We start from the raw sequence: 60,948 nt of genomic DNA on the forward strand, positions 1-60,948 counted from the left end.
ACATCAATGTATTTTCAACTTAATGTCCGTTTTGACACATATTTTTGGGCATGTGCACTAAAACAACATGTACTACATCTTTTCCTACTAGATGGGATTGGCTGTCGATCAGCCAACACCATTGAGTCTTGTCATATATTAAGGTCAAAGGTAGTTCATTAACCTCTGACTCTTTCTTTATATTGTCCTGCAGTTTTCCTTGGTCTCCCTCCAACTCAACTACTATCCTCCATTTGGTCAACCCTCCTTACAAGTGCAGGTCTTCTCCATACATGCACAAACCACCTAGAACGAGATGCAATTATCTTTTCAACAATGAATAGGGCAACCCCAATTTTCTCTCTAATGTTTTGTATATCTAATTTCTAATCACGTCTTATCTTGTATAATGACTTATGTATTGTAACATTCTCATCCCTAAAACACTAAGTTCACTTGTTAGTTTTTAACTGCTGTTTCCGCCACATTTCAATTCCACGTAACATTTCTGTGCACTATGATAGTAATTAGATAATTTAAATTCTTTTCTATTGAAACTTCATCCCCTCTTATAGTTCATATAGCTTTGCAAGGAAAAGTGGAGGGTATGAGATCCTCATTTGATTCATAGTTTTAAACTAACAATAATATGAACTGACCTCGTTGGCAATGCCATACTTAGCACAGTCTATGGCAAGACGCGTTGCGCGCCCAATGCTTTCCTTGGTCCTGGACAATGTTTCGATCATTCCTTCAAAAGCGTCACGAGCAACAGCAGCCTCCGTACCACCACTGAGAGAGCCTCCAGGACCCCTTTGCACTGAACTGACCCTTCTCTCCTCAATTTCATCAGCATCGAGCTGATTTTGAGATGCAGAGTGATACTCGTTAGTTGGAGGAGAAACCGAAGTTGTGTGCTCATGAACTCCCTGCACATCTGCATGTGCAAAGTTACTTGAGACAGACAGAAATGGCTGTACTGTGGAGGGGCTAGGAGTCTCTCCCTGAATGTGGTGAATATCGGAAGAAAGATATTGAGAATGAGCTTTTTTCCATTTTGCCTGGGCAGCTGCAATAAGATGCTTCATATTACTTCTTTCTTCCATACCTTCTTCCAATCTGTAATAATATAAAATAAAATAAAAAATAGGAAGGGAAAAGGATCAGCAAACAACACCAAACAAAATGAAAAGAACATAAAGCATAAGTACCTATCAACATGTAGTGCATCAGACTCCTTAAAATCTACTGCTGACATAGGAATGTCAACTGCCTGAGGCAATGTCTTTGGAGTAGTCTTAGAAATTTCAGCTGAAGATGCCAGCTTCTTCTTATGAGCAGAAACCTGGTTCTGAGAAGAGCTGAGGTTATGTGAAGATTTTGAAGACCCATTATCAGCTTTCTTTGGAGTAGCAATGCTGGAAGCTTTAAGCAAAGGTTTGGAAGATTTACTCCGCTCAGCATTTGACTTAGTTATTGCGGGAACTGCCTGAGGTGATTTTACTGGGGAGGCAGAGCTTACTTTTGCCGCCTTAGAAGGAAACTGCTTTGAATCTAACTTATCATGACTATGAGGAACATGCAGAGTAATGACTTCATCAGCTTTCTCTTTTTGAGGGGGCTTAATTGATGATGTATGACTATGTAATTGAGAAGACGACTCTTTCAAGTGAGCATCCACAAGTTCACTAGAATTTCTGAGAGCCAGATGAGCAACATCAGATTTCTCAGAATGTGCATTAATGCCCTTCTTGACATCTGAAGCAAAAGGTGACTTGCTATTTTTTGCAGTCAAGTGAGCATCCACTCGTTCGCTAGAATTTCTGACAGATTTCTCAGAATGTGCATTAATGCCCTTCTTGACATCTGAAGCAAAAGGTGACTTACTATTTTTTGCAGCTGCTCCATGAACAGGAGTTTTAGGTTTATCATCATCTTCATAAAGGCAAACAGCTTTACGTTTCTTCTGTACTTGTTTTGTCGTAACATTCTTCATATCACCTTTCAGTTTAAGATTACTCCAATCTTTTTTCTCATCAGAAGCAATTCTATCAGAATCAGTTTTCTGAACTTGGCTATGATGTTTGATTGTAGGTGGCAACTCACGGACAGAGCTTTTTTCTGCTTTTGAATTTGATGTGGACCTTTTCAACTCGAACATTTTAGATGATTTATCTTCAACAAAAGTAGAGCAAGGCAAAGTACTTTTCACATCTTTTGGGATGTGCCCTGAAGTTAAATCATCTTTAGCATCCATGCGTTTCAACTTCTTCGTAGCATGTAAGGATTCATTTGCTCCCACATTATGCTTTGTATGAACTTGGTTCTTCTTTCCCGTAATTGAATTTTTGCCACCAGCCTCCTTGGCATCAGACATGATCTCATGTAATTCATTTTTTACCTCAAGACTTGCGTTTTTTGAAATCAAGGTCTTACCTTTTTCTCCAGTATTACCATTCAAGTCTGGTTTAAGAGTGTCTGGAGAATCTGATTTAACAGCAGATGCATCTTTTCCTTTCTTTCCTGTTTTAAATGTCGCCCCCGACCTGGAAAGATCAGCGCTGCCAGTAGAGCTTCCCACCTTCAAAATTGTTCCAGCAGAAGATCCACCGTTTTTATTTCTATCATCTGAAACTTCAAGTCTCCTCTTTGAACCAGTAACAAGCTTTCTTGGCATACTCCCATTTGTTAAGACACTATTTCCGTTATCATGTTGCCCAAAATCATTAACATTACTTGCACTTTTAAGAGTGGGTTTGCTAGAATTCTTCTTTATCTCTGATCCAGTGGATAATTTACTTTTCACTAAAGGTGATGAAACAGAAGAACTGTCATTTGGATGGCCAGACTCAGTGAGCTGTTCATCTAGGCTACCCCTCTCTCTGGTTTTCTGCAAACAGTCCTCCGAGTCGGAGCCAGCATTACTCACATAGATATTATCCTTTTCAGCATGAGATGTCACGGCATCAGTGGTATCCTTTGAATTACCCGCTGCCTCATCAACAGTAGGAGCTTCTGAACCAATCCGAGAATCATCCGTGTCGTCGCCACTAGTCTTCTGATTCTGAAACTCATCAAAAGCTGCACATATTTCCTTCACAGCTTGGGTAAAGTACTTTGTCTTGCCATGAAGCCGAGCAGACAACTTACTTTTATACTCACTTGTAAATACCTGAATATCTGCGGGTGCAACAAAAGCTCTGCAGAGGAAAACAAAATAACATAGGTACAATGGTATGGAGACAAAAGTGCAGGACAATTAATATAATGAAAAATAATAACAACGAAGGATACAAAGCAGAAATCATAAGAGTTATCACTAAATCAGATTACCTTGCATTTAGACAGAGATATTATACCCTTCAAATTAACCAGAATTTACTTAATAACATGCTTACCAACATTTTAATTTGTGAGATAATCCAGGATCCTAATTTTGTGCATTATCAGATTGTGAGTCACATAATGCTGGAGAACAAGTCACAAAACCTAATATAATGAACTTTCCTCTACTTGTAACATGACTAATATACTTATGTTGAAGCATAATGTAGAGCTACAAAACATTGACGCCTTTTTCTTCAGACAAGATCATAAATACCAAAAGACATATCAGAGCAGAGCATAAAATATCTTCATAGAGCAGTCAAAGGCGAGAAAAAGAACCCATTAAGAGACACAAGTTAGTTTAAAGATCTGTTGGACACCTCTACAATAAAGATCCAATCTCAAAAGATTCAGTTATCATTGAAAAGTCCCCAAGAACCCAGACCACTTTTCTATCATTAAAACGTTCTATTTGGCAATTGCTAATAAAAAGACTATTATTTGCATGCAAAAACTACTATCATAAATTATTATGGCGTCTTACACTATAGCATCCCAAATTAATCCCTGAATTTTTCATGTTAATTATTTAAGATGGTTCAATTTTAAACTTTGTCTGAACATCAAATTCATCAGGTATAAGATTTTTCCGTCCCTTTCTTTTTCTTATTTATGTATTCAATGACTAGGGAAGGCAGTTTAGGAATCAAAATAAAATCCAACACCTCGGTTCCATAAAACTGTGTACAACTACAAGGAAAAGAGTAATAAACACCACAATATGACTAATTTACACAGCCTCTAAACTAAAATTAGGCATAAACTGTTTAAGCTGTGTTCCAACAGTCAAATCATCTCCGCACCACCGCCCACAGACATGACAGAAGATTCTCACATTTAACAAGGGACTATTTTGACACTACATTATCTACAGCAACATTAAAAGTTGTTCACTTTCTTTTAAGCCCAATAATCATTAAACTTAATTTATTTACAGATATTGGTCCCATTTGTTTGTGATTTTCTTGTAAAAAAGTTATATTTAATGCTTTTCTTGGTAGTTAAAAATGGTGGCTTCAGGAGAAGAAAAATAAACACTAAAAAAAGGTGTATCATAGAATCACCTTTTTGAGCATCAAGCCGTAAACAAACAGATCCATAAAGGAATTCATGGGTCTCCACCATGCAGCGGAATCTTTTCGGGAAGTTAGTCTTTGGCACAGTATAAGAGCCTCTAAAAACCAGTAGTTAGGAAAACAAAAAGTGGGATTGGTAAGGATGTAATTCCTAATATCATAGGGCCCTTGTTTAGATGGGTTCATTAGAAAAATAAAACCAATTTTGGGACTTCTCCTAACACAACTTGACCTTTTAGATAAGTTGGTGAGTTTGTCAATAAATTGCAGAGTCGATTATATCCTACAAGTAACTCATAGAAACAACTATTTGCATTAACCTAAAAAGACATGGAGATATAGAATCCATAAATATAAATAATATAATAAAACCTAGTTGGAAGCTTGTCATTTCAGTTTCAACATTAAAGATACTATTCTAAAAACACTACAACGTACTACAACATCCACACAATGCTCTTTAAGTTCTTATCGATCGGTGTGTCAAATAAACTCCCACAACGTGACAGCCAAAAGCCAAAGACTCAGAATAGAATATCACTCAATGAACAGCTCGAAAACCAGTGAGAGGGAAATATTTATAAACACCTATGTATGTCATTAGTACAACTTTTCCATATCCAAACTACATAATTGGGTTACACTTAAGTATATTCCTCTTTACTAACTCACACAACCATCCCTATTTTTCACCGTGAATTATTAAAGGCACACGCCCCCATCATTCACCGGTAACTTAGCAACATGTTAGTTACAAGAGAAATCAGGTGAGAGAGGCTTACATCTCTTTGGTGCCAAAGAATTGAACAAAATATTTCTTCGGATCAACAGCTTTTTCCCAATCTTCAGGCCTACTTATCTGAAAACAAAAAAAACCAACAAAATCAGTAACCCAACATCTATGCACAAAATCAAACATAAAAAACAAAAATCTGAAAATCGCAAATTTATCTGAAAAAAGAACCATAAACTCACAAAGCAAGGATTTTTCATTCAAAATCAAAAATCAAACATAAAAAACAAAAAACCCAAAATCCCTAATTCAAAAAAAGAACCACAAACTCATAAAAAACCGATTTTTAATTCAAAATCGAAGTGACAGCACCAATTCAAAACTATTCACAACCAAATCATGAAGAATTCGATGAAGCAAACCTTGGCAGGCCAAGCAGGGAAGCCCTTCACCTTAGCAAGGACAAGATCGCCTAACCGCAAGTGTCCGTTCTCTTTGGCTTTGTTCGCTCCGCGTCGACGCGCGGGAGGCATGACTCGGAGAGCAATGTTGTGGAAAAATTGCAGAAAGAATGGGTTCGATCGGAAAAACCCTAGAAAATCCCGCGGAGGTGCCGCGGGAGGTTGAAGATGAATTCAGCGGCGGATGTGAAAGGGATTTTGGGGGAATTGAGCGAGAATCGTAAAAGATTTGATTTTTTGAGAATCGCTTATTGATCGATTTTGCGTTTGCGTTTGCGTTTTTGGGTTTGCACAGAAAGTGTAAAGGGAATTTTTCTGATCTTTTTCTTTTTGGTTAAATTTTCGGTCTTTGTTATTTGTTTATTTTGGTAACAAATAATTCAATTTTATTTTATCTTCTTTCTTCAAAAAACAAGATCAATTTTATCTTGTTCTTTTTTATAACTAAAATAAAATATTTGAATATAAATTAGTAATGTTTTATATTTTGATTAAATCTTATCTTCTTGGAAAAGCTTTGTAAAATATTTAATTTTTATACATTATATGTATAATAAAGATTTTATCTAAAGATTTAGTTCATTTAAAAAAACTACTTGCCTCGAAAAAAAATTGACTTGATTGACTTAATTAAAATTTTAGATGTTAGATATGGATTTGATTTGATACAAAAATGAGAGCATTTGAAATTGAGTTGAGAAACATATACTATAAGCTTAATGCTGTTAAGTATGAATGAGCATAGTACTTGTTAATAAGTACATGTGTGAAGTGTGATCTAACATTTAGATTCACACGTTGTTTATAGACAGGCGGTGGAATCTAAGTGATATATGTTTGGTTCAACCACATTTATTGGACTTAGAACTAGTACTAGTATATCTCACATCACAGGTTAATGTAAGCACGTGCATGGGACAAAAATCCACACGACACAAAGTAGTAAACGTGTGTACTTTTGTTTATTGTACAACATCTATGATTTCTCTCGTCTCGTCCTATGCTCACAACATAACCATACGTCTAAAACACCGTTGAATTGATCATCAACAATAAGTGATGGTATCATATAAGCATGTTAATGAATTGTTTTGACATATCAAATTATCCATGTAATTGTAATAAGTGATATTTATCTAATTATTTTGCTAATAATAATAGACGTTTTGACAATAAATAAATTTGTGAATTTTCCTTGATAAATAAATAAATTGGTGAATTATTATTACATACATAATTGAAGGGTTCTAATATATCCAAATCTATGTTTGGTTACTTGGTGAGAATGTAAAAAGATGTGTCCTTCCCTTCTAACGTGATTCTCATTTATTTGGTTCTTTTTCACTTTTCTCAATCAATTCTATGTGAAGTTGTTATCGCTGGCTTCTTGAAATCAATTCTTTTTTCAGCATGTTTGCTTTCGATCAATTTTTTTTTTTTCTTTTGGATTGAATTGTCTTTCGCCTACCTCATAACTTTGATCTCGTTTCACCTGCCTTATAACTTCATTCTCATTAGAATATTCATTAGTCCTTCCAAAAATTAAAGGTGTTGTCAAAAAAAAATGTTATATTCTAAATCATCTTTCTTTATTAAATTAAATCAAGGGTTAATTAAGTAAATGGTCCCTATAAATATTCATAATTTTGTTTTTAGTCCCTACAAAATAAAATCACACTTTTTAGTCTCTGTGGCATTTTCCTTTAGCATTTTAGGGACCGAAAATGCTGACGTAAAATTTTTACAAAGACTAAAAATGTTGATGGAAAATTTCACAGGGACTAAAAATGCTGACGAAATTTTTTAAAGAGACTAAAAACTACGATTTTATTTTGTAGGGACTAAAAATGAAATTCTAAATATTTATAGGGATCATTTACTTAATTAACCCTTAAATCAATAAAAAACTGAATTGAGTTATAATAAAGAGGAATTACTCTATTTGTGATAAAGAGTGTGCACAATGGTCTAAAATGGAAAAAGTCAAAATATAAAAGGGATCCCAAATTATAAACAGAAAGACAAAAAATAGGTCAAAAAACTAAGTACTTATGTAACTTTGTCAGCCCCTCTCAACAGTGGCATTGTCAGACCTTAGATCAGGGGGTTCGATTTTTATTTTTTTTTGAGCAAAGACAATATTAATGCATAGAGTTGTAATAAATTATCAATATGTTGATTTTTTTGGATATGCAATGGTTGTTTTATATAGTCAAAATTGAGTGGTTGTTTTGTTGATTACACTAATGAATTCTATGGACTGATCTTATGCTGTTTGTGTTTGAAAATGCCACTAAGTATCAAGAATGTATCGTAGGGAACTTAAAAAGAATTCCTTGTTTGTTAATGCATTTCATTTGCAAAGAGTACAATATTCAATTTACATATTGGATCCTATAATAATATTATATTCAAAGAATTACATTGTATTCAATTTATATTGTACTAAAAAAATTCCAAACATACTCTACGAATGTCTCCTACGGTGTTTAATGTTCTAAAATTGTTGAATAATCAACTTATCATCAATGTTGCGGAGCACATATCTCTCGGTATAAATTCATGAGATAATTGTTCATTAATTTTTTTTTTTTGAAATGGTCATTAATTCATCTCCCATTTTATTATTCAATTTAGTTTTCACAATTTTCATAGCAAAAGAGGTCCCTATGGAGTTTCATGTTAATTGAAGGAAATAACAAACTCCATGTTTCCAGCACATAACATACAAACAAAATTAATCTTTTATGAATCACTTCAAGAATTAGATAAATACTGCAGTGCATAATTTCATAAACTATTCAATTTCAAAACACAAACATATCATTAGGACCCCAAATTGCATATAGGTTAGAGAGAAGTTAACATGTGTAAATGAATGAAGAGAAAGTTGTTTGGGTTTTTGGCTACCTAGTGCAAAAAAATAAAACGAGGAAGTTCAAAATGCAAAAACAATAGGGATATATGTGGGAAAAAAATTAATTTGAGGGTTGGCAAGTGCATCCCCTCACCATAATGTGGCTCCGCCACTGCCTCTCAAGCTAGAATCAAAGATATCAATGAGGTTCAACTTGGAAACAATTGCGTGAAAAACAGCTGGTTGTAATGCCTTCGTGTGAATGCCAGCAAGTTGTGAAGATGAAGTAACATGAAGCAAATAAATAGAACCAGACTATGTTTTATCACAAACTAGATAAAAGGGTATGAAATCAAAGACGGGGGTCTTTCAGAATGTATAAGAGCCATTGAATTTCACATGATGTGTGGGATGGAGCACGATATTCCGCTTGAGATGAAGAACGAGAAATAAAAGTTTGCTTCGTTGATTTTCAAGAGATAAGAGAAAAACCAAAGAAAATATTGAAATGAGTGATGGACTTTCTTGAATCTAGGCAAGCTGACCAACCACTGTCGTCGCTGAGGACAACAAGTTGTAGATGAGAGACTGAAGAGAAGAATAAGCCTTTTGCATGACAACTCTTGATATAGTGTAAAATGTGAGTCACAGTTGCAAATTGTGAGAGCATGGGGTTGGAGACAAATTGGTTTGGTTCATTGACAGGAAAAACGAGGTCTGGTTTTGTGTTAGTGATGTATAGAAGATGACCAATAAGTCTTATGTACTATTTGGGATTAGGGTAGGAGTTTCCATCATCTTTATGTGATTTTTAGTTAGGTAACATGGGTGTCGTTTAGAATGGGAAAGTGTTAGGTTTTCTCATGATAGCCAAGTGAATCAAACACCATAGATATATTATTTTTATATTCCAACGGTGTAGATGCCTTATCTGTAACTTTTCAGTGACTTACTGCTTTTTTTTAAGTGACTTATTGCTAATTCTTTGGGGGGAAATGTGACCCCGAGAAAATCATAAATTAACATTATTTGTTATATCTATATTTTATCGATTGTTTTATATCATAAATTAACGTTATTTGTAACTTTTCAATGCCTCTCCATTAACCTTTATAAAAATATATTAATTTGTAGCATGTGGTTTCCTCACCCTCACTAGACTCAAGCTCAAGTTTGCGTCCTCAAAACCGGGTCACAACTCACAACCCAACCTTTATACCAGCTCTTCCCTCATCGACGTGTACTTTACAAAAATTTCATAAAACTGACATCTCTTCCAACAATATGATTTCATGTTATTCTTCTGATTTAGTGATCTTTAAAGCGATTAAAAAATTGAACCCACTTTTCATTAAAAAAAATGAAAATTGAACCCAACTGGTGTTGGTAATTGTTGTAACAAATTGAACCAACAACAAGAATTCAAGAACCACATGGTTCCCACTTCAATGATTCAAACAATCGTCATGTGCAAAAATAGCAACAACAATACCCATGGGCATAACGTTAGAACGATGTAGTTGGAAAAGGGTTGGTTAAGGGTGTGACTAATCCAGCGAGGCAACACAAAGGTGACAGTGGACTTATTGGGAGGGGTGCAGATTTTTCGTCTGACAAACTGAGAGGTGTCTTAGAGATGACTAATGGCTTATTCAAATATTACTTTCCTTTAATCGAAGAAAAAAAAACACAATTTTTTGGCCAACTCGTGACAACAACCACGTGTATGTAAAAAGGTAAGTTGTCCATCATGGAAAAGTCTTACACTTTTTCAGGTTAAACGCCACCGGTAACATGGGAGTAGAAATAGATTCGCAGTACAATAGACCTATGTTATCCAATAATTCCAATGTATATTTCCTTTGGTTGTACCACTTATATCCAAGGAAGAATTTGAGGGAGCACAAATTTTGTCGATTTGATTATAATCATTTGTGTTTGTTTTCTATATAAAAGATAGTTGTGAATCCAACAAAATTTATCCTAGATGTTTATGACTAGTTTCTCTGCTTCAATTTAATTACTTTTGATTTACATTATCCTATATAATCATATTGGTCACCAAGTAAATTTATTTCATTTAAATATACGAGACTTATAATTCAATACAAACCTAAGATGGTTATGCATCCACAAACCTAACCAAATTCCTCAAAACAATAAAAATAATTCATCTCGATGCATTTCATGAACTAATTAGTTTCTTGCATTATTTTGTTTAACGTGTATTAATTTGTTAAGATTTGTTTTTTGATATCTCATGCTTGGAAATACGGCATTATAAGCCAATAGTTTTTACTTGGTATAGATAATAAAAATAGAAAAGATAATTACTTACTAAGCATGTGAAAGTTGTTTGTATGCAATCAAAAAACAAAATTGTATGAATGAAATATAGTGTTTTTACGACATATTTTGTTATTTAACATACAAAAGACAAATAAATATTTGTACCGCGTCCCAATGCAGATTTTTATGTGTTTATATATATGGTAGCAAATATTTATTTACCGATATGAAAAAATCAATATGATGTTGGATAATGTTCATATTATTCTCATTGTTAGATCTTGTTACTGATATTAAGTTGCATTACAAGTGACTTTGGTCTGCTCTCATTGTTTTGCTGCTAGTGGAATGATGGATATGGCTTATATGTTCATATTATTATCATTGTTGGATCTTGTTATTGTTTAACTGTAATCTTTGTTTGCTACATAATCACATCTTGTGTTGGGTATTGCTATCAATAAAATTGAATTGCTTAAAAAAATAAAAATAAAGGAACTCACAATGTCGCATGCTTTGACGAGGAGAGTGTAAATAAAGGTTTGAATCAAATTCAATATGAAACATAAAAAATGACAAAACAAGATTCATAAAATTTAAAATTGTTTTGCTGCATTCGTAAGGAAAATTATACATTTACATAATCCATAATATAAGCGAATTCATGGAGTTTGCAAATTAGAATAATACACACAAACCTTAAAACTAACATAAATTCATAAAAGAAAGAGAAAATACCATATTCATAGTTCTTTATAGGCATAGTACTACCAATTTGTTTAGTAAACGATAAACATCAAAAGGGTACAGAATGATCAAGTTGTTTGCATAGTTCAAGATAAGTTAAATAGAGAACCCTACTTATGGCACTTGTTCTACGATGGTTGTTACACTTGCATACTTCACATTGTTTTCATGATTGCAATGAACACTTCTTGGCAATATTGGATTCATCAAAATCCCTCGTGCCCTATCATGCATGGCATTCATGTTTGTGACCAAATACGGAGAGATTACATCAAACTTCACCGCCAAATCAAACGACATTTGGAATTTTGTTTTACAATTGTTGCATTGAACATCGTCCATGATTTTAAAGATTCCATTTTGTAGAAGATGATTGAGATTGTGAATTTTCGCTCGGCGGTCGGTTGCCCATAAAAAAAGGATCGGGATTGGACCGTTACATGGTGGATCTTGTCGGCGACCACAAACTGCATGACAATTAGTAGGGACATCTTAAGGTGGTGGAGGAGGATTTGATGCATTGGGGAGAAACATGCGCTGAAATGGTGTTACAGTGTTGTTCATGTTTCTTTGGATGGGTAATTAAGAAAATAGAGTCCCTAGGACATGAGAAAGAAATGATATAGTCAAAAATAAAAAGAAAAGTTAGTAAGACCCAAATAAATATTATGGTATTGGAATTTGAAGAGAATGAGTAAAGGTTCAATGTAAAAGACTTGTCCTAGTAAAATGCATGAAATCAGTGTATCTGTTCAAAGAGCGACGTTAAATGTTATTTGAATTAGGGAATGCTTTTATCGCACAGGTTCAATTACTTCTTTTTTTTAACCAACAAAAGTCGGTTACTTTTTAATCAACTATTTAAAGAAAACACAGCTAAAAAACACCAATTCAAACTACTCGGCTAAGTATAAACAAAAAAACTATATGCAAAAGTGGTTGGTATTTCTTCTCTCTCCTCAATTTTAATGTTCTTCAAAGGAGCTGAATAACTACTGCTTTTGGTATCAAAAGGACACACTCACTTTCTAGACATGAGATAAACTAAATTGAAAGTCAGATTGATGATATTTCTCAATAAACTATCAGATTGAGATTGATCGATGATTAGTTATTGTGTATTAATTGGTTTACTAATTACATAATAAATATCATCAATGTCAGTTCAAATTTTGATTTACTAAAATGAATATCTCAATTAGAGAAGGAAAAAAAAAAGATGAATATCTCATTTTAAAATCTAAATGAAAATCGGAGCTTATTTTGATGGATGAAAAATAATGATTTGAATGAAAATTATTTGTTCTATGTTTAGATTATCACTTGTAACAACAAACATCTTAGGCTTAAAAGTATACAATACATGTATCATCATTGGAACATGTTTTTTTAATATCATCTTAATAGAATACCAATTTAATATTCATCTTAATACAATACATGAATATCATTGGAACATGTCCTTGCCTAAATTAATAATCACCTGAGATTTGACCAAGATATAATATTTAGCAATAGAATACCAATGAAAAGCAATATAATAGAGAAAACAAATATTATTGCGTAATAAATATATTTGAACTCAAAAGAGAAAATAAAACGTGAATTTGTTGGTAATATTACCTTTCAATCTATAAGAAAAATAAACAACAAAAGAAAAAATATAACAATCCTTAGAAGTTACAAAGGGCTAAAAAAAACTATCAAAAACATTACTATGAAGAAATTTAAGTGAAGTTTTATCAACAATCAACAATGATTATATATATATATATATATATATATATACATATATATATATATATAAATTAAATATTAAATATTAATATATGTGTTTATGCAAGAAATAAATAAACACAATATTATAAGACACAAAGAATATAATATGAACAATCACAAATCTACCTTTTTTTTTCTTCCCTACGTATGAAATGAATTGCATCCTTTGTTTTTATAGATGAATTACATCCCTACAAAGTTAATAATACAATTAATTTTTATTTATCGTCATTATTAGTTTGTTTTCAAAATAGGTAACGATTTGAATAAAAAATCTATTTATTCTTTTGTCATTATAAGCTCTTTAGTCAACTTGCATGATCATGTTAATTACATATATGTCTAGTACAAATCACATGATGTATACCAATTGCATCTAACTTTTAGGTTGATGTGTACCAAGTCAGATGATGTGTATAAAGCATTAATTAGATTTTTTTAGGACCATTAATTAGATTTAGAACTTTAAGATGTCATGTGTACTATAACATTTGTGCAAGGCCATTGTTTATAATAGAGATAGAGATAGGGTGCAAGAAACTTATTAGAGTGCCAAGGTTAGTATTAATTATTTAATTTATAATTTTTGGCGTATGGAAGAATATATTTACTATTATACGTCTCATGTTTAAGTTCACAATTACGACACAAGTTCAAATAGTCGTTACAATAATGATTATCTATCTATATATCTTTGTAATCTAAAATTGTTTTGTTCTTATGCAAGTATTGTGCTGATGTGGCACTCTAAAAAGAGTTTTCTCCTTCCCTTTAAATATTTCAACCCTTAACTCATGTAATAATAATTTTTGTCGGCAGCATAACAACCCCCTGCAAGGTAAAAGCATATATTAATAATACGCATCAGCATGTACACGGAAGAAGTAAAGGGAATCACGCAAGTATATAAGATGAATGAACTATTATACACACAACTTATGTTTTCAACATCAATCTCAATGAGACATGTCCTATATTTCACACGCAAGTTATTGACAACCATGTCCATCTCTGACACAAGATTGGGATCCAACGGAGCTACCACAAAAACGTACAAAAAAAAAGCAGCATGATGAATAAATATTACGAATACGTAGACGCATGAAAAAATATAACCATGTATCATATAAACCTGATAAACAATGATATGATAACAGATCTTGGACATCATATTGAGCTATTCATTAGTTTGTGAGATGTGAACCGTGTGCAAGTCACTGGAGTTTCAGCCCACTCGCATATATAGTGAAAGTGATATCGTCCTTTTAGAGGCTCATGCATAGGAAATACAAATACATTGATTTTTTGGAACACGAATAACTTCAACTACACTTAATAATTGCAAATATTTTGGGGGGAAATTCAAATTTAAAAAAGGGAAGTTAATGGGCATAGCAAAGCGTGTATCTATGGTCAGCAAACCTACGAATTTAGTGGCGCCAAAATGGTTGGGTTTAGGGTTTGCAAATTAGGTTAACAATGTACCTTAGGATTAGATATAAAGGATGACAATGAAGTTTTAACCCTTGGTCATGATGATTATCGCAGGTTAGTTAATTTAGATTTACACAAAATTTAAATACAACTTCTTTATTTGAGATAAATGATGTTCATGACTCGGTTTGAGATCAAATTATTGAGTTCATGAAAAAAAAAATATTGAGTTCATGAAAAAAAAAGTATTGCAGTAATATTTTAAATTTGTATTGCACTTTATATTATATTTTCTACTTTTAATCTTATTTGAGTACTCCATGTTTAACAAATATTTCCTATTTGTATTTTTTTAAAGGCCTACTTGTATTTTTATTTGAATACTTTGTTATCACCAATTATATTAACTAATATTTTTATTTTCAATTTAATTAAAAGCAAATGAAGGAGAAAATACTAAATAAATGAAAAAAAATTATTCATACATACGCACATGTTAAAGTCCATTTTAGTCTTTTAAACCCAAAAACAATTCTTACAAAAAATATCTAAATAACATTTTTCATACAATTCACTTATGTTTTGAAGGTATAAACACAAATCATTTTATGTTTAACTCACTTTCAACCATAATCAATTAGTACAAAATCAATTCTATTAAAATCAGTTTTCGCCTCCGCACAACCAAACACAACACTAACTTTTATTGGTTCCTAACCACCAAACAACATTTCTTTAGTGATTAACAATGTTAGAGCAATTAGAGGCACGAACACGCGCACACATATATGGTCTGATACAGGTAGTACACGTTTAGATCTCTAAATTATTTTATCTATAAAAAATATATACAATATGAGTATCAAAATATATAATCGATTCGCCAATTCATCATGTAACACCCCGTTCTCCCAACAACGTAATATTAATTATTATAATCAGAGTAATCACACAACGGAGTGTCACACTACTTTTCAAAAATTCATAAATAGAAAATATCTATTTATTTAAGACAAACATAAAGAATCTTAATAAACCGCAGCGGAATAATTTTTTAAAAATATAATTTCAACCAAAATTCAACATCAATGAAAATCTTGGCACATAGGCCCCAACATAAATCAACTTTATTTTCAACAACGATAAACTCTAATAGCAAGTCTTTTCCAAAATATGTGATACATAAAAGAAATGAGAAGACATTCGCAACGATTTCCCCATCCTAGTATGTATCAGAGCCCTAGACACTTGAGCCGACCAAACCTACAAGTCATCAGTACCTGCACATTACCCACGGTCGAGGCAACATATACGCAGAAGGGGTGAGAGACTTATCCAATAATGATAATATATAATTCATCAAATTAATGAAAATAACAATATATCACAACATGCATCATTAATAATGTATATAAAGAATACATATAACAACAACATAATCATTTTCGGCAACAGGGTACAACAACAACAACAACAACAACAACAACAACATTATCCACAACGACACCGATAACTCGACAATTCGACAACGACAACAACTCGACAATTCGACAACGACAACAACTCGACAATGCTACAACGACAACAACTCGACAATGCTACAACGACAACAACAACTAATGCATCATGCAGGTGGTACCAATCTACGCGCGTTGAATGCTAAGCATTCCAGGGCATAAGCCCCCAACAATTTGGATGGTTAAAGCATCCCAGGGCATAAGCCCCCAACAGGTGAATGATAAACATTCCAGGGCATAAGCCCCCAACAATTTGAATGATAAACATTCCAGGGCATAAGCCCCCAACAGAAACATGAGTATGCATATGGACTCGACTTGTGTATATCAACATACAACTTCAACAACGACTACAACAACAACATATGTGCCTACAACAATTATGACACACTCCCCAACTTCGACATCAGATGATACAACGACATCAACAACGAAGGACAACAACATAGCATATATATAAGATCAATTACATTCATCTCAAGGTTCAAAACATCCTTCAAAAGCAATTAAGTTTTGATCAATATCACATAATCCAAATACTCATAAAACATCTCAACTAAGTCCCTAACACTTAAGTTTGAAGTTGGGAAACCAACCATAAGTTTTGGACTAACTTGGGAATAGTTATGCTAAGTTTTCTTAAATTTTGCTAAAGACCCACTTGGACTATTTTTATCATAACTCAAAATCTACAAATCTTTTCCACTCCAAACCAAGGCCATTTTAAAGCTAACTTAATTATCTACAACTTTCATGTTTACACCTAAGGCCAGTTCAAAACAGAAACGGGTGAAAAAGACGCAAGAACACGAAACAGGGGAATGCTGTCACTATTACATCGTACTACGATGGAATGCATCGTACTACGATGGGATACACTGAAAAAGTCTTGTTTGCTGCTGGAAAAATCGTAGTACGATTTCCCAGCATCGTACTACGATGGAACATGGACAGTTCTACGGAAACAGACCAGTTTTCACTCCAAAAACCCTAATTTCATCAACCTAAACCCCAAATTTGATCCCATAAATCACCCAAATTGTTTTAGAAACATGTTTACAGGTTTCATATACAACCTAGCAACCAAAACAACATAGAAACATGCAATTCAACAACAAGTTTCATCATAATTCAACATCTAACATAACTTCTCAAACCCTAAAAACCAAGAACAACAAATTCATCAATTTTCAAATTATATACCATGATTATTGACAGGAATCCCACCCTTACCTTAGTTTAGATGAATCAAAAGCTTACAGAATTGTTCCTCGTCTTCTCTTTGCCTCTTCTAGGTTTTCTCTTCTTCTCCCAAAACTTATGTTTTTCTTTTGTACGTGAAAAAATGTTTCTGACTCCTCTCTGTTCTATTTCCCAATAAACATAACCTCTCCTTTATTTTTCTTAACTCCCTTAAACTCACATAATTACTAATTAACTCCCATTAACCAAAATATTAATATTTTACTCCTATTTTTATTTCTCCTAATATTTCCACAAATAATAAAGCCATATTCATTTAAATAATATACAACACATCAAATACCAAATAAATCATATAAAATTATATAAAACACTCAAACATCCACTAAAAATAATAGAATAAAAATGGGGCGTTACAACTCTCCCCAACTTATAGAATTTCGTCCTCGAAATATTACCTCAAGCAAACAACTCAGGATATGACTCCTGCATCTTACTTTCCAACTCCCAAGTAAGATTTTCACCAGTTGCTCCTCCCCAAACAACCCTCACTAGAGGTATCTCCTTGCCTCTCAACGTCTTCACCTTGCGATCATCAATCCTCAAAGGTAAAGTCTCCACCGTAAGGTTGTCTCTAACTTGCACATCATCTCTAGGAATAACATGTGAAGGATCCGCTACATACTTCCGAAGTTGCGACACATGAAACACATCATGCAAGTTCGAAAGATGTGGTGGTAAACCAACTCTATAAGCCATCGTGCCAATTCTCTCAGATATCTGATAAGGACCAATAAACTTTGGAGTCAACTTCTTGGACTTCAATGCACGACCCACACCGGTCATAGGAGTGACTCTCAAGAACACATGGTCACCCTCTTGAAATTCAAGGTCCTTCCTACGCTTGTCATGATAACTCTTCTGTCGACTCTGCGATGCTTTCATATGCTCTCTTATCATCTTGACCTTCTCCGTGGTCTGCTGAACTATTTCAGGTCCCAACACAACACTTTCACCCGACTCAAACCAACATAAAGGAGTTCTACACCTTCGACCATATAAAGCTTCGAAAGGTGCCATACCAATACTCGAATGGTAACTATTGTTATACGTGAACTCTATCAATGGTAGGTGACTGTCCCAAGCTCCACCTTGCTCAAGTACACACACCCTCAACAAATCTTCTAATGATTGAATCGTCCTTTCCGACTGACCATCTGTTTGCGGATGATAAGCTGAACTCAACTTCAGCTGAGAGCCCAAAGCTTCTTGCAAGCTCTTCCAAAATCTCGAAGCGAACCTCGGATCTCTATCCGACACAATACTCGACGGGACACCATGCAACTTCACAATATTATGAATATAGATCTCCGCCAACTGAGCTACCGAATAAGTGATATTAATTGGAATAAAGTGTGCCGACTTCGTCAATCTATCGACAACAACCCAAATGGCATCATGCCCTCTTTGAGTGTTTGGTAAACTCGTCACAAAGTCCATGGAGATGCTATCCCATTTCCATTCCGGCACATCTAAAGGTGTCAACAAACCAGCAGGCTTCTGATGTTCAACTTTCGATTTCTGACAAGTCAAACAAGCATATACAAATTGTGCGACATCTCGCTTCAACCCAGACCACCAAAACAGTTTCTTCAAGTCATGGTACATCTTTGTAGCTCCCGGATGGATACTCAAGCTACTTCTGTGACTTTCTTCTAAAATCAACTTTTTCAATTCATTATTATCAGGGATACAAATCCTGCCTCGGAATCTCAACACTCCTTGATCATCAACCTGGAAATCACCATCTGCAGTCTGATTACTAGCAACCATCAAGTCTACAAATTTCACATCAACTTCCTGTGCTTCTTTGATACTCTTCAAGAAATCATTATTAATTTTCAACATACCCAACTGCACACTCTGAGGTGCCAATTCACAAACAAGACTTAAGTCTCTAAACTGTTCCAGCAATTCAAATTCTTTCACCATCATAGCCAACATGTGCAACGTTTTCCTACTCAAGGCATCTGCAACCACATTAGCTTTACCCGGATGATAATTCAAACCAAAATCATAATCTTTCAACAACTCTAGCCACCTTCTTTGCCTCATATTCAACTCCTTTTGATCAAATAAATATTTCAAACTTTTATGATCACTAAACACTTCAAATCTGGAACCATATAAATAATGTCTCCAAATTTTTAACACAAAAACCACAGCAGCCAACTCTAAATCATGTGTAGGATAATTCTTCTCATGAATTTTCAACTGTCTAGAAGCATAAGCCACTACCTTACCATCTTGCATCAGCACACCACCCAAGCCCAACTTGGACGCATCACAATAAACAACAAAAGGTTTATCTGGCTCTGGCAAAATCAAAATTGGAGCCGTCGTCAATCTTCGCTTCAACTCATTGAAATTACTCTCACACTGAGCATCCCACACAAAAGCTTTACCTTTACAGGTCAACTGAGTCAATGGAAGTGCCAACTTCGAAAATCCTTCGATAAATCTTCTATAATAACCAGCCAAACCAAGAAAACTTCTAATCTCTTTAACTGACTTAGGAGCCTCCCACTGTGATACCGCTTCAACCTTCGATGGGTCCACTGCAATACCACTACCAGAAATAATATGGCCAAGGAAACTTACTTCCCTTAACCAGAACTCGCACTTTGACAACTTTGCATACAATTTCTTTTCTTTCAGCACCTGCAACACAATCTTCAAATGTTCTGCATGCTCTTCTTCAGTCTTAGAATAAATCAAGATATCATCAATAAATACAACAACAAACTTATCCAGAAAAGCATGAAAAATTCTGTTCATATACTCCATGAACACACCAGGCGCGTTAGTAACACCGAAAGGCATCACTTTATATTCATAGTGTCCATACCGTGTCCTAAAGGCCGTTTTCTGCATATCTTCATCCTTCACCTTAATCTGATGGTAACCTGACCTCAAATCAATTTTACTAAACACGCGAGCACCCACTAATTGATCCATCAAGTCGTCAATTCTCGGAAGTGGATACCTATTCTTTATCGTCACTTTATTCAGTTGACGGTAATCTATGCACAATCTCATGCTATCATCCTTCGTCTTAACTAGCAACACAGGTGCTCCCCAAGGTGACACACTTGGTCTTATAAACTTCTTATCAAGCAATTCTTCCAACTGCTTCTTCAATTCTGCCAACTCGGAGGCTGACATACGGTAAGGCGCCATCGACACAGGCTTCGTACCCGGCACAAGATCGATCGAAAATTCAACCTCCCTCTCTGGTGGTACATCTGGAATCTCATCAGGAAAAACTTCAGGAAATTCATTCACCACGGGCAATCTATCAATTATCGACTGACTCTCTACAGACAAATACGCCATTAAAGAAAACATCAAGTTTCCATCATGTTCTAACTGCTTCAACTGCTTAGTAGTCAAGAACTCAGCTCCACTTTCTTCTTCAACAGAAGAGAAATACACCGACTTACTAAAACAATTAATATGAACATGGTTGTACTCCAACTAGTTCATACTAAGGGTTACACAACAAACAACAAACAGGACAACAAGGACAATACAAAATTGTCACACAACACTACTAGGCTCGACACGACTCTACTAATTGGCCGGACGGACCGACCTGCTCTGATACCAATTGTAACACCCCGTTCTCCCAACAACGTAATATTAATTATTATAATCAGAGTAATCACACAACGGAGTGTCACACTACTTTTCAAAAATTCATAAATAGAAAATATCTATTTATTTAAGACAAACATAAAGAATCTTAATAAACCGCAGCGGAATAATTTTTTAAAAATATAATTTCAACCAAAATTCAACATCAATGAAAATCTTGGCACATAGGCCCCAACATAAATCAACTTTATTTTCAACAACGATAAACTCTAATAGCAAGTCTTTTCCAAAATATGTGATACATAAAAGAAATGAGAAGACATTCGCAACGATTTCCCCATCCTAGTATGTATCAGAGCCCTAGACACTTGAGCCGACCAAACCTACAAGTCATCAGTACCTGCACATTACCCACGGTCGAGGCAACATATACGCAGAAGGGGTGAGAGACTTATCCAATAATGATAATATATAATTCATCAAATTAATGAAAATAACAATATATCACAACATGCATCATTAATAATGTATATAAAGAATACATATAACAACAACATAATCATTTTCGGCAACAGGGTACAACAACAACAACAACAACAACAACAACATTATCCACAACGACACCGATAACTCGACAATTCGACAACGACAACAACTCGACAATTCGACAACGACAACAACTCGACAATGCTACAACGACAACAACTCGACAATGCTACAACGACAACAACAACTAATGCATCATGCAGGTGGTACCAATCTACGCGCGTTGAATGCTAAGCATTCCAGGGCATAAGCCCCCAACAATTTGGATGGTTAAAGCATCCCAGGGCATAAGCCCCCAACAGGTGAATGATAAACATTCCAGGGCATAAGCCCCCAACAATTTGAATGATAAACATTCCAGGGCATAAGCCCCCAACAATTTGAATGATAAACATTCCAGGGCATAAGCCCCCAACAGAAACATGAGTATGCATATGGACTCGACTTGTGTATATCAACATACAACTTCAACAACGACTACAACAACAACATATGTGCCTACAACAATTATGACACACTCCCCAACTTCGACATCAGATGATACAACGACATCAACAACGAAGGACAACAACATAGCATATATATAAGATCAATTACATTCATCTCAAGGTTCAAAACATCCTTCAAAAGCAATTAAGTTTTGATCAATATCACATAATCCAAATACTCATAAAACATCTCAACTAAGTCCCTAACACTTAAGTTTGAAGTTGGGAAACCAACCATAAGTTTTGGACTAACTTGGGAATAGTTATGCTAAGTTTTCTTAAATTTTGCTAAAGACCCACTTGGACTATTTTTATCATAACTCAAAATCTACAAATCTTTTCCACTCCAAACCAAGGCCATTTTAAAGCTAACTTAATTATCTACAACTTTCATGTTTACACCTAAGGCCAGTTCAAAACAGAAACGGGTGAAAAAGACGCAAGAACACGAAACAGGGGAATGCTGTCACTATTACATCGTACTACGATGGAATGCATCGTACTACGATGGGATACACTGAAAAAGTCTTGTTTGCTGCTGGAAAAATCGTAGTACGATTTCCCAGCATCGTACTACGATGGAACATGGACAGTTCTACGGAAACAGACCAGTTTTCACTCCAAAAACCCTAATTTCATCAACCTAAACCCCAAATTTGATCCCATAAATCACCCAAATTGTTTTAGAAACATGTTTACAGGTTTCATATACAACCTAGCAACCAAAACAACATAGAAACATGCAATTCAACAACAAGTTTCATCATAATTCAACATCTAACATAACTTCTCAAACCCTAAAAACCAAGAACAACAAATTCATCAATTTTCAAATTATATACCATGATTATTGACAGGAATCCCACCCTTACCTTAGTTTAGATGAATCAAAAGCTTACAGAATTGTTCCTCGTCTTCTCTTTGCCTCTTCTAGGTTTTCTCTTCTTCTCCCAAAACTTATGTTTTTCTTTTGTACGTGAAAAAATGTTTCTGACTCCTCTCTGTTCTATTTCCCAATAAACATAACCTCTCCTTTATTTTTCTTAACTCCCTTAAACTCACATAATTACTAATTAACTCCCATTAACCAAAATATTAATATTTTACTCCTATTTTTATTTCTCCTAATATTTCCACAAATAATAAAGCCATATTCATTTAAATAATATACAACACATCAAATACCAAATAAATCATATAAAATTATATAAAACACTCAAACATCCACTAAAAATAATAGAATAAAAATGGGGCGTTACACATCATCTCTTATAAAATATAGGATATGACATGTTTAGGATGCATATACATCAAACAAAAAAAAAAATCACAAAATACTACAAATACAATTTTAAAATATAAATTTTAAATAAAAAATAACCAGTGAAAAACATATAGTAGTTGAGAAAAAAATAACCAATGAATCTCATATTTCACAAAAACATTTGATGAAATTAAAGAAGTCAAGATTGAAGGAATAAAACTTAAGGAAAAAAAGACATTGATTGGATCTTTTTATTTCATACTATTGATTGGACTATGTGTGTTACTATAACATAGTAGTTGAGGAGGCTTGCACTTAAAATATGAGTAGTGATATATGTACAACCATATGTGACAACTTTGATGACAACTTTCATTTTCTCTCTTCTCATTGATCCAAAACAAAAGAGAGAGAAAAAGGAAGAGAGAGAGAATAAGAGCATAAATATCGGTTGACTCTTACCATGTCTTCACTTTTTCCAAAGCCATTGTGTCAGTGTGGTAAAGATGTTTGGCTTTTTGGCAAGGCAATCGTTGCACTGCATTACCATCGTGGCTTTCTGCTTTGCTGAATTTATAAACTAATATAAAATTAATTATCACCTCAAAAGGTGCTATATATTAATATAAAATACAATTGTGATGTATATTGTGGGGTTTTGTGGGACCCATTTTAAAGTTTTGGAGAGTAGTATGAATATTTAGAAAATATAGATGAGTGGTTTAAATAATAGAGAAGTGTGAAATAGTAAAATGTATTCAATGGGACCCATTTATATAGAGCTGTAAAAACGGGCCGGCCATAAAAGCCCGAAAAAATGTAGGGTCTGGACATAAAAAATTGGGCCCGTTTAAAACCGGGCCTTTTTAGCCCGAGCCCGTCACGGGCTAGCCCGACTGGGCCGCGGGTAGCCCGTTTATTTTCTAATTATTTTTTAACATTATTATTTCCTACAACCCACCATCATTAGATCGAGAAAAAAAAATCAGTGCTGACACAGTACAAGCATGACACCTTGATGCATTTTTTGCTTAGGTTTATGTTGTGACTTGTTTAAGATGTATGGAGTTGCGGCTGATTCCATGCTCTCATCTCCACATCTAGATGTGTCAGGAGGTTAAGCAAGCTCATGAAAAATTTTAGGGAAAAATATGAAAGGAAACATAAAAGTTAGAAAAACCCTTCCTGTTGCGGGCTTCTCAGACACAGCCGGCATATATAGTTTTAATAAATTTTAAAAATAAAAACAACTACAGAGAAACATCCATATTGTAATTTATGTCATAGTTAGACTACATGTTATCCATGAGTACATAGTTCTGTCATAAAACACATCAGGGTATTGCTATAACATTTAAGGAAAAAATGCCATGTATGAGCTTAGTTGCGCGGCATTCATTTAGCAAAAATTGTTTGTCGTAACTAATAAAATACATCAATCGTTTCCTCACTTAAAAATAAAATATTGCAATCTGTATGTGTTTTCTACTAAGCTTTTAGATTTTCACGTCAATATGCAGTTGGTTTTACTTCCTTTTACATACCGCATGATACACACTTCTGCATAAACACAAACACACGCTTTATGTTGTGGCTTGTGAGTACTGTAATTGTTTTCAATGAACACAAATTGTATGAGGAATCAAGTAAAGCAGTGAATGATGCAGTAGGGAGTTTAAGAACGGTTGCTTGATTATCAGTAGAAAAAACAAGCATCAATTTAAACATGATTGTAGCTATACTAATATTTGTGTCTGGTTTTTGGTGGAGTGGGAGATTGGTTTAAATTCAATGTTGCTAAGTTTGTCGATTGATATTTTTTAGTGTAATTTTTTAATTAAAAGCTTTAAGTAACCGGGCTGGGCCGAAAGCCCGTAGCCCGCAAAGGGCCGGACTTGGACAAATGTTTTTGAGTCCGTTTATCTTCCGGGCCTTTTTGGCCCGGCCCGCCAAAGCCCTAGCCCGTCATGGGCTAGCCCGTCACGGGCCGGGTAGCCCGTTTTGACAGCTCTACATTTATACCACCCATATGGGTGGCATGAATGTGGATGCTCTAAGAATATAATGTGAGTATGAGAGAGAAAGTTGTCAAAAAGTTGTAATAAAATAGTTGTACAAATATCATTTTTCTAAAATATATAAAAAAAATAGAGGTTTGTGCCGAAGAAAAGAAAAAAAAAAACAATGCATCCAACACATATCTTACATTGGATACGCATTTGACATGTTGTGACGTGAAAATTGATGTATTTATGCATCACATGAAACCTAGTAGCTTAGCTCCTTTAACCAACAAGGTTTAAGAACCCTAATAAATTTCCACTCCAGTGGTAGACTCCTAAGAATTTAAAAATGAATCACATATTTGACCAAATATCTCTAAAACATCATCTCTGAACTAATTCTTATTAGATGAATAGTTCTAACTTCTAACATATGGTAAACCAACTCATTATTCTTCAATAATAAACTTTTTTTTTAAAGGAAAGTTGTTAAAGTTAATAATTCGTTTTAAAAACCTTCTTGAAGTATTTCTCAAAAATTGTTAATGCTCTCAAAACTAATGTTGCGTGTCATCGTTTGACCTAACTTTTTTACCGTTTAAAAACTACTTTAAAACAAAGTTAAAATCAAGGGCTTTAAAAAAGAAGTTAAAATAGTTTGGTTACTTAAATTTTTTTTAAAGTCTTAAAACTATTAAGTTAAAAGTTGTTTGACAAAATATTTTACAAAACTTTGAATTTATTATGAATTAACATAATAAATAAAAAATGTTTGAAGTATTTTGTTTTTATTCAATAAGTACTTAATTGATATTGTGTTTCGCCTACCTTCTCCTTAAAATTGTAGAGAAGTAGAAACAAAGCCGGGTCTGTAACGCCCGTCTTAATTATTTGATTAATTAGAAATATATTTATATATATATATATATATATATATATATATATATATATGATTTAAGTGATTTTCATGATTGATATGTGTGAATTTTATGATTCATGAGGTTGAGTGGTTTATATGATTTATAAATAAATTATGTGGAGTATATGATGTTGTGAAGTTGTTATGTTGTTATGACTTATTTTATTAGTAAATAAAATAAGATATGAAAATAAAATAAAAATATTAGAGTTTGAGCTGTGATGTGAAAAGAGCATTTTTAGAGGTGTAAAGAGAAATTAGAGTGAGGTTATAAATAGGAGGAGTTAGGTTGAGAAAAGTTTTTAGGCAGAACGTACGTTTTTAGAGAAAAATGAGAAAAAGTCAGAAAGAGAGAAGAACAAGAGGAGGCTGTCGATTTTCTTCAATTACCGGGTAAGGGTGAGACTAACTTTCAATACTATTAAGGATATAATTCCGTAGAATGAATTTAGCATGATTAGGTTGAGTTTTGGTGAGAATTGGGAATTAGGTTTAAGACCAATTTTGATGATAGAACCATGAAAAGATGTTAGATTGATACCAAATTAGTGTACAGACCTTAGATATTGCCTAAGATGATAATTAGAAGCTATTTGGATGAAAGAATCATGAAGATAGGTGAAAAGTTGTAATTTTTAGGTTTCTGGCCGTACTGACATTCATCGTTCGCAACTGCGAATAAGAACACTCGCAACTGCGAGCTAGGAACCAGAGCTCGCCACTGCGAGCAACATAACTCGCAACTGCGAGTGACCTGTAAGCTCGCCATTGCGAGCAGCATAGCTCGCCATTGCGAGCAAGGACTTTAGGAATCCCAGAGTGCACGCTTTGCTCGCCATTGCGAGCAAAGTTACTCGCCACTGCGAGTTAGGCTGTTAGTTGCCCAAAATTGTCCCGATGCGATACTTTCGCACGTGTAGTCGTGAGTTGACCTCAAGAGTAAGAAAGAGGGTTGTTTAGGATACTTTCAGAAGTTCCAGAAGTCTGTTCAGGTGACTGAGATTAGTAGTGATGATGCATGAGTGATATTATGATGTTTTATGATATTTATGCTGATGTAATTCATTCCTTAGATGGTGTTAATCCATTCAATTATTATTATATGTTGTATCTTGCTGCTGTTGACTGTTAATGTCTTGAAGTTGCATGAGTCGGTCTAAGTCGTCAGAATTTAAGAAGTTGTCCATGATTATGAGTTGTATAAGATGTTCACGTTGTTGACTAAGTTGTTGTAAGATTGAGTCCATAACATGCTCATAAAAGTTGGGGGCTTTAGGCCCGGCAGCCTTTGTGCTCATTAAAGTTGGGGGCTTTAGGCCCGCCAGCCTTTGTGCTCATTAAAGTTGGCGGCTTTAGGCCCGGCAGCCTTTGTGCTCATTAAAGTTGGGGGCTTTAGGCCCGGCAGCCTTTGTGCTCACATGTCGAGAGCCTAATTACGCTCATTTACGTTGCTGAATGGTACCACATGCATTTTGCATATCAAGAAGTTTCACGATGGTTTAAAGTTGTTAAGTTGTTAAGTTGATAAGAGTTGCATTGTCAAGTTGGGTCGTGTAGGCATGGCAATGGGGCGGGGTGGGGACGGGTTTTACATTCCCCGTCCCCATACTCAATTCTTATATACTTACCCGTTACCCTACCCATACCCAACGGGGATGAGAAATTGAACCCCATCCCCGTCCCCGACGGATTCGGGTATCCCCGCCTCATCCCCGTCCCCGCATTGAATAATTTTTTTAAATAGAAAATAGAAGTTTTTTTTGCAACCCCTAGAGAAATATTGTAATGCATTATCCAACAATATGTTCACTTTAACATTTGTTAGACCAATTGATTTAGTTGCTCCTTTAAATATCAATAGTAGTTTTTATAACACGGCAATAACAAAGAAAATAACGAGGCATATCAACATAAAGTAGTTTTCTGCATTCGGGACGGGTTTGGGTATGGGTTCGAGGTGGGTACCTATATACCCGTTACCCGTCCCATAACCGTGTTTTGAAATCGGGGAAAACCCAAACTCATACCCAAACCCAGTCAAAACGGGGAAAACCCGTCAAATTGGGTTTAGTTTGGGTGGGTAACCACGGGTATGGGTTTTGTTGCCATACCTAGTCGTGTTGTTGAGTCAAGTGTTAAGTTGAACATGATATTTAATGATGATGATGATATATGATGATGGTATTGATTATGAAATGATAAATGTTTTATATGTTAAAAATGTTTTATGTTGCTAAATGCATTTCAATGAATTACATGCTTAATTTATTGACTGTGAAATCTCACCCCTTCTGCTTGAAAATGTTGCCCTTCGTATGGGTAACTTGCAGGTAATAAAGACTAGAGGCGTTCGTGAGTGGACTCCTCACTTTGTGTCTAGGTGCTCTGATACGTAACGGGATGGGGCTTGCTTTCATATCTATTCCTTACGTGTCTTCTATGAATTTTTTTTATGATTAAGTATTGAACTAATTTATGAGATTTTCTGATAAGGCCTGCGTGCCAAGACTTAGTATGCTGAATTATTTTCCGCTGCATGGTTTAGAATTTGATGTTGAATTTGAGAGATAATTATTATTATCCATTTTTATGATTTTTCAAGAAGTATGTGACACTCTGTTATGATTTAAAATACTCTGATTTATGATGAAATTTTTATGTTGGGAAAATGGGGTGTTACAATTGGTATCAGAGCAGGTCGGTCCGTCCGGCCAAGTAGTGAGTCGAGTTGTGTCTTTAGCAGTTGGAATACCATTATTATGTTATTCTAATTGTTGTGTGTTGTGCAGAGAAGAGACCTGGAGGCTGTGAATTTTATCTGCTATAAGAGGACTAGAATGGCTGGAAGAAATGATGCTGCGATTGCTGCTGCTTTGGAAGCTGTAGCCCAAGCTGTGGGACAACATCCAAATGTTGGTGCTGGTGCGAATGCTGATGTGAGAATGTTGGAGACCTTTCTGAGAAATCATCCTCCTACTTTCAAAGGAAGGTACGACCCTGATGGAGCACAGACGTGGCTCAAGGAGGTTGAAAGAATTTTCAGAGTTATGCAATGTACTGACGATCAGAAGGTGCGTTTTGGAACGCATATGCTGGCTGAGGAAGCTGATGACTGGTGGGTGAGCCTCCAACCTACCCTAGAGCAGGATGATGCAGTTATTACTTGGGTTGTGTTTAAGAGAGAGTTTCTAAACATATATTTTCCTGAAGATGTTCGCGGAAGAAAAGAGATCGAGTTCCTTGAGTTGAAGCAAGGAAACATGTCGGTGACAGAGTATGCAGCAAAGTTTGTGGAGCTGGTTCAGTTCTATCCACACTATACTGGAGACAATGCTGAGTTCTCTAAGTGTATCAAGTTTGAGAATGGTTTGCGTGCTAATATTAAGCGAGCCATTGGTTACCAACAGATCCGTGACTTTTCTGCTTTGGTGAGCAGATGCAGAATCTATGAAGATGATAGCAAAGCTCATTATAAGATTATGAGTGAGAAGAGGGGTAAGGGCCAGCAAAGTCGTCCAAAGCCTTACAGTGCTCCCGCTGACAAAGGAAAAGGAAGAGCTAATGATGAAAGAAGGTCAAATAAGAAAGATGCTGGTGCGGAGATTGTTTGTTTCACTTGCGGCGAGAAAGGCCATAAGAGTAATGCTTGCACTAAGGATATTAAACGATGCTTTCGTTGTGGTAGTAAAGGACATACACTTGCAGAATGTAAGCATGGAGACATTGTGTGCTTTAACTGCAATGAAGAGGGTCATATTGGGTCCCAATGCAAGAATCCGAAGAAGGCTTAGACCAGAGGGAAAGTGTTTGCTTTGACTGGTACTCAGACTGAAAATGAGGATCGTTTGATCAGAGGTACTTGTTATATTAACAATACTCCTTTAGTTGCTATTATTGATACTGGTGCTACACATTGTTTTGTTGCTTTTGATTGTGCTTCTAAGTTGGGCCTTACTATGTCTGATATGAATGGAGAAATGGTTGTCGAAACTCCAGCTAAGGGTTCAGTGACCATTTCTCTTGTTTGTTTACGGTGTCCCTTGTCTATGTTTGATCGTGATTTTGAGATTGATTTAGTTTGTCTACCTTTGAGCGGAATGGATGTGATTCTTGGTATGAACTGGTTAGAGTACAATCTCGTCCTCATTAATTATTTTAGTAAATTGGTGCGTTTCTCTTCTGCTGAAGAGGAGAGTGGAGCGGAATTTTTGTCTACCAAGCAGCTGAAGCAATTAGAACGCAATGGAATTTTGATGTTTTCCTTGATGGCATCCTTATCTTTGGAGAATCAAGCAGTGATTGATAAATTGCAAGTGGTGTGCGATTTTCCTGAAGTATTTCCTGATGAAATTCCTGATGTACCACCGGAGAGAGAAGTTGAATTTTCTATTGATCTTGTTCCGGGAACGAAGCCTGTGTCTATGACACCTTACCGTATGTCAGCTTCTGAGTTGGCTGAGTTGAAGAAACAGTTGGAAGATTTGCTAGATAAGAAGTTCATAAGACCGTGTTTCACCTTGGGGAGCGCCGGTATTGTTAGTTAAGAAGAAAGATGGAAGTGTGAGGTTGTGCATTGATTATCGACAACTGAATAAAGTAACTATAAAGAATAGATATCCACTTCCTCGAATTGATGACTTGATGGATCAGTTAGTGGGTGCTCGTGTGTTCAGCAAGATTGACTTGAGGTCGGGTTATCACCAGATTAAGGTAAAGGATGAAGATATACAGAAGACGGCTTTTAGGACGCGATACAGACATTATGAATATAAGGTGATGCCTTTTGGTGTGAGTAATGCGCCTGGCGTGTTTATGGAGTATATTAATCGCATTTTTCATGCATTTTTGGATCGCTTCGTGGTTGTATTCATCGATGATATCCTGATTTACTCCAAGACAGAAGGAGAACATGCGGAACATTTGAAGATTGTCTTGCAAGTGCTGAAAGAGAAGAAGTTGTATGCTAAATTGTCTAAGTGTGAATTATGGTTGAATGAGGTAAGTTTTCTTGGCCATGTTATTTCTGGTAGTGGTATTGCAGTCGATCCATCTAAAGTTGAAGCAGTATCACAATGGGAGACTCCCAAGTCAGTTACAGAGATTAGAAGCTTTTTGGGTCTATCAGGTTACTACCGAAGATTCATAGAAGGATTTTCTAAGTTAGCACTTCCGTTAACGCAGTTGACATGTAAAGGTAAAACCTTTGTGTGGGATGTACATTGCGAGAACAGTTTTAATGAATTGAAGAAGCGATTGACGACGGCTCCAGTTTTGATTTTGCCAAAACCTGATGAACCTTTTGTGGTGTATTGTGATGCGTCCAAGTTGGGCTTAGGCGGTGTACTTATGCAGGATGGTAAAGTGGTTGCTTATGCATCAAGGCAGTTGAGAATCCATGAACGAAATTACCATACTCATGATCTTGAATTAGCTGCAGTTGTATTTGTGCTTAAGATTTGGAGACATTACTTGTATGGTTTGAGATTTGAGGTGTTTAGTGATCACAAGAGCTTGAAGTATTTGTTTGATCAGAAGGAATTGAATATGAGACAGCGAAGGTGGCTCGAATTGTTGAAAGATTATGACTTCAGTTTGAATTACCATCCGGGTAAAGCCAATGTTGTTGCGGATGCCTTAAGTAGGAAGAGTTTACATATGTCTGCTATGATGGTGAAGGAATTTGAATTGCTTGAACAGTTTAGAGATATGAGCTTAGTTTGTGAAATGTCGTCTCGGAGCGTTAAGCTAGGAATGCTGAAAATTGATAATGATTTCTTAAAAGATATTAAAGATGCGCAGAAAGCTGATGTTAAGTTTGTGGACTTGTTGGTTGCTAGTAACCAAACTGAAGATAGTGACTTCGAGGTAGATGATCAAGGTGTGTTGAGGTTTCGAGGTAGGATTTGTATTCCAGACAATGATGAGATAAAGAAGATGATTCTTGAAGAAAGTCATAGGAGTAGCTTAAGTATTCATCCGGGAGCTACAAAGATGTATCAGGACTTGAAGAAGTTGTTTTGGTGGTCTGGATTGAAACGTGATGTAGCACAATTTGTGTACTCTTGTCTGATTTGTCAGAAGTCGAAGGTAGAGCATCAGAAACCTGCTGGATTGATGACACCGTTAGATGTACCAGAGTGGAAATGGGATAGTATATCCATGGATTTTGTGACGAGTTTGACGAATACTCCTAAAGGGAATGACGCCATTTGGGTGATTGTTGATAGATTGACGAAGTCGGCACACTTCATTCCGATCAATATCGGTTTTCCGGTAGCTCAGTTGGCGGAAATTTATATTCGAGACATTGTGAAGTTGCATGGTGTACCTTCAAGCATTGTGTCAGATAGAGACCCAAGATTCACTTCGAGATTTTGGAAGAGTTTGCAAGAGGCTTTGGGCTCTAAGTTGAGATTGAGTTCGGCTTATCATCCCCAAACAGATGGTCAGTCGGAAAGAACGATTCAGTCACTCGAAGATTTGTTGAGAGTATGTGTACTTGAGCAAGGTGGAACCTGGGATAGTCATCTCCCGTTGATAGAGTTCACTTATAATAACAGCTATCATTCAAGTATTGGGATGGCACTTATCGAGGCTTTGTATGGTCGGAGGTGTAGGACTCCGTTGTGTTGGTTTGAGATAGGTGAAAGTGTGGTTTTAGGACCAGAAATTGTTCAACAGACTACTGAGAAGGTGAAAATGATTCAAGAGAAGTTGAAAGCGTCGCAGAGTCGACAGAAGAGTTACCATGATAAGCGTAAGAAAGACCTTGAGTTTCAAGAGGGAGACCATGTGTTCTTGAGAGTTACTCCAACGACCGGTGTTGGTTGTGCATTGAAGTCAAAGAAGTTGAGTCCAAAGTTTATTGGTCCTTATCAGATATCTGAGAGAATTGGCACGGTGGCTTATAGAGTTGGCTTACCACCGCATTTATCAAATTTGCACGATGTGTTTCATGTGTCGCAGTTGAGGAAGTATGTTCCAGACCCGTCCCATGTGATTCAGAGTGATGATGTGCAAGTTAGAGACAACCTTACGGTGGATACTTTACCTTTGAGGATTGATGATCGCAAGATGAAGACGTTGAGAGGCAAAGAGATACCTCTAGTGAGAGTTGTTTGGAGTGGAACGACTGGTGAAAGCTTGACATGGGAGCTAGAGAGTAAGATGATGGAGTCTTACCCAGAGTTGTTTGCTTGAGGTAAATTTTCGAGGACGAAAATTCTATAAGTTGGGGAGAGTTGTAACGCCCGTCTTAATTATTTGATTAATCAGAAATATATTTATATATATATGATTTAAGTGATTTTCATGATTGATATGTGTGAATTTTATGATTCATGAGGTTGAGTGGTTTATATGATTTATAAATAAATTATGTGGAGTATATGATGTTGTGAAGTTGTTATGTTGTTATGACTTATTTTATTAGTAAATAAAATAAGATACGAAAATAAAATAAAAATATTAGAGTTTGGGCTGTGATGTGAAAAGAGCATTTTTAGAGGTGTAAAGAGAAATTATAGTGAGGTTATAAATAGGAGGAGTTAGGTTGAGAAAAGTTTTTAGGCAGAACGTACGTTTTTAGAGAAAAAGGAGAAAAAGTCAGAAAGAGAGAAGAACAAGAGGAGGCTGTCGATTTTCTTCAATTACCAGGTAAGGGTGAGACTAACTTTCAATACTATTAAGGATATAATTCCGTAGAATGAATTTAGCATGATTAGGTTGAGTTTTGGTGAGAATTGGGAATTAGGTTTAAGACCGATTTTGATGATTGAACCATGAAAAGATGTTAGATTGATGTCAAATTAGTGTACAGACCTTAGATATTGCCTAAGATGATAATTAGAAGCTATTTGGGTGAAAGAATCATGAAGATAGGTGAAAAGTTGTAATTTTTAGGTTTCTGGCCGTACTGACATTCATCGCTCGCAACTGCGAGTAAGAACACTCGCAACTGCGAGCTAGGAACCAGAGCTCGCCACTGCGAGCAACACAACTCGCAACTGCGAGTGATCTATAAGCTCGCCACTGCGAGCAGCATAGCTCGCCATTGCGAGCAAGGACTTTAGGAATCCCAGAGTGCACGCTTTGCTCGCCATTGCGATCAAAGTTACTCGCCACTGCGAGTTAGGCTGTTAGTTGCCCAAAATTGTCCCGATGCGATCCTTTCGCACGTGTAGTCGTGAGTTGACCTCAGGAGTAAGAAAGAGGGTTGTTTAGGATACTTTCAGAAGTTCCAGAAGTCTGTTCAGGTGACTGAGATTAGTAGTGATGATGCATGAGTGATATTATGATGTTTTATGATATTTATGCTGATGTAATTCATTCCTTAGATGGTGTTAATGCATTCAATTATTATTATATGCTGTATCTTGCTGCTGTTTTCTGCTGTTGACTGTTAATGTCTTGAAGTTGCATGAGTCGGTCTAAGTCGTCAGAATTTAAGAAGTTGTCCATGATTATGAGTTGTATAAGATGTTCACGTTGTTGACTAAGTTGTTGTAAGATTGAGTCCATAGCATGCTCATTAAAGTTGGGGGCTTTAGGCCCGGCAGCCTTTGTGCTCACATGTCGAGAGCCTAATTACGCTCATTTATGTTGTTGAATGGTACCACATGCATTTTGCATATCAAGAAGTTTCACGATGGTTTAAAGTTGTTAAGTTGTTAAGTTTATAAGAGTTGCATTGTCAAGTTGGGTCGTGTTGTTGAGTCAAGTGTTAAGTTGAACATGATATTTAATGATGATGATATATGATGATGATATTGATTATGAAATGATAAATGTTTGATATGTTAATAATGTTGTATGTTGCTAAATGCATTTTAATGAATTACATGCTTAATTTATTGACTGTGAAATCTCACCCCTTCTGCTTGAAAATGTTGCCCTTCGTATGGGTAACTTGCAGGTAATAAAGACTAGAGGAGTTCGTGAGTGGACTCCTCACTTTGTGTCTAGGTGCTCTGATACGTAACATGATGGGGCTTGCTTTCATATCTATTCCTTACGTGTCTTCTATGAATTTTTTTTATGATTAAGTATTGAACTAATTTATGAGATTTTCTGATAAGGCCTGCGTGCCAAGTGTAACACCCCGTTTTCCCAACGTAAAAATTTCATAATTAAAAATCAGAGTAATTCAACTTTAAACGGAATGCTACACTTCTTAAAAATTCATAAACTGAATAAATAACAATTTATTCTTCAAAATCATTTAACATAAGTAATTCAAAACTTCGCAGCGGATTTAGTTTAACAATAGAAATAGTCTTGGCATGCAGGCTTAATCATAAAAGTCTCATAAATCTTAGTTCAATAATAATTCTTAAACTTCAAAAGCAATACGTAAAGGAACAGAAAATAGTATCAAAATCCCCATCCCGTTACGTATCAGAGCACCTAAGACACCCTTGTGAGGAGTCCACTCACGACCGCAACTAATCTTGGTTACCTGCAAGTTACCCATACGAAGAGCAACATTTTCAAGCAAAGGGGTGAGATTTCTCAAACAATAATATTAAGCTCATAAATCATAAATTACATTTAACAACATAAACATCTTATAATTTAACAACTATAATTAAATACATAAACATCATCATTTATCTTAGCAAAATATCATCATATAGCAGTCACAGTTATCGTCACATATCATCATACTAAAAGACATCATAAAGTAATTCGTTAAAACATCACAACTTAACAACTTGACTTGACAATGCATCTAAACTCGACTATGCAACTCTTAACGTCTTAAACCATCTTTGATCATCATGAAAATGCAAATGCATGTGGTAACAATCTAGGGCATAAGCCCTCGTCGCTATTGAGCAAAAGCTCCTAGGGCATAAGTCCTCGTCTCTGGTTGAGCAAAAGCTCCATCGTCGTGGTTGAGCAAAAGCTCCAGGGCATGAGCCCTCATCTTTAAATGAGTATGCATGGACTCAACATCTTACGTCTTAGAAACTTCATGAACATCTATGACATCTTAACATTTGACAACATAACATCTTAACAACTTGATGACTTCATAACGACTCGACGACTTAACAAACTCTTTGACTTAGACCGACATTTACATCTTAAATAAGATCAACAACAACATATGCAACACTTATAAAATCACATCATATCAACATCATAATATAACACATTCTTAAATAGCACCATCGTCAAATACAACATCGTTAAATCAACACATCATCATAATATCACATAGTTCACAAATTACACTTAGTCAAATAATTCACTAATGACACTTCGTTAAATAAAACATAAATTACACATCAACACACATCATCAAATAATTCATCTTTACTCATTATTTAATATCTCAAGACAAAACATGGGATATTTTAATATAATTAATTTCTCAAATCAAATAAAATTAAAATATAATAAAGCATACATGACTATCAGATTTGACTACTAATATATCAACAATTTGATATATGAAGTACATAGCAGCAACAATTTAAGCCGAAAAGGAATGCATTGTTTAATTCAAAATTTATGATTCAATATTTTATGATGTCAAGGATCTAAATCTTTATTTACGGGTATCAATACAGTACACACATAGATCATATAAAACTCATCTCAAAATAGACACTATAAACAATGAATAACCATTATCATTGAATCCTTTAAAATACTCAAACCGAACAGAATTAAGACTCTTGTTGTTCGACTGTGTCCAGAAAATAAGTGTCTAAAATTTATCGCCTAAAATAAAACATGGTTTTAAATTGAATCATATTCAAATGTGACAAATCATGCTATCGATAAAAAGCAAAACATGTAAACATATGACAGAAGATGATGCATAGATTATACTAACATATACTACTTCAATTTCGCATAAATTATCTATCAACAACAATTTTTCGTAGGATATAAATCAAACATATAGTTATAGCAACATAAGAGAACACAAATTTAACAAAGGTTTCATTATAATAAAAATCATGAAAACAAAAAGAATACAAACCCATCACTACCCATATGTTTATACAACTCTTATGTGAATAGAGACTCCCCCATACATCAATTCAGCAGTTTTCCATCATCTAATCATTAATTCTCATGCAAACCCTAATTTCTCATAATCTCACAAACTCATCCTAAAACATGTTAGATGCAATATAATGATCTACAACTTAATATTAGTGAAAGATAGTCTCACCCTTATCTTAGATTGTTTTTCTGAAATCAAAAGCAGCGTTCTTCGTTCCTAGGGTTCTCTCTCTGAGTTCTCCTCTTCTCCTCTCTTCTCTCTTCTTTCTCCAAAAAGCGGTTTAACGTAAAACTCTTTCTAACCTAAGCTTCTGTATTTATAATACTAATCACTCTTCCTAAATCTATTTAGGCCCAATAACTTATTCTTCTTTCTATTCTAACCTCAAATTTTACTTACACTAAAAATTCTCATATTTTAATAAATAATAGAATAATGTCACATAATAAAATACTAACACCTCGTATAATTATTTTACTTTTGAATCTTATTTTATTTCTAAATTAAATATATCTCTACACCAATTTAACAAATATATTTCTACACCAAATAACATATATATTATACTAGTAAATACCAACATATAACATATTTAAATAAATCACATAAATAAACTCTAACTTAATAAAAATAATTAAATAAAAAGGAGGGCGTTACACCAAGACTTAGTATGCTGAATTATTTTCCGCTGCATGGTTTAGAATTTGATGTTGAATTTGAGAGATAATTATTATTATCCATTTTTATGATTTTTCAAGAAACATGTGACACTCTGTTATGATTTAAAATACTCTGATTTATGATGGAAATTTTTATGTTGGGAAAATGGGGTGTTACAGGGTCAAACGGTACCTTAGTACGACTTATAAAAATAAGTTAACTTGTGAGAGTGTTCACTTGGAGATGATCTAAGAGCACCTGCAATCTATTATCGGTGGCTAAAGTGAACTTCATGGTACATTGTGTACTATGAAGGAATCCTCTTTTTTTTTTTTTTTTTTTGTCTCTATAAATTCAAGAATTCATAATGAATCCCACAATTTATGTAACATTGTTTAGGGCGAGTTATTTCAACAAGCAATTGTTTGTGCATGGTGCACCACGGCACATCAATCTTCACATGTGGTAGAACTGGTCAAGGACGCATTTTTTTTCTACTTAAATAACTCTCTTAAGAGATTATTGTTGGAGCTGCTCTAAGTTCCACTCCACAAAAGCTCTAAAGATAGCGAGCTTTTCCCTAAAAAAACCAAGCTTTCTGTGCAGAATTGTGAATGCACACTAATGTCAATGCAGCAAGTTTGCAACAATATCAAACTTTCTGCCACTGATAAGAAAACATTCCAAAATCTGGGCAAATTTCGATACTGTTCTAAATCTGTAAGGGTCCAATTTGACATTCAACATCCCAGTTATGAAATTGGATGCGGCTCAAGCAATCTCACAACTATGATGCAACACATCAAAGGAGACAAAGATTAGGAGCAGAAAATGAGAGGGACAAAGTTCGAGACGCTAGCAGAGAAGAGCAGAGAGGGAGAGTTTTAAATAGTTAAAAGAATAAATATGTAATTTCCAAAAATGTCAATTAGTGGTGTAAAAGGTGGCTTGGAATTTCCCTTACAGAAGAATATATACGTCCAAAATTTAACATGTCTTTGGTAACCATTAAGACTGCATTTGATACGTCTTCTAAAGATAAACAAACAGCAAAGCATTGAAGACATGTTCAATATGCAGGAGTTCCAATCGGGCATTGGCAGGTCCAACCTCTCACTCTTGTTTATTAGGTTATCGTGAATCATGATACAAAGTTTTCACTTTTAGTAGCAGCAATCAATCAGCCATATTACTCTCTAGTCTGTACTAAAAGATCAACCATATTAATTCAGAAAACTCAAGCTATGGACATTATAAGTATGATTCATTGATTCAAACATCATTATGAAGTTACTTTCATTTCAAACAAGCATGTGACTATCAAAAATGCAGAACACTGTAAAGGCTACTAAACTTAGTAGAAGACCAGGTCCCAAACAGTTTTACTTCCTCATTTACTTCGTGCCCTTTTCACAACTAGTTTCAAATTTATCACCTAAAAACTAATGCACTTTCAAATCACAATGGTTTAATATATTGTCCATATTTTCTGTCTGAATTTGCATCAGACAGTGAGCAAAGGGACAGTTGGCCCTTACTTAAATTCCTACTTAGCTTACAAGTAGTTTTAGAAACCAATATTCACAAATTTTTCATAATTAATAGGAAAATGCTAACTTGTGCCCTTAAGGCAAGGCACAAGTTTAGAAAATAAGATCATATGATGAGACGAGTAGCACCGAAGGAGTACTACTAACCAGAAGATCCACAATTCAAACCCTCAGAACTAACTAAATTACTAACATACATTTGCCTATTGAAAAAAAGAAAGTAGATCATATGTAGCAGATTGCATGAAGTCACGAGCCATTATAAAAAAAAAAAAATATCATGCCAATTTATCATGACTGGAGATTATGTTTGCCAAATCAATGTTCTGCTTTAAAGGCATATTCAAACGACACAAAAACATAAACACTTATGAGCGTGGTGATTAAGGCTTAGCATATTTGACTATCAAATCATTCCTCTCAATCTCATAACATGATTCGTAATCACAGGGTTGATCAGTATGCTAAATTTTCAAACAAAACAACTTGTGACAAAACAGAAGTATACAAAACACTAGAAACATAGAGAGCCTCGGGTATCAAAACTCAAAATATAGCAAAGCTTTACTTTTCATACACGTGATTTAGCAATCAGATATAGTATAAGACACACTCGCTGAAACAATCAGATATTATTATGGATAATTAGAAAATTCAAGAAAGAGTACTTAAAGCTCAAAATCTGTGTGACAAAAATATGCCAATAAAACCTAATTGAGCGCAAAGACTGAAGCTTAATGGTAAAATCTAATAATAAAAACTTACAAAGATTATGTTCAATTGATAAAATTATATCAACTGCAACTAATGCCTAAGGCGGCAGGCAAACATTTAAATACAGCAAGGAATCTTCAAAGAAACCTTACCCTCCAATTCTAATTGGAACCTTTATCTTTGCCTTCTTCAGCAACAGCATCAGAAACCAAAGTCATAGGTCTCTGATCAATAACCTCATCAATAATCCCAAACTCCTTTGCCTCTTGAGCAGTCATAAAGTAATCCCTATCCATATTCTTCTGAATTACGTCAAGTGGTTGGCCAGTGTGCTTGACGTACAACTCATTCAGCGCATCCCACATTCGAACAATCTGCTTGGTATGAATTGCAATATCCTTTGCCTGGCCACTGTACCCACCAGAAGGCTGGTGAATCATGATTGTAGCATTCGGAAGAGCACGCCTCTGACCCTTGGCACCTGCACACAACAGAAGAGAACCCATGGACGCAGCCTGACCCAAACAGATTGTGTTGATCGGAGACCGAATGTACTGCATAGTATCATATATTGCAAGCCCTACACACATTTCCAGTGACACCAATTGTTAGGATCACAGTTCAACTCAACAATTTGTTAGCTAGCAGTTACATAAGCACTGTTAGTCCAACAGATTCATGACCCATTAGATCAAGGCTGCATTTGGATTGAGCCGTGAATAGTTTATTTGGACTTACCTAAGAGCATAAGCACTTGTGAGCAGTGAAACACTGATATAGACACGGATAACAGACACAACACTCATTCTGACACTTCAACACTGATAATAATTCGAGAAAATTAATTAATTGAAAGTAATCACACACGCCTTAGGTCAAAAATGTCAGTGCTGCATGGCTCGTGAGAGTGTTTGAGTGATCTTAAGAAACATCTTATGACATATTGATAAGGTGTTTTCAGCTAATTTTGATAAGTTATCCATGATATCTAATGAATATAACTTATAGCTCATATAAAAAGAATTTGACTATGTTTTGTCTCAGAAATTGGGCAGGGTTACAAAACCGGTTTGTAAGTGAAAGATGTCTCCCACTTGTAAACACATTTTCAGCTTATACCTCATCAAATGTAGGACTTTCAACATACTTAATTAAGTTGCTTATCCAAACAGGCTCCAAAGTAAATCTCAGGACAAGAATGGCATACAAACAAAAACAAACACAGGTTTACGCATGAAAGCATTGATAATTAATGGATTATGAGAATACATCAAAACGGGTTATCTTACATGAGATTTTAACAAGATGTAAGCAATTAAAGAGACATAAAAGACGATAAAAAGCTAATTCGTTACACATTCCTTCATTCATTCATTTGCAATTAACTCGTATGTATATAAACACTATTCTTCCAAAAGATTCATAACCTGTTACATGAAGGCTGCATTTGGATTTACTAGTGAATATATTACTTTGGTTTATCTACTAGCATAAGCACTTGTGAGAGTGTCTAAATGATCTTAAAGAAACAACCCACTACATGTCAATCATTTGTTTTCAGCTAATTTTGATAAGATCTCAACGATATCTTATACAAACAGCTTATGTAAAAACCATTTTACTATATATTGTCTCTGATTGTAGAAATAAATAACAACTTATATGATAAGCACTTTCTTACAGATTCTTTGATTGTAGAAATAATAACAACTTACATGATAAGCGCATTCTTAGAATTTGGGTTGGGTCTAACTTAAATCTACAAAACTGACTTGTAAGGTGAGACATGCCTATCACTTATCACTTGTATAAACACATTTTCAGCTTCTATCTCATCAAGGGTCTGCTTGGATTGCCTTATTTTTGAGCTTATGCAAAACAGTTTATGCAAATAAATAAGCTTTTATGTATTAATATGAAGCACAAACACAGACGGACACCGGACATGACACTGACACATTGACACCGATAAAATTTTGAGAAAATAACATAATTCAATGTAATCACAAGTGTCGGTGTTGTACACGACGTGGACTAGAAGTGTCGTGCAACAGAGTTATTCATAAGCTTGTCAAGGTAGTTTATGAAAAAACAGCTTCTGAAGATACAATTTTTGTTAACGAGAACTTATGAATTAACATAAAAGCTTATTTATTTGCATAAGCTCAAAAAATAAGCCAATCCAAATTGGCCCTTCAAACCAAACGAATGCCAAATGTGACACTTTCAACAGCTGAATTAAGTTTCTAATAATCCAAACAGGTTCCAAAGTAAATTTCAGGACAAGAATACCATACATATATAACAATAAAAAACACAGCTTTTACACACGAATTCATTTATAATTAAGTGATTACTGAGATATAACAAAATGGGTCAACAAAAAATAAGATTTTAATTCGCTATACACAATCAAACAGACATAAAAAACAATAAAAACGTGATGGGTATTTCCAGTACCTGCAGTAACAGCACCACCAGGAGAATTGAGATACATATTGATAGGTTTGGAAGGGTTTTCAGATTCAAGAAACAAAAGCTGAGCAACAACAACATGAGCAGTATCATCAGAGATAGGACCATTGATGCAAACGATGCGTTCTTTGAGAAGACGAGAGAAGATATCGTAGGCTCTTTCTCCTCGTGAAGAGGTTTCTATCACCATTGGGATAAGACTGTATGCTCGATTTCTGCATGGTGGGAATGAAGATTTTGTTCCGTTGAATAAGGTTTTTGTGATTCCCAATAAGCCTCGCATGGTGGGTGGTTCGTCGCAAAATCGCTGAGATTGGGTTTTGTGATTAGGGCTTGTCTTACCAAAACAGTGAAACAAACTGTAACACAACAACTGACACGCCAAGTACGCAGAGGTTTTCGTTTTCCTTTTTCCTATATTGTTTTTTATTTATTTTACTTTTAGGTTGAAAAAAATACTATAATGTTTTTATCAAAAAAATGTTGTTTTATCATTTTCTTTTTTTGCTAATAACTGTTTCATTTTCGTCAATGGGATTAAAAAAAATATTTAACATTATAGTCCTTAGTCAATCATTAACATTTGGTAATGAGAGCATTCGAATCAAATGATAAAAAATCTCAATGATTCTCAATTTGAATTAAGCTACGACAATGAAATAATGTTAAATTTACAGGGGTGAGATTTGTCACTTGATGGTTATATCAAGCTCGAGAGATTAATATCTACCATAGTGCAAAAAACATTCAGTTCAATCATAAATAAAATCATTTTAATCATATCTAATTTAAAAATTATACGATGATTTATAATATGTTGATGGTATAAAATATAATTTTGCAAATCCAATTGTTTGTTTAGTCGTAACTGGTCTGATCTTTACCTTGGAAGTTGTGATATTCAAGCCGCGCTAGTGCAATTAGCGAAAGTTAAATGTAAATACATTTGTAAGTGTTTTTTGAACCGTAAGATCTTCTCTGCATTGAACCAAAGCGTCATTCCTTATCCTAACTGTTTTTAGATTGATATTGGAGATTGACTTTAAACAAAAATTGTTTGTATTGACTATTCCACATTGTGATATTGTTTTTGTCTCGTTTGCTAACCGTTTTTTATCCCTTTTAGACACATAATGTGCTTTTGGGGTGACTTCAAAATATATAGTTTTTGACTTCTTAAAAAAATCATAGTAATTGAGGTGTCTATTTCTTTTAAGAAATGAACATGATCTCTACTCACAAATTCCATTCCAAAAAATTCAATCAACAATGAACATCCTTATTTAGGCTTTAATTCCAATATTATACACACTCAATTCTGTTTCTACATCACTCTGTAGTCTTTACTAACAAACTTCAAACATCTCTAATCACATAAAGAACTTTATATATGTTCCAAATATGAAACAAAAACTACAAAAATAATAATAATCAATAATAGCATCATCAGCCATTAGCATAATTATCAATTGATTTTAACCAATGATCAAATCCAAGTGTTTTTGAATTTCAGCAGCATCCCTCCTATAGAGATTAACTTTGATTCCATGCTTCATATACATAGTTAAAGCAATCTTTGGCTCAATAGGGTGATTCTCCACCACCTTCACATGATATCTATATATGATACTAGCAGCAACATATTTCATTTGATAGTATGCAAAATCTTTTCCTAAGCATAAACGCGGTCCACCGTTGAATGCTGTGAATTTGTACGCAGATTCACTCATAAAACGACCATCTTTTAACCACCTTTCCGGCTTAAACTCCCTGCAGTCTTTTCCCCATATGCTTTCCATTCTTCCCATTGCATAAATTGCATAGATCACTTTTGTACCTTTTTTTAGTACTGTTCCATCTGGGAATGTATCATCCTCAACTACCTACAAAAAGTCATACATTAATTGAACATGTTCAAGGGTTGTTAATAGTTGCATGCTTCCATATCCTCTAGCCACTAGGTGCATTTAATATGACTTTGAATTGTGTGAGATGTTCTACTTGTAATTGACAGATTTTCCAGGTTGGTGTTTTCCTATACAATTTGACTCTATTGCAGTAGTGATTATTTTTAGATTTTCAACACAATGTTTGAAATTTTCATTTATTATGATTATTTTATCTCATGTGCCTTGATTACAAGATGTGATTGTGACAGAGGATTAGTTAGGTAAATAGTGGTTGACAAAAGAATAATTATAGGTCTGGAGTATTTAATAAAAATATCCATTTTTATAAAAGGTAGAGATTAAAATTTGATAAAAAATTCATAGGAGCATAATTTTAAAATTGTAACTTTCAAATTTGAACATGACAGGTAAATAGAAACAATATTTTTCTTAAAAGGAATAGAGAGCAACTAATCAAAATTGAAATTGATAGTAAGTGACATATTAGTATGGATTAGAATGAAAAAGGAATGATGTGACAAAAACTGAAAAATTACCTCTTTGTGATCAACAGGAACAGAAGGGTATAATCTGAGAGTTTCAGATAAACAAGCATGCAAATAATCCATCTTTTTAATCTCTTCAGGCCTAAATATCAAAGAATTTTCAAATTCTTCTTTCTTTATATCATTTCTCTGACTCACCACCCTGCATATCTCTTCTAATATCTTCTCCTCTACTTCATCATTCTGATCAAGCAACCAAAAAAACCAACTCAAAGCCACAGAAGAAGTGTCTCTCCCAGCTAGTATAAAATTCACACATATATCCCTCAAAAACTTATCTGAATAAGCACTTCCATTCTCATCCTTCATCTTCATAAAAACAGTTAACAAATCTGATCTTTGTTTCTTTTCATCAACTTCCAAAGACAGTTCCTTTTTTCTAGTCCTTATGACATTCATTGCAAATTCATCAACCCCTTTAATTGATTTCTTGAGTTTTCTTTCTACACCTAAGTTAAGAAGCCTCATGAACTTCCAAACACACGTAGGCATGACGAAACGAAGCACCGTGGCTTCTGTTGCATCCTCAAAGGCTTTTGCAAATGGTATCTCAGGAAGTTTTTGACTCAAACAACCAGGATCAACACCAAAAGCTATCATACAAACATTATCAAAAGTTAGTCTTAAAAGAATGTCTTGAAGATCAGTGACAATCCTTTTATCAACGGATTCATCTAAAACAGGTAAGAGCCTTGAATGAACAAGCTCAAACAAAGAATCAGTTGTTAAATTTCTGAACTTGGTCGAATGAAACTCGATGCTCGCTGTTTTTCTTTGTTTTTGCCATGTTTCGTCGTCTGCACTGAATATACCATCTCCAAGTAAGTCTCTTACCATGTTTCTGAAGTAAGTTCCTTTAGGGAAGTTAATGAATTTGGTTTTGAGAAGGTGTTCGAGGTTTCGAGGATCAGAAGTGACTATGCAGTTGAGACTGCTGAAAGAAGGACCTTTGAATCTAAAAGTTCCATTTTGTTTGTTAAGAATGTCTGTGATCCATTCATACAAGTTGGTCCTTAGACCATTGATCAAAGAAGGTAACATGCCAAGAAAAGGCCAAGTAGGTAGGCCATGATGTTTTTTTTGTCTAAGTGAATGAATGATTATGAAGAGAGTAATTGCAATGAGAATTTCTAGGATTTGGATGTCATGTAAGAGGGAGAGACTAATGGAATAGACCATGTTGAAATTAAAATTTGCGGCGGCGAGAGGGGAGGAGGAGGAGTTGGAGGAGGTGAAGTTGATATTGGATGATTTGGTCATGGTGTTTGAAAGATAGGGAATGTGAAAATGCATGTTGTAAGGACTGATAATAATGCTAATATTGATGGTGTTGAGCATAAGTCATATATGTATGTTAGTTATAACATATGAGGTGTGTTTTCTTGGCGTGGTTGATTTTGCATAAGTGGTTTGATTTGGTGAGCTGAAATGTTTGCAAGTTGGGTTTTGATTTGAAGTGTATCCGAGGAATAGTTCATTTTAGGAATGTTTGCTTGTTGGTACAGATTATATGGTAAAAGGAATTTATGTAGGGTGGAAGGTTTGAGTGTCAAATAAGAGTTTGCCAAAGGGATTTGTAGGATGGGAAGTTGATGAGGCGGATTACCTAAGCAGGAGTTTGTTTGCAAAATTCTAGTAGTGTTACAAGTTTCTTTAAGATTATTGCTTATAAGTATAAGTATGAATATTCATTTGTTTGTTTTAAATATATAAAATCATTATAAATTTTAAGAGAATGTTAATGAGTGTTTTTAGAACATCTTCAATAGTGTTTTTATTAAAAAATTGTTTAAGTACACGTGTGTATATCATTTATTTATATTTTTTTAACTTAAATGTCTAAATAAGTATTTAATCACTACATTCCAACATCTACAAAAAAAGCTACTTAATAGATCTCGTAAATAATTTTATATCATTACATTTTGACAATAAATTATTTGCTAAATCATAATTATGTCATTTACGAAATGTTAAATTATAAAATTATGCAAGGGTGGCCCCCTGAGCATGGACCGAGGAGGCGGCAGCCCAGGGCACCATATTTTCAAAGGCACCAAATTTTATATTTTACCTATATATATATATATATATATATATATATATATATATATCTTAAACGAGAATTTTATATTATTTAAATTATGTAAAATAAAATACTTGCTAACCAAGTTATAGAGGCATTACAAAGTAAAAATTAATAAATACACGTGATTAAATAAAATATTGAATAAAATCAATTAATTACATCCATAAATTGGGCACTAAAAATCTGACTCTTAAATTTTCGATACTCTACGTCATTATTCTAATTTTAATGCCCCAATCATGGATGTAATTAATTGTTTTTTTTTTCAATATTTTACAGTGATTGACGAATATAAACATTGAATTATAATTCATGTGCACTATTGTGTAAAACATGTTCTTTTTAGCTACTCAATTATCAAATATCGAGTGTAGACTTTGGAGCATGTATCCTAATTTAGAGACACTTGGTTCACATGTTTAGGATTCATACTCGTGCTCTTTTTGCATAGTAATGTCAAATAAAAACGTGCAATAATCTTCCTGTACATTTATTTTATCCTTGTGTAGTTTTGTATCAGATTCTAATACTCATACTTACCGTAACTAACTTGGGATGTGTTGAGCAAAGCACTCCTTTGCTTAATAAAGAAGCGTTCCATTAAGTTAAGGCGATTAAGAAAGCAGTACAGAGAGAGAATGTTCAACTATATGTTTTAGAAATCTATTTTTCTTAGTATACGTTATTTACTCAAATTTTGTTTATATTTTATTTTGGATGGCATGAATTCAAGTAAACATTTTGTAAAACTTCTTAGTTTTTTTTTTTTTTTTTACAAGATAAAGACAAAATATGTAAGGAATTTTTATATCCTAAAATATAGCGGGTACCTAATACCCTAATAAATTAATTTATGACGGATGAATTTATAGCGGATAACTGATAACCCTAATAAATTAATTTATGACCGATAAATTTATAGCGGATAACTGATAAATCAACTAATAAATTTATAGCGGATAACTGATAAATCAACTAAAATTTATAGAGGATAACTGATAAATCAACTAAAATTTATAGCGGATAACTGATAAATCAACTAATAATTGATAGTGAATAAGTTAATTTTTTGGTGGTGGCCGGGGTTTGAACCCCGAACCTTACATATTATGTATTGTCCCAACCAATTGAACTTAGCTCACGAGGACAGTCCCAACCAACTGAACTTAGCTCACGAGGACAGTGAATAATTGGTGGTGGTCGGGGTTTGAACCCCGAACCTTACATATTATGTATTGTCCCAACCAACTGAACTTAGCTCACGAGGACAGTCCCAACCAACTGAACTTAGCTCACGAGGACAGTGAAGGTGGTGGTCGGGGTTTGAACCCCGAACCTTACATATTATGTATTGTCCCAACCAACTGAACTTAGCTCACGAGGACAGTCCCAACCAACTGAACTTAGCTCACGAGGACAGTGAATAAGTTAATTGATTGAATTTGTAGTGTTTTTTGGTGGTGGCCGGGGTTTGAACCCCGGACCTTGCATATATTATGCATTGTCCATGCCAACTGAGTTAAGCTCACGATGACAGAATTTGTAGTGTTTAATTAATAAAATTAACAATTGAATTAACTTTTTTTTTTGAGGGAATAATTGAATTAACTTTAATGACATTCAAAGATATGTTGGAAAAAATGACAAACTATAATCTACTTAACGTAGTTTATTATTTATTTATTTTTAGCACTACGGCTGTGTTTGGTAACACAAAAAAGCTAGCTTATAACTTCTTAGATTAGCTTATAAGCTTGTTGGATGAAAACGTGATGTGTTTAGTAACAAACTTTTCTCACGAGCTTATAGTTTTTTTTTGAGAAGCTATTTCAAGTAGCTTTTGAGCTTATAGCTGGTAGTTTTTTATATTTTCTTCCAATTTTAACCCTATTAATTTAAATTAGTTAATTTTAATAAAACAACTACCCCATGTTCATGTTTATAACTACCACGTTTTTTCCCTTAAAGAAAATAAAAAAGAAAAACTGCCACGCTTTTTTCTAAGGAACGTTATATATATGTATTTTTTGTTAAAGAAATGCTTTATATATTGTTATAACTAGCCTACTGTACACCAAACAATAAATAATTGGCCTATTATACGTTGTAAAATTTTATATATTCTAGCTCACATTTTGTTTCCTCCTTCCTCTTATTTTTGAGATTCATAAAAGCAGAGATCAAAATTGTCGGTTAAATTTCTTTGAGGATTAAAAGTTGAAGAAATTTTTTATGGAGACTAAGACCAAAAGTTTGAATATTTATAGGGAACACAAAAACATATTTAATCATATATTAAAATATTAAAAAAATAAATACATTAGAAAAAATGTGTGTGTAATATATATATATATATATATATATATATATATATATATATATATAACTTAAAAAAAAAAACATGTCCTTTAATGTCATTTTATACTTATCAGTCACTTCAACAACTAATTTTACCAAACACATTATTTTTAAAAAGTGAGCTTTTTAGCTATAAGCTATCAGCTATCAGCTAGCTTTTCAGCTATCAGTTAGCTTATCAGCTACCAGCTAGCTTATACCTTATTTTTACCAAACAGAGTCTACGTAGTTTATTATAAAACGCTATAAGTTAGAAAGAAAAAAAAGTTAGTTATTACAAAATAGATTTATTATCAAACAGAGCATTAGCAGGATTAGGAAGGAAGGAACGTGGATTAGGCGGAAAGGAATGTTGCTCACCTAATACAGACCACATATATGTTATTTCCAAAAGGTTCTTGTTACTCAAATGTTCTTGTCTTGACTCCCAACTTTAATCTTACACAAAACCCATTATATTATTTAACTTACTAGACCAGATATTTATTTTATTTCATTTGTATAAATAATAGATAGAGTAATGATAACAATTATCAACACAATCCCCGTGAGCATAGCTCAGGTAGCAGGGACATACATTGTTATATGCAGGGGCCGAGGTTCGAACCCCGGACACCCCACTTATTCACATTAAAAAAGGTGAATTCTAACCATTAGACTACTTGACAAAACAAAAAACTAACCATTAGACTACTTGACAAAAAACAATTATTAGCACAAAAAAGAGTAATGATAACAAATTATTATTTTATTAGCAAAATAAAATAACAAAGGATGGATGATCTCCTGGGAAGTCTTTGTGTTGCACCTCTTTTTGCTAAAATTTCGTGTTCTTTTTGTTAATTAGCGTAATTTTACGTTGTTTTTGAAAAATAAATTTCGATTGTATTTCATTTTTTTCGTTAATTAACGCAACCTAACACTCTATTCTTTAATTAGCGTAATTTGAAGTCTTTCATGAAAAATAAACTTTTAAATTCATATATACAATTACAACGCTTTACTTTTAGGTGCGATCATACCAGCACTAATGCACCGGACACCCCACTTATTCACATTAAAAAAGGTGAATTCTAACCATTAGACTACTTGACAAAACAAAAAACTAACCATTAGACTACTTGACAAAAAACAATTATTAGCACAAAAAAGAGTAATGATAACAAATTATTATTTTATTAGCAAAATAAAATAACAAAGGATGGATGATCTCCTGGGAAGTCTTTGTGTTGCACCTCTTTTTGCTAAAATTTCGTGTTCTTTTTGTTAATTAGCGTAATTTTACGTTGTTTTTGAAAAATAAATTTCGATTGTATTTCATTTTTTTCGTTAATTAACGCAACCTAACACTCTATTCTTTAATTAGCGTAATTTGAAGTCTTTCATGAAAAATAAACTTTTAAATTCATATATACAATTACAACGCTTTACTTTTAGGTGCGATCATACCAGCACTAATGCACCGGATCCCATCAGAACTCCGCAGTTAAGCGTAAAAAAAGAGTAATGATAACAAATTATTATTTTATTAGCAAAATAAAATAACAAATTAGTTAGAACAATTTATGGGCGCGTTTGTTTCAGGTTTTTTTCAAAAAAAAATATATTTTTATCCTTAAAAAAATCACTTTTTTCATTTTTAAGTGTTTGTTTAGGATTTTTAGAAAAATCATTTTATCAAAAAAATCACTTTTGTATTGAGGAAGTCTTCTGTGGTTACAATCATTTAGACACGATATTTAGCCATATCAAAAGAGAAAAGAGAAAAGAATAAATAATGTGTATTTTTAAAATAATTAAATAATATATATTTTGATGTTTGCGTGGACAAAAAAATCTAGAAATTATATTATTAAGAAATTATGTTTCAAAAATTTCTGATTTAACATTTTAAAAAAAAGTGAAGGTGTATGAGTAAACTTTGGAGATGCTAAAAGCAAATCCTAGGTTTTGGTACTAGAAAAAATGTTTCAGTCCTAACATATGTTTTTGTCGGAAAAAAAAAAACATCATCAAAGATTAACAGCTGCAAAAAAAAAAAACAGTAGTTTTGGTCGATTTCACAAGCGTTGCGTCAAGGGTGGCTATGGTGGTGATTGTTCCCTGAGCTCTTCGCTTTCAAAGGTTCCTTTTTTACTCTTTTCACCTCTGATTAGTTAATACCCACATTCTATTTTTCTGTTTTACTCGTTAAATTAGTTCTAATGTTCTTATTGAAATTTGAACCTGGTGCTGTGTTGAATATTGGAGTTTTTTTCTTTCTTTCTTTTTTTTTTTATAATGAAAAAATGGGTTTAGTTTTTTATTTATCTGGTACAACAGTTCTATGTATTTTGAAAGATGAAAAATGATATTTTTAATGAATGAAGTTTTAGACCAATATTCTTTTAAGGGAATCACATTGGATTTAGTTTGCTAAAGTTATAGGTTTTGAATTTTGTGAATGTTATTATGATGATGCTACTACATTGATGAGGAATAAAGATGAAACATGTAAGGAGAATGGGTTAGGAATAAATATTCTCTCAACTGAGATAATAGAACTGAATGCAATTCGTATTCAACAAGAGTAGGGCTGGTGATGAACCGGGCCAACTCAAACATAGTTCGGAACTCGAATCGACAATTAGCTCAGTTGAGCGGCTTCCAAGGTTGTCGATGATATACTGCAGAAAATAACAATTTGTTTAAATTCGATTGCAATATAGTCTGCTACAGTTGTTATTTGACAACACTTAGTACTAAATCGCGTAATTGACAATATGTGTAGTAGCGCTATGGGCGACAACCTGATTGTATCGAGGGAGAAAGGGTTATTAAAGAGGTAGTGTCACATTGATAGGTTGCTTAGAAGATGTTTATAGAAACGTTGTGTTTCTGTATTACCAGTAACCTTCTTATTTTTGTTGTTATTTTAGTTTATTTATCTCCGCTTGAGCTGTCCATTATTTTATATAGCCCAAATTAATTTTCTGCTGATGTCATTTATTTTCTTACTCAAGTAGCCACCTTATAACTGATTGTGAGCCATTCTTTTACCTGACAGTACATTTCTGGCATCTAAAACTATTGTGTGAACATACATGCGTGGTTGTCAATAGGAGCGTCCTTTTCCCTCAAATCAGATGGCTTTTTTATTTCAGAAATTTCAAGAGGTATCTTCTTATCTTATGTATGAATTGAAAAGTAATTGCTTTTTTGCTGCGAATATGCCAAGATATGTATAAACGATAACAATTGTAAAAATGATGTTTTAATCTTGCTGCCCTGATAAATGGCAAATGGTCTTGACTGAATAAGGAAAGCTCATTCAGAGCATAATATCTTTTGTTCAACCAGTAGAGTAAAATCCACTGTACTAGAAAAAACCTATACGATGGATGTCTGATATCTTAATTTTTTACGGTTATAGTATTAGACAGTGCTTGCAGAAATTATGTTTTACCGTTTCTCTTCAGCTTTACGCTAATCTAAAGTTTAGTTTTTTATATCTGTTGTGCATCCTTTGAAGTTTATTACAAAAGTCTTGGTTTAAATTTTGTTTCCAGGCTGTGAAAACCCTTGCGAAAAGTCCCACTTTTTCTTTTGCCAGGGATCCAAGACAACTACAGTATGAAATTGATCTTAATCGTTTGTTCCTTTATACAAGGTAAGTGTGCATCTGTTGTCTGCATTTAAAATTAAAGGGTGCGTTAAACTTGCTTCCTTTTTTTTTTCTCCTATCCTCTTCCTTATTTATTTCTACCTTACTGTGTAATGCAACGTATTGCTGTTTGCATTGGTTTCGCACATGCATAAATATTTTTTATAAACTAAGACTCATACGATCCTTCTCATTTAATCATCCCATCGTTACTTTTGATGATATCTTACGCTGTAGAATAGATGGAAAAGGGTAAAGAGAGATAGAAAAAGCCCACAATATTTCACTAGTTATTAGCACCTCCATTCCAAAACCTTAGTTGTTTAAGCATTTTAGCTTCGTTTCAAAACTCTGGGTCTTTTAGAAACCAAAGATACATATACATTTGAGTTTTGCCATTTTTCTTCCGCCATAGGCAACCAGTGAGATTGTTTGCCAAGGGGAAACTCTACTTCTCCCTTTGCTCCATTATAAGTAGTATCAGGTTATTTCACCATTATAATAAATGAAAGAAAGAGAACAATAGTTTTATCAAAATATTCTTACTTATTAAACATTGGTGTATTCACCACCATTATCATAAAATACCAATTAGAGTACAATGATTTGAGAGTGATGCACATAATATTTACTATTGGAATAAAATAATTAATGCCACAATGAAGAGATAAATTGACACTGAATTTGGAACTTCTTTCGTTGCAAATATGACACTTATTATTATGGCAGAGTAGTATGCTTTCTTTAAAATGAAGAATGTGTTATGAACCTTTGTATAGACATGGAAGGACCTTTCCTGTGGCCTATTGTGATAGAGAAATAGATATGCCCTAGACAGTGACCCTTCTAAGGATACTAAAAATGAGAGAATACTTGTTAGTTGTTTCATTTCTTTTTTGTTGAATACAGTTTTTCTTAAGACTGTTAATAGTAAAGGAAAGAGATCCTGAATGATAGGATTATGCTGATTATATTTAACCTATAAAGTAAAGAAAATAAAACAACTAAAGAAAATAGAATTAAACAATCAAGGAAACAAAACAAAAATCTGATTAGGTTGCCGTCTTCTCTCTCTATTATTGCCGCCTACAAAAGCATCCACAACACCGCTACTCTTCTCGGCTTTGAGCTTGTCCTCAAGCCCAAACTCTGGATATTCTTCTTGGAAGTGGTCAACCGGTTCCCAAATGGCATCTTCTTGAGGATATCCGGGCCCAGTGCTCTAACCGCTCCTGTTCCTGCGGTTGATTCTAGTGCAAAGAATAGGATGAGGAGTTGGTAAGACTTTTCCGTCACATATGGGTGGCAAATTGGCAATTCTCTTACAACAGTTGGTTAGGATCCTTCATACTCTTTGAGGAGAGGCACATGGAACGCACCATGTCTTCTATTGTCTGCAAGTAACCCAAGCTTGTATACAACAGGTCCACTTTGGCCATGGCCCCAAAAGAAAAGGAAATACTTCAGGAGAAGCTTGTGACGGTTCTGTTTAGACATTGTCAGCTGTCAATATGATTGAAGTTGCAGCCATACCTAATCCCCATCTGTCAAACCCAACTTTCTATGCCTCAGTTTAGCAGCCATAAACAATATGATTTAAGTTGCGGGCAGCCATTCCCAATCCCCATCGTCAACTGTCAATATGATTGAAGTTGCAGCCATACAGATAACATTCCGAGATTTTCATATTTATAACTGAGCTACCCCCCAAGTTCCAACCGACCAGAATGTTATGGACATGGTCATTGATCCACAATGGATCCGACCATTTCCTAGATTGCCCTTTCATAGAACCATTGGATATCACTTTAGATGTTAATAAAATATATGGCTAATATTGTCTTTTGTGGTTGGTGACGATGAATGCGGCTTTTTTGGGTGCTTCATTTTATGATTTCACAAGAAATTGTTATCGATTTGATGTTGTTGTAAGTTTATATGTATTTGATGCCGATTTTTTCAATTTTGTTGTGCATATGATTTTTAAAATTTTAACATCTTAACATGTTTTGCTCATGCAAAGATTTGAATCTCCAGCTACAATAGATTGGGGAAGAATGCTAGTGAAGCAGATGCAGAAGAGATTATTGAAATGGCCACCAAAGCCTCTGTTGTTGATCAACAAATGGTAGTACAAGAAAATGTTCATTCTCAAATTAAAGCATTTTGCACATTTATGGATGAAGTTTTCCTTCCAAATGAAAAGAAGGTGAATGACGTCTCCTTCGAGTTATCTCAACAAACAAAGATTTTACCTCAACATAGTGATCTTAGATCTGCCAATGGTAAGTGTGTGACCCACCAACTAACAATCCTGGTTAAATATACCTATTCTACAGTCACTATGAAATGTTACTGTCAAATTTTATAAATGTTGCCTAATTTACTCTATTCATTTGCTATTGATGTATTGCACAGGTGTCCCGAAACAAAGATCGATAAGCCAAGTTGAACTATCACAGAAACTAAAGGATGAACTTGGCTACACGCTTAATGTTAAACCTTCTCAAATATCTCACAAGGACGCTGGCCAAGGTCTATTTTTAGATGGTGTAGTAGATGTTGGTGCCGTAGTAGCCTTTTATCCTGGTGTAGTCTACTCTCCAGCTTATTATCATCATATTCCTGGATATCTTGATGAGCAGAACCCCTATTTGATTACAAGACATGATGGGAATGTCATTGACGCCCAACCTTGGGATCTCGGAGGTGACGAGAAAGAATTGTGGAATGGTAGAAAAATGGTAGATGAGAAAGGCTCTCAAGTAGATAATAGTAATGATGTACTGGAGCGCAGAAATCCATTAGCCTTGGCACATTTTGCTAATCACCCTTCAAAAGGGATGCTTCCAAATGTCATGATTTGCCCTTATGACTTTCCATTGATTGAAAATGACATGAGAGCTTATATTCCTAATATATTATTTGGAAATGCAACAGAAGAAAATATGAAAAGATTTGGCAGTTTCTGGTTCAAATCTAGAGTTCCAAGAAATAATGAATCACATGTTCCTACTACCCTGAAAACTGTTGTTTTGGTAGCAACTAGGGCTCTTCAAGATGAGGAACTTCTCTTGAACTACAGGCTGAGCAACACGAAGCGGTGTCCTGAATGGTATGCTCCAGTAGACGAAGAAGAGATTATAAAAGAGTGAAATTAGCCAACAACTTGATGAAATCGCGGTGGCTAAATGAAATCATTTATTCTTTTCCATTATTTGTACATCATCTCAAAGTTGTTAGAATGAGGTCATGTCTTTTCTGTGATTGATGAAGCATGATATATGACCAAATTTTGAAGTTTTGATTTTGGTTATTTACTTATTTTAGATGTCAAAATCCACATCTAACATTATAATTAAACTAAACAGATCAAGGTAGGATTTGGTAGAAGTGTTTGAGAAGAAAAGTGGAGATGATATGAGTTATATTTTACAGGTGGTTCATTTTAAGATTGAGATTGCCAACATTATTTGTTTTCATTTCGTTGGAAAAGAGGAACCTGAAGAACATAATGTATATGTGCCATTTAACAAACATGTATAAAACTGGTAGAAGCACCAAAAACAATGAAGCATCTACCATCTATTTTCTTTCAATGTAAAACTTGTTTCTTTTCTTAGGTAGCCGAGAATTGAATGAATGACATTACAGTTTTGAGATGTTTAAAACTGAAAATACACTCCATCAAAAGATAATTAAAACATTTAATACTTTCGTTGAACAATGTAAAATATTTTTTCGTTGAACTATTAGGAACACTTCTAGAGGATTATTAAACAAGATATCTAAAAAGAGATGTCAGAATCAACACCACTTAAAGAACCAGACTTGATTTATAGTTCTTTGATGCATTAAGTGGAGGGTCAATTGTTTGTATTATTATGTAATGTGTAATGTAGGCTTATGGTTCCCTCGGTTTTCAGTCAACTTCAAGTGGTTGACACTTTCACTATCATACCATCTAAATAGGGATAAAAGTGCCCGAACAAGTGATCAAATAAGCAATATTTAAACTCAGAAAATGAAGCTAATCAACTAACACCAACCAATTTACTTTCGAAACATGCCAATCTTCAAGATTGCAATGTATCATATAAAATACTCATATCTGCCAGACCACCAGAAGTCAACTATTAAATCACGGGATTTAGAGTAAACTAAACAAGTAGAGAGAATGATAATGATAATATTTTCATTTACAATGAATATCAAAGCTAGGAAGACTGTGGTATGCTGGCTCGGGCTGCACGCCTTTCTAGTGCCTTCAACCTATTTGCTTCCATACGGGCTCTCTGCTCTGCTGTTATCTCAGCACTGCTGGACAGACTGGTTCCATTATTTGGGACTTCATTTGATGTCTTTTCAGTTGTGCTACTTTTGGGATCAGTACTCGCAGAAATCACATTTTGCACGGGCTGAGAAGGTTCCTGCAATAGAAAGGCATTACAAACTTAGGATCAGATCCTTGTTTACGATTTGGTTTATCACTAAATAGAAGTGATAATGGCATCTTACATGCTGACTTCATAACAAAGGAATAATTACAAGAAATCTAGAGACTTAAGAAGGAAAAAAAAAGTATAAACCAGACGTTCAAATAGTCTCTAATGAAAGAATACAACAGTCTTGAGAGATTAATGTTTACCCTTGTATCATTAATAACACACTTCTGGATAAGGATAAAAACTAAATCTGACTGACTTAAACATTTGCCAAACAATTCAGATTACTCACAAATTTGTGAGAATGGTCATATAATGAAGACGTTACCAAAAGTGTTTTAACAGATTTCCTTTCACAAAAGAAAATGTTCATATGTGTTTTAACAAAGAAACAAATAGATCTTCTTACATGATGATACTTAGCAAAGAAATTAAACTCACTTCGGTAGCTTTATCATATATATCATTGAACAAATCTTCTTGAATGTCGTTAACAGTTTCAGGTTCTGCAAACATCTCATTCTCTTGATGACTTGCTTCCCCATTTTCTGCAGATACAGCAAAATCCAATATAGGGATACTTAGCAAAGATACTTAATAAAATAAATAAAATCTAATTAGTTCTTTTGGTCGAACTTTATAGCAATATTCCAGTGAACTATATGGAATCAGTTGGCTACCCTGTTTGAAATATGAATCAGTTCGAAGTTTTCCAAAATCAATGTATTCCTTCATTTTGTCTACCTATGGTTGGCCAGTGAGCTTCAATGATCAAATTGTCAATTGTTGGTTGTAATCTCTCTGGCAATTAACATTTAAAAATTCACATACAATTGAAAAAAGGAAAATTAAGAGGAAGGCGTTCTGGGTAAGGATATTTCTGAACAACTTTATAACAGGTGATTAATTCAATAAATGGTACTTGTCGACATTGTTAAATTGTTGAGTTGATAATTGTTTCTAGACTAACTTTACTATAGGATGTTGTTGTTCTCTAAGTTTACAACCACATATCTAAGAAAATACCTATTAATTCAAACGCAAGCAATGTATTTTGAGTTTGAGACCTTGATAGCGAAGTGCAAATACATTGATAGTAGATTACCTTGTTCACCATCTGGGATGCTGTCGTCCACAACTGGTGGTTCACGCAACTTCGATGGATCCCCACCATTTGCAACTCTTTCTCTTAATTCTCTAAGGCTAGTCTGGTTAGAGGACGTAAAAATAAATGTTAAACACAAAGTTTGAACAAGGACATGCAAGTATGCAACAAACACACTCTTTCAACAGATATAAAGCCATAGGGAGAGAGATACAGAGCAATGGCAAATCATATCAATGTGAGTGTATAAAAGCATAAAAACATAGCAGAGGAATTGGAACACTTATATACTTGTATCGTGCATGTACCAATTGAAAGAAAAATATGCATTAGTTGAAGATGATTGATGGAAAATAGTTATGGAAACACAGATGTTGAGTTTATAAATTAAATAAGTCAATGTCACATCCTCTTTGCATACACGTGACTAACATGCATATTCAACAGCAAGAAACTACTTCCTACAACAAGCAAATAGCCGACAGTTAATCCCTTTTAACGGCAATTGGGGACAATGGCGGTCTCCTAGAGTTGACTCACGAGTAAAATAATAGTTGCAGCCAAAGTCCTTATTTTTAAGCTTCGTTATTATTGGTGGCCAAGTAACTGTCAGGCCCCTAATCATATTTGTACTCATCTTCAATTACACTCAAAATTTTGGCACCTGAACACTAATCCACTGAACTTTTAACCTTCTGACATTATGCTAGAAATTTGGCAAATCTCTCTCTTCATTTCAATCACTCAAGCACTGGTACGTTTACCATAAAGTTCATTCTTATCAATACACTTATTTTGCTTAAACCTACCAGATTATACTGAAATCACTAAAAGTATTATGCTTTGCAGCATATTAGAAGACAGTCAATCCGAATATTTGATCAATATGACAATAAAAAAAAATCCTTTCAATACCACAAAACACCTTCAAAATCAACATATAGAAAAACCATTGAATTTCAAACTATGTCAAAAAAAGACCACCCAATCCTAAATTAAATAGTTGCTAAATTTAAATAATTATGTACAATTCAACATTGAAGAAAGCACTAACCTTAACACGCCTAGTAGCAGCAACTTTCTCAACTTTATTGACAAATTGATTGAAAGAGTAATAAGGTAGCAAACGAGAGTGCCAGTCAGAGTATAAGTCAAGCAACTTACCCAAATCACGAACCTAACAAACAATTAAGTGATTGCGGTTAATATTAATCGAAAATGAATTAACAATTAATTAAGAAAAAGATGAGATTAATTACAACCTCATGGCCGCGACCGTGGTATTTGAAGTTGCGAGGGAAATAGCGAAGAACGTAACCAAGGCCGTCATCAGAGAGAAGAAGCTCGGGAGTGAGTTTGGGACGGGTGCGAGGGGGCTTTTTGGGCTTTTCGACGGCGGATCTGGGTCCAGAGGGTTTGAAGGTGGAGGTAGGTGGTGGTGGTGGATCGGCGGTGGAGGTGGTGGTGTTAGGGTTTGGATTGGGATTGGGGGCAGTGAAAGGACAGTCGCGTGACCAGTGACCTGGTCTGCCGCATTTGTAACAACCTGTTGCTGTTCCGGATCCTGACATTTTCTCTTCTCTTCTTTCCTTCTCTCTCTGTCTCGAATGTGTATTGAAAATGGGATTTATCAAAGATGAGATTTTGCTCTGGTACTTGCGCGGGAAATGGCGGGAAAATCATTAGGTTTTTTTAAAGGAAAAAAATACTTAAATACAACTAGAACGCCGATCCGTGCATCGCACGGGTCTCACGGGGTTAGCTTTAGGGGTTAAGTTTTAGTAAGTAAGATGTTTCAGAAAATAGAAGAGATAAATATGAAATAGTTGTTTCGGAAAATAGAAGAGATAAATATGAAATATGATCAATAACTAATATTGAATGGCGCCTAAATGTGCAAGATCCAATGACTTAGAAAAGTGGAGGGAAAAATGGGGGAAAAATATTAGGGTTAGGGTTAGATTTAGTTGTTTCGGAAAAATAGGGCTATAGATAAATATGAAATAGTTGTTTCGGAAAAAAGAAGAGATAAATATGAAATAGTTGTTTCGAAAAAATAGTGCTATAGATAAATATGAAATAGTTGTAGGGC

The 60,948-nt window shown here is 34.3% G+C and overlaps 5 protein-coding genes and 1 pseudogene across 6 annotated transcripts in view; 2 read left to right on the plus strand and 4 right to left on the minus strand.

Annotated features, from left to right (window-relative positions):
- Positions 1 to 5,972, minus strand: part of HUA2 (Tudor/PWWP/MBT domain-containing protein) — a 12,585-nt gene extending 6,613 nt beyond the window's left edge. Inside the window, exons 1-4 of the mRNA XM_085702895.1 lie at positions 5,598 to 5,972; positions 5,225 to 5,301; positions 1,191 to 3,179; positions 639 to 1,098 (exon numbers count right to left, since the gene is read on the minus strand). Of these exons, the coding sequence (XP_085559021.1) occupies positions 639 to 1,098; positions 1,191 to 3,179; positions 5,225 to 5,301; positions 5,598 to 5,708 (2,637 nt within the window). The 5' untranslated portion in view covers positions 5,709 to 5,972. The remainder of the gene's footprint in view (positions 1 to 638; positions 1,099 to 1,190; positions 3,180 to 5,224; positions 5,302 to 5,597) is intronic.
- Positions 5,973 to 28,608: 22,636 nt separating this feature from the next.
- Positions 28,609 to 38,844, plus strand: LOC146931397 (uncharacterized; annotated as a pseudogene).
- Positions 38,845 to 40,185: 1,341 nt separating this feature from the next.
- On the minus strand, positions 40,186 to 43,148 carry NCLPP7 (nuclear-encoded CLP protease P7). The gene is made up of 2 exons (XM_085702897.1): positions 42,747 to 43,148; positions 40,186 to 40,866 (listed from the first exon to the last, which is right to left on the minus strand). Exons 1-2 carry the CDS (start codon positions 43,042 to 43,044, stop codon positions 40,448 to 40,450), a joined length of 717 nt encoding a protein of 238 aa, XP_085559023.1. The 5' UTR covers positions 43,045 to 43,148; the 3' UTR covers positions 40,186 to 40,447.
- An 839-nt stretch (positions 43,149 to 43,987) lies between these two features.
- CYP86B1 (cytochrome P450, family 86, subfamily B, polypeptide 1) lies at positions 43,988 to 46,536 on the minus strand. Its single transcript, XM_085702896.1, has 2 exons — positions 45,208 to 46,536; positions 43,988 to 44,644 (listed from the first exon to the last, which is right to left on the minus strand). The coding sequence occupies exons 1-2, from the start codon at positions 46,507 to 46,509 to the stop codon at positions 44,237 to 44,239; spliced, it is 1,710 nt and encodes a 569-aa protein (XP_085559022.1). The 5' UTR covers positions 46,510 to 46,536; the 3' UTR covers positions 43,988 to 44,236.
- Positions 46,537 to 51,709: 5,173 nt separating this feature from the next.
- On the plus strand, positions 51,710 to 56,758 carry LOC146931400 (uncharacterized). 2 transcript variants are annotated; one of them, XM_085702900.1, is made up of 5 exons: positions 51,710 to 51,787; positions 52,710 to 52,818; positions 53,212 to 53,312; positions 55,330 to 55,591; positions 55,725 to 56,758. In XM_085702900.1, exons 4-5 carry the CDS (start codon positions 55,399 to 55,401, stop codon positions 56,459 to 56,461), a joined length of 930 nt encoding a protein of 309 aa, XP_085559026.1. In that variant the 5' UTR covers positions 51,710 to 51,787; positions 52,710 to 52,818; positions 53,212 to 53,312; positions 55,330 to 55,398; the 3' UTR covers positions 56,462 to 56,758. The 2 variants fall into 2 exon arrangements, with proteins under 2 accessions (XP_085559026.1, XP_085559024.1); XM_085702898.1 differs by having other exon boundaries at positions 55,344 to 55,591.
- Positions 56,759 to 57,331: 573 nt separating this feature from the next.
- LOC146931401 (zinc knuckle (CCHC-type) family protein) lies at positions 57,332 to 60,485 on the minus strand. The gene is made up of 5 exons (XM_085702901.1): positions 60,119 to 60,485; positions 59,911 to 60,033; positions 58,857 to 58,959; positions 58,193 to 58,299; positions 57,332 to 57,736 (listed from the first exon to the last, which is right to left on the minus strand). The coding sequence occupies exons 1-5, from the start codon at positions 60,425 to 60,427 to the stop codon at positions 57,524 to 57,526; spliced, it is 855 nt and encodes a 284-aa protein (XP_085559027.1). The 5' UTR covers positions 60,428 to 60,485; the 3' UTR covers positions 57,332 to 57,523.
- Between the last annotated feature and the right edge of the window lie 463 nt (positions 60,486 to 60,948).

The sequence above is a fragment of the Medicago sativa genome, chromosome 4, assembly GCF_051527215.1.
Source record: "Medicago sativa cultivar Bolivia chromosome 4, Bolivia_mono, whole genome shotgun sequence".
In the NCBI taxonomy this organism is placed as follows: domain Eukaryota; kingdom Viridiplantae; phylum Streptophyta; class Magnoliopsida; order Fabales; family Fabaceae; genus Medicago; species Medicago sativa.

Bases quoted from the DNA above. Each gene is read 5' to 3' on its own strand.
- NCLPP7 (XM_085702897.1), bottom strand. From the start codon at position 43,044: ATGCGAGGCTTATTGGGAATCACAAAAACCTTATTCAACGGAACAAAA. The intron at 40,867-42,746 runs GTACTGGAAATA...AAATGTGTGTAG, and splicing joins TGGTGGTGCTGTTACTGCAG to GGCTTGCAATATATGATACT.
- CYP86B1 (XM_085702896.1), bottom strand. From the start codon at position 46,509: ATGCATTTTCACATTCCCTATCTTTCAAACACCATGACCAAATCATCC. The intron at 44,645-45,207 runs GTAATTTTTCAG...GACTTTTTGTAG, and splicing joins TTCCTGTTGATCACAAAGAG to GTAGTTGAGGATGATACATT.
- LOC146931400 (XM_085702898.1), top strand. From the start codon at position 52,789: ATGGCTTTTTTATTTCAGAAATTTCAAGAG. The intron at 53,313-55,343 runs GTAAGTGTGCAT...TTGAATCTCCAG, and splicing joins CGTTTGTTCCTTTATACAAG to CTACAATAGATTGGGGAAGA. The intron at 55,592-55,724 runs GTAAGTGTGTGA...TGTATTGCACAG, and splicing joins TGATCTTAGATCTGCCAATG to GTGTCCCGAAACAAAGATCG.
- LOC146931401 (XM_085702901.1), bottom strand. From the start codon at position 60,427: ATGTCAGGATCCGGAACAGCAACAGGTTGTTACAAATGCGGCAGACCA. The intron at 58,300-58,856 runs GTAATCTACTAT...CTGTATCTGCAG, and splicing joins CATCCCAGATGGTGAACAAG to AAAATGGGGAAGCAAGTCAT. The intron at 57,737-58,192 runs GTGAGTTTAATT...TTTCTATTGCAG, and splicing joins TATATGATAAAGCTACCGAA to GAACCTTCTCAGCCCGTGCA.